Raw genomic sequence first — 71,653 nt, 5'->3', positions numbered from 1 at the left:
ATCAGTCGGAGATGAAAAACACAATATCAGAAATGAAGACCACAAAGGAAGGAATTAAAAGCAGAGTGGATGAAGCTGAGGAACAAATCAGTGAGTTAGATGACAAGATAAATGAAGGCACAGAAGCAGAACAGAAAAAAGAAAAGAGACTCTAAAAGTCTGATGAAACTATAAGAGAGTTCTGTGACAACATGAAGAGAAATAACATTCACATCATGGAGTTCCTGAAGAAGAAGAGAAAGAACAAGGGATAGAAACTTAATTCAATCAAATCATAGCTGAAAACTTCCCTAAATTGATGCACGAAAGGGTCCCACAAATTCAAGAAGCACAGAGAATTCCATTAAAAAGAAAAACAAAGAAACCTACACCAAGACACATCATAATTAAAATATCAAAGCTAAGCAATAAAGAAAATATTAAAAGCTTCAAAAGAAAAAAAAGGCTATCACCTACAAAGGAGTCCCCATAAGGATGACATCCGACTTCTCAACAAAAACACTTGAGGCCAGAAGCGAATGGCAAGAAATATTCAAAATAATGCAGAACAAGAGCATACAACCAAGACTACTTTATCCAGCAAGGCTATCATTTAAAATTGAAGGAGAAATAAAAAGCTTCCCAGACAAAAACAAAAACTCAAGGAACTCATTACAACCAAACCAATGTTGCAGAAATGTTAAGGGGCCTGTTGTAAACAGAACAAAAAGGGAAAAGAATATAACAAAAGAGGAATACAGCTTAAAAGAATAAAATGGCAATAAACAACTACATATAAATAATAACCTTAAATGTAAATAGATTAAATGATCCAATTAAAAGCCATAGGGTAGCTGCATGGATAAGAAAATGAGACCCATACATATACTATCTACAAGAGACACATCTTAAAACAAAAGATGTACATAGACTGAAGATAAGAGGGTGAAAAAAATATTTTATGCAAATGGAAATAAAAAGAAAAAGCCGGGATAGCAATACTTATATCAGACAAAATGGACTTTAAAACAAAGGCTATAGTAAGAGATAAAGAAGGTCACTACATAATGATAAAGGGAACAATCCAACAGGAAGATATAACCGTTATAAATATCTACACACCTAATATAGGAGCACCTAAATATATAAAGCAAAGTTTGATGGATATAAAGGATGAGATCAACAGCAATATTATAATAGTAGGGGATTTCAATACCCCACTAACATTACTAGATAGATCCTCAAGAAAGAAAAATAACAAAGAAACAGCAGACTTAAAGGACACACTAGATCAACTGGATTTAATAGATATCTTCAGAACCTTTCACCCTAAAGCATCAGAACATATTCTTCTCAAGTGCTCAAAGTACATTTTCTAGGATAGACCACATGTTAGGGCACAAAAGTGGTCTTAACAGAATTTAAGAAGATTGAAATCATATCAAGCATTTTCTCTGATCACAATGGCATGAAACTAAAAATCAACTACAACAGAAAAACTCAAAAATTCTCAAACACATGGAAACTAAATAGGTTGTTAAATAACAAATGGATTAAGAATGAGATCAAAGAAGAAATTTAAAAATTCCTAGAAATGAATTATAATGAGCATACAACAACTCAAAATTTATAAAACACAGCAAAAGCAGTACTGAGAGGGAAGTTCATACCTCTACAAGCGTACTTTAAGAAGCTAAAAGAAAAAACCTCAAATAAACAACTTAACCCTGCATCTAAAAGAACAACAAAAAAAAGAACAGCAAGTAAAGCCCAGATGTAGTAGAAGGAAAGAAATAATAAAGATCAGAGCAGAAATAAATGACATAGAGGCTAAAGAAACAATACAGAGGATTAATGAAACCAAGAGCTGTTCTTTAAAAGGGTAAATAAGATCGATGAATCCTTAACCAGACTCACCAAAAGAGAGAGAGAGAGAGAGAGAGAGAGAACTCAAATAAATAAAATTAGAAATAAGAATGGAGAAATAACAACTGATACAATATAAATACAAAATATTGTAAGAAAATACTATGAAGAACTGTATGCCAAAAAATTAGACAATCTAGGTGAAATGGACAAATTCCTTGAAACATATAATCTTTCAAAAATCAATCTGGTAAAATCAGAAAACCTAAACAGACTGATTACAAAAAATGAGATTGAGACAGTTGTCAAAAAACTCCCAACAAACAAAAGCCCTGGGCTAGAAGACTTCACAGGGGAATTCTACCAAATATTCAAAGAAGAACTAACTCCTATCCTTCTCAAGCTATTTCAAAAAATTCAAGAGGAAGGAAGACTTCCAGGCTCCTTTAATGAGACAAGCATAATTCTGATTTCAAAACCAGGCAAAGACAACACAAAGAAAGAAAATTATAGGCCAATATCCCTGATGAATATAGATGCTAAAATCCTCAACAAAATATTAGCAAACCAGATCCAGCAATACATGAAAAAAATCATACATCATGATCAAGTGGGATTCATTCTGGGGAGGCAAGGCTGGTAAAATATTCATAAATAAATCAATTTGTTTCATCACATAAACAAAAGGAAGGAAAAAAAACACATGATAATTTCAACAGATGCAGAAAAATCATTTGATAAAATACAGCAGCCATTTATGATCAAAACTCTAAGCAAAGTGGGAATACAGGGAACAAACCTCAACATGATAAAGGCCATCTATGACAAACCCACTGCCAACATCTTTATCAATGGGCCAAAATTAAAAGTAATCCCCTTAAGATCAGTAACAAGGCAGGGGTGCCTCCTTTCACCACTCTCATTCAACATAGTCCTGGAAGTCCTAGCCACAGCAATCAGACAAGAAGAAGAAATAGAAGGCATCCAAATTGGAAATGAAGATGTAAAACTATCATTATTTGCCAATGATATGATACCGTATAAAGAAAACCATAAAGTCTCAGTCAAAAAACTACTTGACCTGATAAATGAATTCAGCAAAGTGGCAGGGTATAAAATTAATACACAGAAATCAGTGGCATTTTTATACCCAACAATGATCTGTCTGAAAGAGAAATTAAGAAAACAATCCCCTTTACTATTGCAAAATAAATAAATAAATAAAGTACCTAGGAGTAAATTTAACCAAGGAGGTTAAACACTTGTACTCAGAAAATTATAAAACATTGATTAAAGTAATCAAGAAAGATACAAACAAGTGGAAGTATATACCGTGTTCATGGTTAGGAAGAATAAACATCATTAAAATATCTATATTACCCAAAGCAATTTATAAATTCAATTCAATACCAATTACAATATTAATGACATACTTCAAAGATATGGAGCATATATTCCAAAAATTTATATAGAACCAAAAAAGAACACGAATAGCATCAGCAATCTTGGAAAAGAAGAATAAAGTAGGAGGTATCACACTTCCTGATATCAAGTTATACTACAAGACCATTGTTCTCAAAACAGCCTGGCACATAGATCAAGGGAACAGAACAGAGAACCCAGAAATAAACCCCACCTTTCTGGACAATTGATGATTGACAAAAGAGGTAAAAGCATACAATGAAGTAAATAAAATGTCTTTAACAAATGGTGTTGGGAAAATTGGACAACTATCTGCAAAAAAATGAAACTAGACCACCAACTTACACCATTCACAATAAACTCAAAATGGATAAAAGACTTAAATGTAAGCTGTGAAACCATAAGCATCTTAGAAGAAAACAGGAAGTAAGCTCACCAACATCTCTCACAGAAATATATTTACTAATTTATCTCCATGAGCAAGTGAAATAAAAGACAAGATAAACAAATGGGACTATATCAAACTAAAAAGCTTTTGTACAGCTAAAGACAATATAAACAGAATAAAAAGACAAACCACACAATGGGAGAACATATTTGACAATATGTCTGATAAGGGGTTAATAACCAAAATTTATAAAGAACTTGTAAAACTCAACACCAGGAAGACAAACAATCCAATCAAAAAATGGGAAAAAGAAATGAATAGACACTTCTCCAAAGAGGACATACAGATGGACAATAGACAGATGAAAAAATGTTCAACATCACTAATATTTAGAGAAATGCAAATTAAAACCACAATAAGATATCACCTCACACCAGTCAGAATGGCGCTCATCAACAAAACAACACAGAATAAGTGCTGGTGAGGATGTGGGGAAAAGGGAACCTTCCTGCACTGTTGATGGGAATGCAGACTGGTGCAGCCACTGTGGAAAACAGTATGGAGATTCCTCAAAAAATTATAAATGGAACTGCCATTTGACCCAGCCATCCCACTTTTAGGAATAGATCCCAAGAACATGGTATCACTGATTCAAAAAAAGAAATGCACCCCCATGTTTATGGCAGCATTGTTCACAATAGCGAAGATCTGGAAACAGCCCAAGTGTCCAACAGTGGATGAGTGGATTAAAAAGCTGTGGTACATATACACAATGGAATACTATGGGGCCATGAAAAAGAAGGAAATATTATCTTTTGCAACAATGTGGATGGACCTGGAAACTATTATGTTGAGTGAAATAAGCCAGGCAGAGAAAGAAAAATATCATATGACCTCACTCATTTGAGGAATCCAGGAACAATGAGAACTGAGGAATGGAATTGAGACAGAGGAGGGATCAAAGGGACCAGAGGAAAAGAGGACAGAGGAAAAGGGGATGATAGGATGGGATAAACCTGAAGGAAGGGGGGAGGGTGCTGCAGGGAGGGGGAAAAAGAGATGTTGAGGAGAACATGGGGGAGGAAGGATGCATTCGAGGTGACCCTTGAATCTATGTAAACACAATTAAATAATAAATAAATAAATAAATAAATAAATAAATAAATAAATAAATAAATAAGAAAAGAATGTATATCCTGCTGCTTTGGTGTGAAAGGTTCTGAAGATATCAATTAAATCCAGTTAATCTAGTGTGTCATATAAGGCCACTGTGTCTTTGTTAAATTTCTGTATGGAGGATCTATCCATTGATGTTAGTGGGGTATTAAAATTCCCTACAATTATAGTATTGTTAATCTCACTCTTTATTTCCATCAAACACTGCTTTATATATTTAGGTGCTCCTATATTAGGTGCATGGATATTTACAACGGTTATATGCTCCTGTTGGATTGTTCCCTTTATCATTATGTAGTGACCTTCTATATCCCTTACTATAATCTTTGTTTTAAGGTCTATTTTGTCAGACATAAGTATTGCTACCCCAAGTTTTTTCATTTCTACTTGCATGAAATACTTTTTCCCACCCCTTCACTTTCAGAGTATGTGTGTCTTTTGTTCTGAGGTGGGTCTCTTGTAGACAACATATATATGGGTCCTGTTTTCTTATCCATGTAGCTACCTTATGTGGTTTTTTTTGGTTTTTTTGTTTGTTTGTTTGTTTTTGTATTTTTCTGAAGTTGGAAACGAGGAGGCAGTCAGACAGACTCCTGCATGCACCCGACTGGGATCCACCCGGCATGCCCACCAGGGGGCGATGCTCTGCCCATCTGGGGTGTTGCTTTGTTGCAACCAGAGGCATTCTAGCACCTGAGGCAGAGGCCATAGAGCCATCCTCAGCACTCGGGCCAACTTTGCTCCAATGGAGCCTTGACTGTGGGAAGGGAAGAGAGAGACAGAGAGGAAGGAGAGGGGGAGGGGTGTAGAAGCAGATGGGCACTTCTCCTGTGTGCCCTGGCCGGGAATCGAACCTGGGACTCCTGCACACCAGGCCTATGCTCTATCACTGAGCCATCCGGCCAGGGCTTACCCTATGTTTTTTGATTAGAGCATTTAATCCATTTACATTTAAGGTTATTATTAATATGTACTTATTTATTGATATTTTATTCTTTAATTTTACATTTCTCTTTTTCTCTATTTTTTTTTCTTTTTTTATGCTATTTTTACAGCAGGTCCCTTAACATTTCTTGTGGTACTGGTTTAGTTGTAATGAATTCCTTGAATTTGTTTGTTTTTTGTTTGTTTGTCTGGGAAGCTTTTTATTTCTCCAGTTTTAAATGATAACCTTGCTGGAAAAAGTAGTCTTGATTGTAGATTCTTGTTTTGCATCACTTTGAATATTTCTTGCCAATTTCTTCTGGCCTCAAGTGTTTTTGTTAAGAAGTTGGATGTCATCCTTATGGGGGCTTCTCAGTAGGTAATTAACTGCCTTTTTCTTGCAGCTTTTAGTATTCTTTCTCTGTCTCTTAACTTTAGCACTTTAATTATGATGTGTTTTGGTGTAGGCTTCCTTGGGTTCCTCTATAACGAGACTCTGTGTGTTTCTTGAACTTGTGTGACTTTTTCCTTCATCAATTTCATAAAATTTTCAGTTATGATTTTTTTCAAGCAAGCTTTTTTTCCCTTGTTCATCCTCTTCTCCTTCAGGAACCCCTATGATGTGAATGTTGTTTCTCTTCATGTTGTCACAGAGGTCTCTTAGGCTTTCCTCAGTCTTTTAGCTCTTCTTTTCATTTTGCTGCTCTACTTCTGTGCTTATGTTTATCTTGTCTTCTAACTTCATCCAACCTGCTGTTGATTCCTTCTAGTGCAGTCTTCATTTTTGATATTGTATTTGTCATTTCTGACTGGTTCTTTTTATGATTTCAATGTCTTTTTTGATGCATGCCATCTCTTTATTTAGGTGCTTATTATGTCCATCCATTGTTGCTCTAAGATCCTTGAGCATCCTAACAATCATTATTTTAAACTCTCCATCAGATTTTCCTCCACTTTTCAGCTGCTCCACCTCCTCTTGCAGCTGTCTGGTCTTCCCACAGAGTCTTCTGTAGAAATACTGTAGTGTGGGCTCAGACTGGCCTCATTCAACCAACCCCTGTACAAGTTGCAAGCTTGTTGGGTTATCACAGCTGGGGTTAGGAATACAATGTTAGTGTGACCCCCTACTTCAGGGGTCTCCTGATCAGATGTCAGTGTGGGGAATGTGGCCCCTACTTCAGGGCCTAATCTCTCAGCCACTGATGGATACTCAAATTTTATTTTTCCCCAATGAGATGATAGCAGATTCAGATCAAGTGTGGCCAACAGTTTCCTCTGAAGAATTTCTTATAGCTGGTAAGACCCTGGTCTCAGGGAGGAAGACTTAAAGAGTCCTCTCCTGGGGCAGACTGTGCCCCCCCCCAAGAAAATAGCTAAGGCCCTTGATCAGATACAACAATAGACTCACAGGGACCCACATGTTAAATGTCCATGCTCCAAACCTTTCTCCCTTCCCCCTGTGGAATCTAGCCCAGCAGGGGAGGATATCCATCACTCAAGAAGGCTAATGGTGAAGCTCCACCCTGTCCAATGCACATGAGCTGCTGTGCCAGAGCTGATCACAGAGAGTGGAACTCACCTCAGCTAGGCCAGGTGTGAGGCGCCCTTCCTTAGGATACCATTCTAGCAAGGGTTGTTAGGTCCTGAACTGATGCTCTCCACAGCTGGCCACTGGATTTGCCAGCCCTGGATCTCCCTGCCAAGAACCTGGTGCAGACAAGTGGGAGTTACTGCCCGTAATGGCCCTCAGTAACCTTTTGGAGTTATAAGCAATTCAGAGTTTGTAGCTGTCTCTGCTGGGTCCAGGTGCACATGGAAATACCAGGTACACACCTAGGCTGGCTTTTACCCACACTGGGCCTGAAGGAAGTTCCACTTAAAAAACCAAGGTTCTTTGAGTCCCACCTCCTGCAGCCTCTGTCTATTAGCTGCTTATTGGGCTCAGCCACTGAAAAAACCTCTGCTAAAGTCTAAAGTCTATGGCAATTCAGGGATTAGAAAGAGTGGTGGGTGTGGCTCTGCCCCTCAGCCCTGGGTGTCAGTCTGTCCAGACTTTTTTCACAGACCTCAGTAAGGTGTGGCCCCAGAAGACCAGTGGGTATAGCCTCTGAGACCCAGAGGTATGGTCTTTCTGCAATTTGGACAGTTTCTACTGAGTCTCTCATTAGGCGGAAGCACCAGTCCTAGTCTCAGGAGTGTATCAGGGAAAGCTCTAGCTTCAACATCAGAAAAGTGAGTCACTGACATGCCCTCTGCTTCCTGGGTTCTCAGAACGATCCTGTCTCAATGACTGGGGCAGGAGAGACTCCCGAGAGTGGAACAGTTGCTTTTCCCCAAGCTAATACCACTCAGAGGGGACTGTTCTACCCAAAAATGTTGGTGACTACAGTATTAGAGCAGCACAGGGGTTCCGGTGTCCACTCCCCACAGTATCTCTCCCTGGCCCTTCAACATTACATTCTCCTTATGCAATTCTAGTCCTCTCGGGTCTCCCTCCACCAGAGCTCCAGGTAAATGGCTCTAAACAAGATTTTTTGTGGGGGCCCTTTAAGATGGAGCCTGCATCTCCAAGAGCTCCATCGGTTTCTCACAGACAGAAACCCGGCTCTTTTCACCTCCAAATGCTGTGTGGGTGCCTTTTCTCTGGGGCTCTAGGCTGGGGCTCTGGGTCTGGTTCTGAGCACCCACACCCTCCCCACAGTGAGAGTGCCTTTGGATCCTCAGCCACTGCTCACTCCTGAGAGCATAGCAGCCCTGTCCACATTTCTGCCTTTCCTACCAGTCTCAGTGTAGCTTCTTCTGTGATCCTTGGTTATAGTCCAAAGTTGGTTTTTCCAGATGATTGTTCTTAAATTAAGTTGTAGTCCAATTTGGTCCTGGGAGATGACAGTCAGAACATCTGCCTATTCCATCACCATCTTGGAATTCCTGACTCTTCATTTCTCATTTCCCTATTACCCATGGGTGGTGGGCATCCCATCCTGGGAAAGCAAATTCTGGCTCAGAGAGTAAATGGTCAGCCATGGAGGTGTTACTCATGGGGACAGGAGCCCATGAAGGGAGCAAGGCCAGGGGCAGTAGTTGTCTCAAAGACAGGCTGGGGCCCTGGTCGGTTGGCTCAGTGGTAGAGTGTCCGCCTGGTGTGCAGGAGTCCCGGGTTTGATTCCTGGCCAGGGCACACAGGAGAAGCACCTATCCGCTTCTCCACCCCTCACCCTCTCCTTCCTCTCTGTCTCTCTCTTCCCTTCCCGCAGCCAAGGCTCCATTGGAGCAAAGATTGCCTGGGCGCTGAGGATGGCTCTGTGGCCTCTGCCTCAGGCTAGAGGCACTAGAATGGCTCTGGATGCAACAGAGCGATGCCCCAGAGGGGCAGAGCATAGCCCCCTGGTGGGCATGCCAGGTGGATCCCGGTCGGGCGCATGCGGGAGTCTGTCTGACTGCCTCCCCGTTTTCATTCCAGCTTCCGAAAAAATGAAAAAAAAAAAAAAGACAGGCTGGAGGTAAATTAGCAGAAGCCAAACCCGGAAACCCAGCAGGCAGAAGACAGAAGCTGATGAGCATTTCCTGTAGTGCCCTCCACCCAGGGCCTTCTCTTCTTGTAGCTTCAGGCATTAGGTGTCCAGGTGCCTCTTTGAGGACAGGGATGGTAATGACCAAGAGGCCAGTATGATGTGATCAGTTGTTCCCTGAGATGGCACTCAGAGCTTACATTTGTGTACTAGTTCTATTTAAAAATTCATTGTAAAACATCAATGTTAACAATGTCATGGAACCAATATGACCAAGACTTCAGTATCACTGCTTAGTTAATTTCACACCCATTATATATCCACTTCCATCATCTTCTCAATGGTGAGAGCTATTTTCCCCTTTCTGGAGCCTTGCCTTGTTGTTGCCTTTTTAATCTGAAGATATGGGAGAATCTCGGCAGGGATGGGAGGACCCTGCACTTCCCTAAGCCCTCTTCCAACCCACAGGCCTTCTACCAAATGCATAACCTCCAGTTTTGAACAGCAGACTCATAGCTGAGTGGCCAGGTCTGTACCAGAACTCCGTGTTCCCAAGGTATAGGCCCTCTGTGCTATCAGGGACCCATGGAAGAATGCTGCCATCCCATTGTTCTATCCTTTGTCTTTCTCTTCACAATTATCCATCAGGTCCTCATTCACTACAGACTTAGGCACCTGGACACTGCCCTGCAGTCCAAGGCCTATTTTGTTCCAAGAAATCGCAATATCCATGGAGTGAACTATCTAACACAACGACCACTTGATCCTTGGCTTATAGTTCCCTGTGCTGCAAGCTGTCTCTCCACCCTAAACCTTGACACCCCCAGCCATACAATTCACCAATCTCTCTCACACCAAAACTGTGGACACTTCCAGTTTGTTGACTTATTACTCCTACCTGTTCTTTTTTTAACCTCATCGGGACTTCCAATCTATCAACATCTTCATTTCTTTTCAAACTCAGGCCCAAGATCCCAGCACTTAGGCTAATCTCATTCTAATACGATAGATTCCTCTGGCTCCTTTTCTCTATGTCACTTGCTTAGGGTAAAACTTCCAGCTCAAATGGATGGAGCTCATTTTTGGCCTTTTTGTGCCTGTCTCGTGCTACTGAACAACACCAGGGGAAAAGATACAGCTCTGTTTGGTTGGCAACCTCATAAGTTAATGCTCACCAACCTCAACCAAAGCCTCAATATTGAGCACAACATTTAATACAAAGTTCAGCTAAAAACAATAAAGTCATTTCTAAGTGTCATAAATTAAAAAAAAAAAAAAAAGTAGTGGGGGAACCAAGGTCAAATTCAGACAATGAGTGACTGGCAGACTTTGGTTAGACTTTGAAGACAGAGAACAAGGCTGATGCCCCAAGGGCTAACTAGAATGCTCTTGCCAAGAGGGATTAAGAGTGAGGCCTCAGCCCTCTTACAGGAAGACAGTTAGAATACCTCCCTTTTAAGCCAGGAGCTACAGAGGGCAACAGGCCCTGTTAAACAGGACCAGAAACCTTGTCTTCAGCCCAAAATACTGCACAGAAAAGGATCACGTGCCCTTGGCATCTGTGGCAAATCAACATCCAAGTCTGAAGTTAGCTGGCCTGGAAAATCTCTACCAGAGGAGGATTAAGGTCAGTTCAGGCCCCGGGCGCAGAAGAAAATATTGGGCCCCTTAAAAAAGAGTGAAACAGGAAAAATAAAAATACATGTTAACCATATTTTTAAATAAATAAAAAATATTATGTACTATTAGTGTTAAAATTGCACATAAGAAACCAAACTTTGTGTCACTAGAAAAAAGTGTAAATTTTGGGTTTTGCAGGACTCTTCAGAAGTTGGGGCTCAGGGACAAGCCCGGTGCGCTCGCTGTTGAATCCACCTCTGATCTCAGCCAAGAAGTTGGTATTAAAGCCTGTCTGAACCTGAGAGGTGAATGATCAGGCAAAATCCAATGTGAAACTCTTCCTCTGGAGTTGCCTTCCTGACCCAGAAGGCTTGAGATCTCATGAAACATATTTCCTGCTGAAAGCAGCCTCAAAGGAAAAGATATCTAAGTATCTAACCAAAGAGAGCCAGCAGATACAAGAAACAGACTCAGGGTCCAGAAAGGAGAGTAATAGAGACACCTAAAAGGGACATTAAAGTAAGAATGTGCAAGCTGTCTCACTTCTTCCATGACTTACTGCCTCTACCTCTGACTTTCTAAATTCACTTTTGCTCATATTTGGAAAAAAATAAGAAGAATGTGTAAAATGTTCAAACAAGATACAGGAAGGAATAAAAACTCTAAGACAAGAACAGCTAATTTTGAAAAAGACAGGATTTAAAAGGGATAAAAGAAAAGTTCTAAGCACCAGAGCCTCCATTTCTTACTGCAGGGTTGTGGCAAAGATTCAAAGGGACCGAGTACATGGTGACTAAAGAGGTATCTAGACATAGAGATACCCTATTACTTTATATCTTTCGGTCAGCTCTTCATTGCATTGTTAATTAATGTAGAAACGTGCAATGAAAGGAATACGTAGTATTATTCCTTTTTTATATGGAGCAGGCCTAGCAAAGATCGTATGAAACTACAACCATGTTTTTATTAAATGAGGTTTTCAAAAGTTGAAATTCAGAAGTTTCAGTCTGAAGTTTCAGTCTGTGTGATCACCACAGCCCACACATTTGGCAGTGAGCACTGTATTCCACAGGGCAGGCTCAGGCAGTGCCTGGGTGGGGCCTGGGAGCCACAGGACCCAGAGCCAGGCAGAGCCAAGAGTGATGGGAAGGGGCAGGAATGGCACTGGGTGGGGCTTGGTGCCTTCTTATACCACCACACCCAACCCACTTGCTCAACTGGGTGCAGTTGGGACCACGGCATTTGCAGTCTCAGAGTAGAGGCAGTGCTGACCAGTGTATCTTTATCTTCCTGGGGTAGCCAGCAGTGAGGAGACAACATGGCCTGGTGGAAAGCCTGGGTAAGTGCAGAGGAAGCAGAATCAGTGAATTCCTGAATGGTGTTGGGAGGGATGGGGAGAGCCCTGGGATGCCCACTGGGGAAAAAGACAAGAAGAAACTGCCTGCCCTAGAGGTACTCAGACCAGGGACAACAGTAGGTGAGACCAGTGGGTGAGGTAACATTGAAATAAATGAGGGGAAGCCAGGGGGCTGGGGAACTCAGGAAAAAACCTCTCAGGGGGAGGTCAGGCTACCCAAAGCTACCGGTATCATGGTTAAGCCATATATGTGTGTGTGGTATATGTATGCAAATGAGTGTGTTTGGGAAGAACTAAACTGATGGTTCCTTGCAAAGAGGACAGTATGTGCAAAGGCCCAGAAGGGTGTGAAGCTTGGCTTTGGAGGCTAAATAGCTCAACCTAGTTTGAGGGCCCTGGATGGGAAGGCAGAGAGGGTTAGGGCAGATGTACCTTATACGGCAACCTGAGCTGAGGAACTTGAATTTTACCTTCACAGCAATGGGGAGCATTGGAAGGCCTTCAGCCAGAGAGTAGCCGGATTGGGCTCATCAGTACCCACTCCTCAGGGCCTAGGAGAGTGGGCTGGCCTCCAGGGAGCAATGTGGTTATTTGTCAAGGTTGAGGAGGTAGCAGTAGGAGTAGAAGGACCTGGCCCACAGGGGTCTTGTACGGCTATGCTTTATGAGTGACTGGGAGCAATAGGAAAAACAGCACAGCCTGTCCCCAAGTCACTTGTGTCCCAGCTGAATGAACAGATTCCCAGGAGTGTTTCATTTGAGTCTGAGTCCCAAGGCCATCTGTGCTAAGGAGTTGAAAATGAAACTGGAAAAACTGACTCATGCCACCTGTCACATACACAGTCAAGTAAGCAGAGACAGGGTCTAAATCTTTATGGGCTCTTTATTCAGATGGCAGGCGATCTGAAGACTGCAGGTTTGTACCCTAATAACTGTCTTACTATTTTATTTCAGGTTAGGCTTTGTAGAAGGGGAATTAAGGGATAGATAAGGGGTTTGGAATTCAAAGGTAAATTGTTTCTGGAGTCAGGGAAGGTTAATTGTTCCTAAGCCTCCTCCTGGAGACAGGCTTCTGTCCAGCATTTCAGACAGTACTTTGATTGATTGTGGCTCTCTGACAAATCAGCGGTTAATCCCTTGTGCTGGATATTCCTCTAAGCATTTTACATTCAACATCTCATCTGAGCCTCATGCCACCTCCACAATGCAGATGGCAGTTACTTTATCCACAGATGAGGAAACAGGCACCAGGAGGCTGAGCACCTACTTAACCTGACTAGTAAGTGAGGCTACCACAGTAAGTAAATGGGTTAGAATCCAAGCAGCCTCCCTCCAGAGCCCAAACTCTATAGACCTTGGCCACCCACTAGGTGCTCTCTTTTGGGAGAGCAAGCTTGGAGCAGCAAGATCACAGGCAGACCTCACCTGGGACGGCTGAGCTGCCAGCCAGGGCCGAGTGTCTGTTGGAAACCAAGCTGGACCAAGACCAGGAGTAGAGGGAGATGAAAGATGGGTTCTGAGGGAAGGCGGGGTGCATCTGGGCTTCTGTGCCTCTCTTGTAGAGGTGAAGTTCTGGCTCCCAGGCCTCTGGGGCAGCCCTGTGATGGAGAAGGTGAAACTGTGGCAGCTCCCCTGTGATCACCACAAAATACATTATAGGATAGAGTCACAGGCTGGACTGCGTCACATTCCAGTGAAAGTGTTCCTGTCTGGACATGGCTATACCAGGCCGACCCAGCAGGAGCCTAGGCAGATGGAGGTGGGGGCGGAGAGGGAGGGAAGGGGAGAGTTCCTTAGGTAAAAAGATCTAGAGCTCTGCTGATATCCAAGGGTCTGCTTCCCAGAAAATTGTCCTATCTTCTCCTAAGACCATGAAGTGGAAAGTGAGGCTAATGCTTCTCAATGCAGTGAAATCACAATCCCCTGGTGAGCTGTTCACAAGCACAGCCTCAGCCCTGCTGAGAGGCCACTGCACTGTGGCACATACCCTGGCCTGTCACTGCCACATGGCCAGCCTCCTGCATCCCAGCATGAGAGCAGAAGAAAGCCCCACCTGGGTGGGCCCCAAGAGAGCTAAGTTGCCCTCCTAGCTCCCAGTGTAGCAGTATGCCTGTGGGGGAGGCTTCCTTCAAGGAAGATTTTCAGGAAAACCTACTGTCTAAAAATGGTTTAGTCATCAATGGAGATAAACAGAGCTCAGCTTCTGAGTCAGGCTGTTTGGAGTGAGTCCCCGGCACCACCACTTCAGTGGTTCCTAAACTTTGTGAAGTCAGGGTGCATTTAAAATCCTACAAATGACTGTAGGTGCACTATATATTCAATACAAGTTTCTGAGAAATATGGTCTAATAATTAAGTCAAATATTAAAGAAGAAAATACGAAGTCCAAGCGTGCTTTTATGGTAATTAAATGAAATAAATACGACAAAATTAAATTTATTCTGACATTAAAAAACATTTTTATGTTACATTTTTTGAGTTATGCTTTTTAGAATTTGTAAAAAGAGGGGTCAAAATTTTAAAATGACAAAAAGTTATCTTTTTATATATATAGATACATTCTATGTAAGATTTAGTAAATTCAGCAGGTCCTGGCGTAAATGTGTTAAGATTTTTTCATTCTTGTGTTTATGAGAAACATGGACCTGATGTGTCCTAGCAATTTCTTCAATGTTTGGGCATATATTTGAAAGGCAAACTCTCATTTTCTCATCAATATATTGAAGAATTCCTCTCTTTTTACTCCTAATGATGTTGAGAGTAGAAAATCCTAATTCACATAAATAGGATGTTGAAAATTGTAGTAAAATGTTCAAAGCCTTTTTATTTTTTTTATGAATATCTTTTTTTTATTAATTTTACTAGGGTGATATCAATAAATCAGGGTACATATGTTCAAAGAAAACATGTAAAGGTTATCTTGTCAATCAATTATGTTGCATGTCCATCACCCAAAGTCAGATTATCCTCTGTCACCTTTTCTACCTAGTTTTCTTTGTGCCCCTCCCCCTCCCCCTTTACCTCTCCCTCCCCTCCTAACCACCATACTCTTATCAACATCTCTTTGTCTTGTTTTTATTTTTTTATTTTTTTTATTTTTAAAAAAAATTTTTTATAGGGACAGAGAGAGAGTCAGATAGAGGGATAGATAGGGACAGACAGACAGGAACGGAGAGAAATGAGAAGCATCAATCATCAGTTTTTCGTTGCAACACTGTAGTTGTTAATTCATTGCTTTCTCATATGTGCCATGACCGCGGGCCTTCAGCAGACTGAGTAAAACCCTGCTCGAGCCAGTAACCTTGGGTCCATGCTAGTGAGCTTTTTGCTCAAGCCAGATGAGCTCACGCTCAAGCTGGCAACCTCAGGGTCTCAAACCTGGGTCCTCCACATCCCAGTCCAATCCTCTATCCACTGCGCCACCGCCTGGTCAGGCTCTTTGTCTTGTTTTTATAACGCACCTACGTATGGAATAATACAGTTCTTGGGGTTTTTTTATTTACTTATTTCACATTGTATAATGTTATCAAGATCCCAACATTTTGTTGTTAATGATCCGATGTCATCATTTCTTATGGCTGAGTAGTATTCCATAGTGTATATGTGACACATCTTCTTTATCCAGTCTTCTATTGAAGGGCTTTTTGGTTGTTTCCATGTCTTGGCCACTGTGAACAATGCTGCAATGAACATGGGGTTGCATGTGTCTTTACATATCAACGATTCTGAGTTTTGGGGGTATATACCAAGTAGAGGGATTGCTGGGTCATAAGGTAGTTCTATTTTCAGGTTTTTGAGGAACCACCATACTTTCTTACATAAAGGTTGTACTACTTTACATTCCCACCAACAGTGAATGAGGGTTCCTTTTTCTCCACAGCCTCTCCAACATTTGCTATTACCTGTCTTGTTAATAATAGCTAATCTAACAGGTGTGAGGTGGTATCTCATTGCAGTTTTGATTTGCATTTCTCTAATAACTAATGAAGATGAGCATCTTTTCATATATCCGTTGGCCATTTGTATTTCTTCCTGAGAGAAGTGTCTGTTCATGTCCTCTTCCCATTTTTTTATTGGATTGTTTGTTTGTTTGTTGTTGAGTTTTATGAGTTCTTTGTATATTTTGGATATTAGGCCCTTATCTGAGCTGCTGTTTTGAAAATATCATTTCCCATTTAGTTGGCCGTCTGTTTATTTTCTTGTCAGTTTCTCTTGCTGAGCAAAAACTTCTTAGTCTGATGTAGTCCCATTCATTTATTTTTGCCTTCACATCCCTTGCCTTTGGAGTCAAATTCATAAAATGCTCTTTAAAACCCAGGTCCATGAGTTTAGAACCTCTTCTATGTCTTCTTCTATGTACTTTATTGTTTCAGATCTTATATTTAGGTCTTTGATCCATTTTGAATTAATTTTAGTACAAGGGGACAAACTGTAGTAGAATTTCATTCTTTTGCATGTGGCTTTCCAGTTTTCCCAGCACCATTTGTTGAAGAGGCTTTCTTTTCTCTGTTTTGTGTTGTTGGCCCCTTTATCAAAAATTATTTGACCATATATATGTGGTTTTATTTCTGGACTTTCTATTCTGTTCCATTGGTCTGAATGTCTATTTTTCTGCCAATACCATGCTGTTTTGATTGTCATGGCTCTATTATATAGTTTGAAGTCAGGTATTGTAATGCCCCCAGCTTTGTTCTTTTTCTTTAGGATTGCTTTGGCTATTCAGGTTTTTTTATAATTCCATATAAATCTGATGATTTTTGTTCCATTTCTTTAAAAAATGTCATTGGAATTTTGATGGAAATTGCATTAAATATGTATATTGCTTTGGGTAATATGGCCATCTCGATTATATTTATTCTTCCTATCCAAGTGCAAGGAATATTCTTCCATCTCATTGTATCTTTTTCGATTTCCCTTAACAATGGTTTGTAGTTTTTATTATATAAGTCCTTTACATTCTTTGTTATGTTTATTCCTAGGTATTTTATTTTTGTTGTTGCAATATGAAGGGGATTATTTTTTTGAGTTCGTTCTCAAATGTTACATTGTTGGCATATAGAAAGGCTATTGACCTTTGTATGTTAATTTTGTATTCTGCGACCTTACTGTATTGACTTATTGTTTCTAGTAGTCTTTTTGTAGATTCTTTGGGGTTTTCAATGTATAGGATCATATTATCTGCAAAAAGTGATACCTTTACTTCTTCTTTTCCGATATAGATGCTTTTTGTTTCTTTGTCTTGTCTGATTGCTCTGGCTAGAACCTCTAGCACCACATTAAATAAGTGTGGAGAGAGTGGACAACCCTGTCTTGTTCCTGATTTAAGGGGGAAAGCCTTCAGTTTAGTGCCATTTAATATGATATTAGCTGATGGCTTATCATATATGGCCTTTATCATGTTTGATATTTTCCTTCTATACCCATTTTGTTGAGAGTCTTAAACATAAAATTGTGTTGTATTTTATCGAATGCCTTTTCTGCATTTATTGATAAGATCATGTGGTTTTTGTTCTTTGTTTTGTTGATATGGTATATTACGTTAACCGTTTTATGTATGTTGAACCATCCTTGAGATTCTGGGAAGAATCCCACTTGATCATGATGTATTATTTTTTTAATATGTTGTTGTATTCGATTTGCTAGTATTTTGTTTAGTATTTAAGCATCTGTATTCATTAGAGATATTGGTCTGTAGTTTTCTTTTTTTGTGCTGTCCTTGCCCGGTTTCGGTATGAGAGTTATGTTGGCCTCATAAAATGTGTTTGGAAGTATTGCTTCTTCTTCAATTTTTTGGAAGACTTTGAGTAGAATAGGAACCAAGTCTTCTTTGATTGTTTGATAGAATTCATTAGTATAACTGTCTGGGCCTCGACTTTTATTTTGGGAGAGGTTTTTAATAGTTTTTTCTATTTCTTCCCTACTAATTGGTCTGTTTAGGCTTTCTGCTTCTTCTCGACTCAGTCTAGGAAGGTTGTATTGTTCTAAAAATTTAGCCATTTCTTCTAGATTGTTGAATTTAGTGGCATAAAGTTCTTCATAGTATTCTACAATAATTCTTTGTATATCTATGATGTCCGTGGTGATTTTTCCTCTTTCATTTTGGATTTTGTTTATATGAGTTCTTTCTCTTTTTTTCCTTGGTAAGTCTTGCCAAGGGTTTGTCAATTTTGTTAATCATTTCAAAGAACCAGCTCCTTGTTCTATTAATTTTTTCTATAGTTTTTCTGTTCTCTATTTCAATTATTTCTGCTCTGATTTTTATTATCTCCTTTTTTTGCTGGTTCTGGGTTGTCTTTGTTCTTCTTTTTCCAGTTCCTTAAGGTGTGAAGTTAAGTGATTCGCTTGAGGTCTCTCTTGTTTGTTCATATAGGCCTGAAGTGATATGAACTTCCCTCTTATCACTGCTTTTGCTGCATCCCATAGATTCTGATATGTCATATTGTCATTTTCATTTGTCTGTATATATCTTTTGATCTCTGCACTTATTTCTTCTTTGACCCATTCATTTTTTAAAAGTATCTTGTTTAGTTTCCACATTTTTGTGGGGTTTTTTCCCTCTATTTTGCAGTTGAATTCTAGTTTCAAGGCTTTATGATCAGAAAATATGCTTGGTACAACTTCAATTTTTCTGAATTTGCTGATGTTGTTTTTTTGGCCCAACATGTGGTCAATTCTTGAGAATGATCCATGTACACTGGAGAAAAATGTATACGCTGTCATTTTGGGATGAAATGTCATGTAAATGTCTATCATATCCAGGTGCTCTAGTGTTTTGTTTAAAGCCAATATATCTTTATTGATTCTCTGTTTGGATGACTGATCTAGAGCTGTCAGCGGTGTATTAAGGTCTCCAAGTATGATTGTATTTTTGTCAGTTTTTGTTTTAAGGTCAGTAAGTATCTGTCTTATATATTTTGGTGCTCCTTGGTTTGGTGCATATATATTAAAAATTGTTATGTCTTCTTGATTCAGCATCCCCTTAATCATTATGAAATGGCCATTTTTGTCTCTGAGTACTTTTCCTGTCTTGTAGTCAGCATTATCAGATATGAGTATTGCTACACCTGCTTCTTTTTGGATGTTATTTGTTTGGAGTATTGTTTTCCAGCCTTTCACTTTGAATTGGTTTTCATCCTTGTTGCTTAGATGAGTTTCTTATAGGCAGCATACAGTTGGATTTTCTTTTTTAATCCATTCTGCTACTCTGTGTCTTTTTATTGGTGAGTTTAATCCATTTACATTTAGTGTAATTATTGACACTTGTGAGTTCCCTATTACCATTTCATACATTGCTTTCTGTTAGTTTTGTGTCTTGTTTGATTCTTCTCTTTCGTTTTTCTATCTTTTGTTTTTGTTTGATTGTATTCCATACATCTTTCCTCTGTTGCTATATTTTTTAAATCATGTGCTTCTGTGGTGGTTTTTTCAATGGTGGTTACCATTAAATAATGAAAAGGGTTCTTACCCTGTTCATTGTAGTGCACTATCTTCTGAGTACTTTTGTACTCCATCGTCCTTTGCTACTGTTAATCTCTGTCCTCTCCCCCTTTTTTTTTGTTGTTGTCACAGTTTAAATTTGGTTTTATTTGGTGGAGCTTTTACTTATGGTTTTGTTTTTTTTTTTGTTCTTTGTATCTGATTGGAAAACCCCCTTTAGTAATTCCTGGAGTGGGGGTTTTCTGATGATAAATTACCTCATCTTTTCTGTATCTGTGAATGTTTTTATTTCTGCTTCATATTTGAAGGATAGCTTTGATGGGTATAGTATTCATGGCTGAAAGTTCCTCTTTTTCAGGACTTTACATATTGGGGTCCATTCTCTTCTAGCTTGTAGAGTTTCTGTTGAGAAATCGGATGATAATCTAATGGGCCTTCCTTTATATGTTGTATTCTTCTTTTCCCTGGCTGCCTTGAGAATTTTTTCTTTGCCATTGGTTTGTGCCAATTTCATTATGATGTGCCTTGGAGTAGGTTTGTTGGGGTTAAGAAAACTCGGAGTTCTGTTTGCTTCTTGAATTTGAGGCTTTAGTTCTTTCCACAGGCTTGGGAAGTTCTCATCTATTATTTGTTTGAATATGTTCTCCATTCCATTTTCTCTCTCTTCTCCCTCTGATATACCTATTATTCTTATGTTATTCTTTTTGATGGAGTCAGACAATTCCTGTAGGGCTTTCTCATTTTTTTTTTAATTTTTGAGTCTCTTTTTCTTCTCTCTGTTGTGCATCAAGTTGCTTGTCTTCTATTTCACTAATCCTACCTTCTATCTGACCTGTTCTATTAGCTAAGCTTGTTACCTCGTTTTGCAGCTCATGAATTGAGTTTTTCATCTCTGTTTGATTTGTTTTTATAGTTTCAATTTCCTTGGACATATATTCTTTGTGTTCATTGAGTTGTTTTCTGAGCTCCCTAAATTGCCTTTCTGTGTTTTCTTGTATATCTCTGAGTATTTTTAGGAGTTCTATTTTAAATTCTCTGTCATTTAGCTCCAAGGTTTCCAATATATTAAATTTTTTCTTTATAGATTTTTTTCTCATCTATCTGTGCTACCTCTCTGTCTTTTGTATCCATGATATTCAATTTCTTTTTCCTTAATGGCATCTGAGGGTGGTTTTGTTGATAGTATTAATGAGAATTAATAAAGAATAAAAAGTTAAAAAAATAAAAATAAAAAACAATAAAGAATTTTTAAAAATTATTATTTCCCCCCCTTTTTTTTCTCTCCTCTCCTCTCCCCTCCTTCCTGAGAAAATCTTGTGGTGAATTGTGAATTATATTGTGCTAAATAGAACAAAAACTACCTATAATGGAGGGCCTGAGTTGGGGAGAAGTAATAAAGGGGCAAAAAAGGGGGTATGGACCCACAAAATGCAAAAAAAGGAAAAAATTTGGGTCAAGAATAAAATGACTTGCTTTTAGGTGATGGTTGACTAGGATGTATGATGAGAGAAATAAGAGGGAAACAGGAAAAAGGGGGGGAAATTTAAAAATTACTATTGTATTTAGCGAAGCAAGAACTAGATAAAATGGAGAGCCAGGGTTGGGAGCACTGCTAGTGGGTTTAAAAAGTGAAGTAAAAAAACCCAAAGCACCACAAAGATAAATTTGAGTCCCAGATAAAGTAATTTATTCGTGATTGAGAATTGAATGAGAGTAAATGTAAAGGAGAAAAGAAGAAACTAATATAGAGGGAGAAAAAAAAGGAACAGGAAAACACAAAAAGAAGAAAAAAGAAGAAAAGGAGAGAGAGAGAGAGAGAGAGAGAGTTAAGGGTTTTAGAGTGCAACCCTTATAGAGAGAAAGGAAGAAGAAAGAAAAGATAATGGGAGATGTAACACTTATGGGTAGTGCAGTTCAAAGAGAGGAGAGAGTAAGATCGGCAGAGAATTAAATGACCAAATTGGAAGAGGAAGAAAATAATCAAGACAAGAAGATAAGAGAAACAAACAAACAAATATAATAAAATGGGATAGGTTATAAAGTCTGTGGATTATTCTTGATTTTGAGAGGTTATCTTCTTGCTTTTTTTTTTCTCTCCCTCTTCCTGGTCAGTGACTCTGTACCCCGGGTTCTGCCCCTGTGGCACGCTCAGGTAGAGGTTTGCAATTGATAAGTCTCTATGGCGATGTCATATATTGGGCTTCAGTCTCGTTGGCAGTCGAGGCTTATTAGCATTTGCAGGCTCTGCCAATGAGAGAGTCCGTGTTCCCAGAGCCTCTCTCTTAGTCTTTCCTTCCTGAATTAGTAGCCTGATGATCCACCTATGGGGTTGCTGCTGCCTCTGCCTTCGCGTTTAGTGTGGAACTTCTGGAGGCTCCAAGGATAGATTTTTCTGTCTCTGTTTGAAGATCTTGTTGAATTTTGGGGGAGATTTATCGGTATCACTTCTTACTGCACCATTTCTCTGACGTCACTCCATCAGCAAAGCTTTTTTAGATATTGCCACATATTCTTCTTTTATAGAAATTCAAAAGGCTTCAAGAGGCAATTCCTTATGTTTAATCATCAATCCACGATCAGTGGATATAGCTGCCAGTTCTTCTTCTTCTCTTAATGTTAAACCAAAATCACTTGAAGCTTCCATGAATGGGTTTCTAATCCAATCGTATTGTTCAGTGTTAAGTGACGGAAAATGCTATAAATTAAATTCTGCCTGTCAGCCTTCAAGTCCTATTTTATTTACACTTAACTTTTTCTCACTTACAGAATCGGATTCTTCAATATCATGCTTCTTTTTGAGAAATCTATCCATTTTATTTGGGTGTATTTATCTAAAAATAATATAATAATGTGTTTATAATAATGATGTGTTAACAAAAAGAGTGGCATTTCCATAATGAAATGGTATAATAGAGTAAGTATATTTATTTTTATATCTGGGCACATGCTATGAACCAGCGCAGCTAGAAATTCCAGGTCCCAAGTGGGAATGGTGCGGAATTAAGAAAATATGCAGAATTAAAAAAATACAGGGTCGGGAGGGCCCTGTAATTGCATGCCCCAAAACCACATCTTGCTTATTTATAGGGCAAAGTGGGCCATTAGCAAATCAATGAGATCTTTGATCATGTTTCCAAGTCAACTCAAGAATTTTACCAAGTGCAGAAAGCCCCCACCATACATATCATCTTAACTTTATACCAAACAAAGGACAGAAGAAACTTGCCTCCAGTCTTTCCAGGGAACATGGGGAGTAATGTAAACAATCCAGCACCACAGCTTAACAGCCTTTTGCAACCTAATCAGGCAAGTGAGGTGGGGAGTTGGTGCAGACTGTCAGCTTACAGCCAATTCCCCACATCTCTGTCCCCCAAAAATCTAAACTCTAAAAATCCTGTTGGTTTTTTTTTTCTTTATTCATTTTTAGAGAGGAGAGAGAGAGGGAGAGAGAGAGACAGAGAGAGAGAAGGGGGAGGAGCTGGAAGCATCAACTCCCATATGTGCCTTGACCAGGCAAGCTCAGGGTTTCGAACCGGCGACCTCAGCATTTCCAGGTCGACGCGTTATCCACTGCACCACCACAAGTCAGGCTCCTGTTGGTTTTTTGGTCCCCAATAGGCACATATTTTTCTGGAATACCATAGGGTGCACCTGGAAATCTTCTAGGGTGCACACTTTGAGAACCACTGACTTACTACTTGTGACACTTTGACAAGCTCCCTGAACCCAGCTACCTGCGTATATAATGGGCCATTTATATTTGCCTCGTGGGTGGATGGAGACATGGATGGATAGAGAGGTGCATGAATGTGTGGAAGTATACAAGAATGGAAGAAAAGAAGGAAGGGAGGGAGGGAGGAAGAGAGGAAGGAAGGAAGGTAGGTGCTGGATATCTAGGTGGAGAATGGATGAATAGATAAGTAAATGAGTGGGTTGATGGGTAAGTGAGAGAGTAGATGAGTGTGATAGGACGTATAGAAGGAATAAGTGAACAGGTGAATGGGGGACCAAACCCAGTGGGACTAAACTCCTTTCCATATGAAGGATTTCTGCGTCTCCCTCAAACTCAATGTCCATCTGCAATCTCCCTCCACTTTTCTACCATCCCTCTCCCAATAACACATATTCAGGAGGGTCATTCATTTGCATCTAAAAAATTCTGTAGAACAGAAGTCTAAAGAGCCCACAGGCAAGCCTTGGATTACAGATTTGGAAGTCAGGGACCCAGGTACTTCGGTTATCTGGCTTATTTCAGAATTTTCAGAGCATGTGCAGTTCTTTCTAAACCTAACCCTCTGCCTCTTATGAGCCCACACACTTGGAAAGGCCCTGAGCTGTCAGGATGCTCAGCAGGGTGCCTGGCTCTCTACCTTCTTATAAGTGTCCTCTTCTCAGATAAAGAGCAGCTTGAGCTCACACCACACCCAGTCGCAGCCGCCACTCCAAGGAAGTCTGCTGAGTTCCAGGAAGCTGGTCTTTACCTGCTCATTGTCCTTGTAGTTTGGGGCGGGGTTGTTCCTTCCTGCTACCTGACAGTGGTGCTGGAGGGAGCTGGGGTAGCTTGGCCTGCTGCTTTCCCTCAGATGGTACTGACTGGGAGATAGGCCCAGCATGATCCAGAGCCTACACCCCAGGGCAGGGGCAGGCCTGGGACAGTTAAGGTTAGTGGCTTCCTCTTACACACCATGGCTCTGGTTGGTGCCAGACTTTTAACCAAAAGGCCACTCTGTGAGGGAGACATGGAGGTCCCACAGAGCCCAGCAGGGAACCAGCAACCCTGCACTGCCAGGCCAGGCAGCCACAGTCTCTCAGGATGCCCCCCTGCAAAGTAATTTCCTACACAGCTGATGTGCTCTGCAGGCCTCCTAAACCCATTAGAGCCACCTCCCTCAGGAGGCAGTGCTGCCCCCTTCTATTGTGACCTTGCGCTCACACTCCTGGAATCTCTGCCAGCCTCATGAATCTCATCACAAAAGATCCAAGAACAGTCCTGGTCAGAAGGTTGAGAGAGGGAAAACTGCAGGCAGAGTCAGGACCCTTCTGAAGACAAGAGACGGCTAGGAACACATACATGGGACTTGTGCCTATCACCCAGATAAAACCACAGCCCCTGCTGGTTCCTCCTCAGTTCAGGCCTTCTCCCCTTTACCCATCCTCCAACGCCCCTCTCCCATCCCAGGACTCTTTCCTGGTTCTGCCCTCTTCTCAACACCAAGGCTCTAGACCCTGTCCCTGCTGCCCCCACAGTGATTATGGTGGCTCAGGGAATGGCCACAGTGGCCACCTTCAATGTCTTTGCCTGTACTATCCAAGTCTTCAGACCCAGACCCCTTGGGGCTGGCACTGACTCTGAGACCTGGGATTCCATCTCTCAGGGTGGCAGGGAAGAGCTGACTGTCCTGGCCCCGTCTCAGTCCTCCCTGGGAGGCCCCCTTCCTCCAGCCTGAAGACCAAGCCAGCAGAACGGCTTTCCTGGGCCAAGGCAGCTAATAGGCATGCGGAGCTCCTACAGCCCTGAAGTGAGCAGGCCACAAAGCAGCTTGGTGCAGAGTGGAAACTGTCATATCCAAAGGCTGCTGCCCTGGACCAAGAAGGGACCCTGCAGGCCTCCCCTTATCCAGACAGACAGGCAGGCAGGAGGAGCCAAGCCAGGCAGAGCCAGGAAGGCCCAAAGGCTCAGCCACCACCTGCAGGGGCTGAGCTAGTGCTCACTTGCTGGGGTATGCTTCAAAGTGGGCAAGGAGCCTGGGCTGCCCTCCCCACTCGCCCACTCTGAGCAGGCCTGTGTTTTCTTGCAGATTGAACAGGAGGGTGTCTCAGTGAAGTGCAGCCCACATTTCAACCCAGACTCAGATGCAGAAACCCTCTACAAAGCCATGAAGGGGATTGGTGAGTGGATGTCTGAGGCCTTGCTCCAGGAATGCCTGCTCTGCTCAAAACCCCTCTGCTCACAGCCCAGGAGAGGAAATGCCAAAGACAGCCTGGAAATCAGGGTCTCCCCCCAGCCTTCTGAGACTCACTTCCAGCACCCAGAGAATCACACAGGATCCACTGGTCTACTCACACACTCCCAAGACTGATGGGGGGTAGGGCAGCTGTGCTTCTCTGAGTAAGGGGGGAGCAAATGTGGAGACCATTGGCTGTACATGCCTGCCTGTCCTGGTGCAAGTGACTTCACCCCACTCGATCTGGGCTTTCTCATTTGTAAATGACCCCAAGAACTCTGGACCCTGCATGTCACTGAATTTCCTATGAGATGACGTTGGGTGTTTTGTGGGGCTGAAGTGGGTCCAGGAGGCAAGAGTACACAGGTTTTGCAGCTTTTCCCCTGCCCCACTTTCCCTGGCCAGAAGGCAAGAAGGCAGCTTCCTTCCTGTCTCTGGTATCTGCATTGTTGTAAGCAGGAAGGGGCTGCCCTGAAGCCAGCCATGTGTGTACAGCCTGGGCCAGAAAGCCCTCAGGCCGTCAGCCCAGGAAGAATTTACTCTCTGGCTGGCTTTAACCGTGAATTGGGGCATCAGCAAGAGCTATCATCCCTGCAGGAACCTAGACAGCATGCATGTCCCCTACTTCCTGCAAAATCTTTATTACTTCTACTTCCCAAAGGAGAAAATGGAAATGAGTCAGCTTGCCACTGGGCCGTTGGACCAGAACTCAGATCCAATTTTCTGGACCCTCAGTCCTGACTTTTACCCATTGCTACCAACACAAACAAGGCCAGGGCAGGAGGTCCTGCTGACAAAACTCAAGATCTCAGGCAATGCCCAGAGCAGAGCAGACAACCAGAGGGTTCTCAGATTCTATCAGGCTAGACTGGGCTTTCCTAACCCACATTGTGTGGGTGGAGCTGGGGAAGAATCAGATGGATTTCCTGTCTAAATGCCTTCTCTATGCTTTGGGAATCATCAGGTTTTGAAGCTGTCCCAGTGGTATGTCCCAGTGCTTGGCTGCCAAGTGGCTGTCCTCCCTTCTCCCTAGCCCTCCTCCCGCCCCCAGAGGGCAGTGGAGGGGCTCACCCTGTGCACCCCTGCAGGCACCAACGAGCAGGCCATCATCGACGTGCTCACAAAGAGAAGCAATGCACAGCGGCAGCAGATTGCCAAGTCCTTCAAAGCTCAGTTTGGCAAGGTACTGGGGAAAGCGGGGGTGAGGGACAGGTGTACTGGGGGCCAGTGTGGGACTCTGCTGCCAGAGACAACCTGGGAAGCAGCTCCATGCTGGATGAGGCCCTTCTCCGGGGGCCAGCCCCCTGGAAACATGGGGCATATGGGACATACTTATGAACAAGAAGAATCCAAATCTTGAAAAATATTGGGTTTTTTTTTTTTTTTTGTGGCCTTGCTTGAGGACCATAGCCTGGGAGCAGAGCTTCAAGAAGCCTGAAACTGTGTTTCCAACATCTGGACAGTGGAGGGCGCTCACACAGGCAGTGTAGTAAGAAAGCCTGTCTAGGGCATTAGAAGTTTTCATCAGGTACATAGGTTCTACAGTCAATGGAAGGAATGTGTAGAAAAAGGAAGGTTGAGTCACTGTGCCTGCAGGCATCAGAGAGATTTAATTAGGGTCTGGAAACAATTAAATTTTTTGAAACCATTCGAGGTGATTTTTATCACGATGTAGAAAGAACAAATACTTTTTTCAATATCATTGATCTTCAGGATTGAAACCAAGTAGTCACATATGATTCCCCCACACACACCTGCCCCGCGGTTCCGACCTTAGTAAGAAATTTTAGAAACGCTCATTGTTGTCTCTCAGTGACTGATAAGTCAGAGATGCTGAAGCGTTGTTTCCTTTCTCATGCTTATGCTAAAAAAATGATGCAGTATGTATCTGAAATTCACATTTAACTAGCCATCCTTGTTTTATATAGAACGCACAGCCCCACACCCTGTCTTGGCGTCCAGCCTTCCGCAGTCTGGCCTGCCTCCCTATCCCACTGTCTTACTCACTTTTCTCCTTCACATTTTCCCCATGGCCCCATCCTTGAGCTGGTTCCCTGCTTCCAAGCTTTGTTGGTCCTGCCTCTGAGCTTGGAGTTGCCTTCTCCTCCGCACATGCGATGCGGAAGACAGGAGACACGGTGGTGCTCTGCGCCATCGGGGTCATCAGGGCTCACCTCAGGCTGAAGCTCCCTCTGCATGGGAACAAGAGTGGCAGGGAGCCAGGGGCCAGAGCCCCCAGAGGCCTCTGCTGGTGCCCATCATTACTCTGGAGATTTAGCACAGGGAGATGAGTGATGAAGACCAAACATTCCATGGGAAAAACCAAGGTGCATTTTTTTAAAAAATAATTTCTCTCTCTGAACCACCACATGCAACACTCAAGGAAAATTATGTTCTAAGAAATTACATTGCCCAAAGTCTCAGAGCCTGTAAGCATCAAGGTTGGGACTTAAATCTAAGTCTGACAAGGCCCTTGGACCTTTTCTGTGCTATAGAGAAAGATGAGCTGGGTTGGTGTTGAGCCTTCGTGTAGAGACAAGTGCCCTTGAATGGAACAGATGTGAGATAGATTCCTTCATTCATTCATGAGTTTATGGACAGGGATTTGCTGGTAAGCCATGACAAACTTGTATTTCAAGCTGTCGACGTGCCTAGCACTGCCCTAAGCTGAGCTGAGCCACAGACATCTCCCCAACCCTCCCCTGAGCAGATGGCAGAACTGCCATTATTGCCACTGTGTGGAAAGGGTCCTGGGGAAAGATGCCCAGAGAGGCTGCGTTGCTTGCCTAAGCATCCCCAGCCTGGACCAGCCTGTGGCAGAGCCCACACAGAAATCCAGCCCGAGTAGTGGAGCCTGACCACCATCCCGCTGCCTGCACACTGGTGAGTGCAGCACACGAACCGTCCCCCCGCCTCGCTCCCCACATTAGGACCTCACTGAGACCTTGAAGTCGGAGCTCAGTGGCAAGTTCGAGAGGCTCATCATGGCGCTCATGTACCCGCCGTACAGATACGAAGCCAAGGAGTTGCATGATGCCATGAAGGTAAGTAAGCAAGGGGGTGGGGACAGAAATGCTTATGACGACTGGAGTGGAGTGATACCTAGGACTCCTTTCCAAGGAGCTGAGCAACCAAGGTAACCTGGACCTTCGCTGAGCCCTACAAACTTGTAACATGCTGCTCAAACGGCCACCAAATGTGGAACTGGCTGGCCTCTGCTGTCACATGGCCATGATGAAGCCAAAGTTAGTATTTCTCGGGCCGTCCCACCCAGGTGTGCAGGAATTAGAAACTAACTCCTGCAGTCTCGCGCCTGGTTCCCCAACTGCCCATTACTTCCTGCCACTCCATTTGCATTTGCTGATGATTAAGAGGAAGCAGGCATCTTGACAAGAGTGGGTATGGACAGAGCAGAAGAGCCCAGGCAGAGTTCTTCAGCATGCTGAGAATTTGTCCACAGGGCTTAGGAACCAAGGAGGGCGTCATCATTGAAATCCTGGCCTCTCGGACCAAGAACCAACTGCGGGAGATAATGAAAGCATATGAGCAAGGTAAGGAACCTGCAGAGAAGGAAAGTGTGGAGCCTGAACTGAGGGCTCACTTGGGAATGGCTTCAAGTGTAGCATCCTTGCAGAGGACCAGGAACAAACAGTGTCCTGGGCCACATTGGAAACATCCTTTCCTGGCTTTTCCACACTGTGTGCCAAGACTGGGCCTAACAATGAAATTAGACATGACTCAGGCTGGACCTCTAAGCTCTCCAAGTCTACACAGGCCGCCGGGGAGAAGGCACGGGCCCACTAGATTCTCTGCCCCAGGAGGGCATGGCAGCACTGTGGGCCCAGCCTGTGTCAGTGGCTGGGGTTGTCTCCTTGCCGGCCACAGGCTAACCCAGGACTCTGTTACATGTGGGAGCACGGACCACAGTCTAGCTCTGAAGGAGTCCATGGGATGCAAGGCATGCCAAGGCCAGCCCATCCTCCACAAGGTCTGCCCGGTGAGCAGTCTGCCTGATGACTCTGACTGTGCCAAACCACAAGATGAAGCCAAGCTTGGTCAGCAGCCCCAGCCCGTGGCAGGACTCTATAGCTTGGCTCGTCTTAGTTCTTCAGGTTGGGCTGGCTGTCTATGTCACTTCCTAGTTCTGAACAACCACCAGGTGATGGAGTCTCTGCCACTCAGACACCTGGGCAGGGTCCACTCCTTGTATCAAGGACTCAAGGCTTTAACCAGGAAAAGGATAGGAGACAGAGCCAGGAGTAAGGAACCAGGCTGTGGGAAGAGGAACACAGGTCTGTGCCCCATGGTCCTGTTTCCCCTGCAGACTATGGATCCAGCCTAGAGGGAGACATCCAAGCAGATACCAGCAGCTACCTGGAGAGGATCCTAGTGTGCCTCCTTCAGGTATCACTGTCCCACTCCTGGGAGCCTCTTGCCAGGGGAAATCTCAAGAGCTCCACCTAGGGAGATGCCTGGAAGAGCTCCTGAAGGGATGGGCATGGGTCAGGGCAGGGGTGTGGCACAGCCCCGGTGGCATGGGCACATTGGGGATGCTTCAGTGTGGTTGAAGGGTTCTCACTGCAGAGCCCCCACACCTCTGCAGATGGGGTCGGTCACATGAGAGCCCTCAGAAATGGGAAGAGGGCCCAGTCCCTGAGCAGGCTTTCTCACCAGGTTGTGTAACAGCCACTTAGCTTACCTAAGCTCACTGCCTCAGCCCTCAGCTCATTTTACACAAGGAAGAAGCAAGACTTGCAGACAATACTGGTTCACTGAAGGCCCAGTAGCCAAAAAGCAGTAGAACCCTACTTGCCCTCCTGCCCAGCTCTCCCATCAGCCCCATGTACCCTGGTCAGCCAGCCCGCCTCACAGGGCCACCTCTCCTATTCCTAGGGCACCAGGGATGATGTGAGTGGCTTTGTGGACCCAGGACTGGCCCTCCAGGATGCACAGGTGAGGCTATGCCCTAAGCAGCTTCTGCCCTGCCATCTTGATTCCAGGGGCCAATGCTTGGCAGCTTCACCCAAGCCCTCTGCCCATGGGGGTCTTTTGCGATGCTGATCTCGGGCCTAGCTCAGCCCTTTGTAGGCCTTTACCCTCTGGTATCTGAATAAGAAAGTGGGAGTGCTGGGGAAACTCTGAAACAGGAAGGAGAATGACAGGTGGGGTCCACTGGAGCTCTGTCCTCACAAAAACAGCCCTGGGCCTCCGGGGACTGGGTGTGTATTTTCAGCTCTCTGCAGGTCCACCTGCTGGCAGGGCACTTCCATGTGCTCAGCAGTGGAGCAGAGCGCCAGGGCAGGAAGAGCAGCCTCTGACATGGTTATTGAAGGGAGAACTTAACCACTTGAGGTAGTGAGCTCCTTATGGAAGGCAAGATTGAGCAGAGAACAACAAGCTGTTATGTGGATGGGAGCCATCCCTTGGCTCCTTGTCACTGGCTTGTGGGTGTCCCAATACCAGGATCTGTACACGGCAGGCGAGAAGATCCGTGGGACTGATGAAATGAAATTCATCACCATCTTGTGCACGCGCAGCGCCACACACCTGATGAGAGGTACCAGGGTGCAAGGGAGGCGGTGCTGAGCCACAGTGGGATGCCCTTGCCACAGGCCTCTCTGTTCATGCTGTTCATGCCAAATATCCACAGTGTGGCCTTATGAGTTCCTAGAGTCAGGAAGGAAGCCAAAAAGCACTGGTGCATGTGGTGGTCAGGAGTAGTGCACTGACATGCAGTCTCTGATCTGAGAGCCTTGGAGCAGCTCTCTGAGGCCCATGTTTCTCCTAAAAGAAGCCTTCTCGCCACAGTGTTTGAGGAATACGAAAAAATGGCCAACAAGAGCATCGAGGACAGCATCAAGAGTGAGACCCATGGCTCACTAGAGGAAGCCATGCTCACAGTGGGTAAGTCATAGAGCTTGGTTCTCAGAACCACCTGTGTCCATAGGCCTCACAGCTCAGTGGTGGGACAGTAGTCAGGGCAGCCACAGCCAGTGACTAGGGCCCTATGTTCACCTTCAGGGAACTCCCTACCCTAACTCACACTCTCAACATGTACCCTTTAGCCCAGGACACTGGCACTATTGTACCCCCAGTGTCTCCATCGTGCTAGGTAGGTCCTGCAAGCAGATGCTCTCTGTGCTGCCCACGCAGCACCCCTGCTGTGTGCCAGTGTGCAAGTGTGTGTGCACATGCACACATATTTGGACTATGTCAGACCCCAGGGCCCATGCTCACCCTCAGCAGCCACACAGGGAACATCCTGGTTCTGATTGTGAAGACCCAAAATGTCACCTAACTGGACCTCAGCCAGGGGCCTAACATCTGCTTCCCTCTGAAGAAATTTTGTGTAGTTGGAGTCCAAGCTCATTGACTGATGGTCTAAGTCAGTGGCCGGCAAACTCTTTAGTCAACAGAGCCAAATATCAACAGTACAACGATTGAAATTCCTTTTGAGAGCCAAATGTTTTAAACTTAAACTATATAGGTAGGTACATTTTTATTAACTTAATTAGGGTACTCTTAAGCTGGCCTTTGCTAAAAACATCCTCAATCTGATTGAGCCACATGTGGCTTGCGAGCCGCCGTTTGCCAACCACTGGTAAGTCTAGGAAACACAGAGGACCTTCCCCAAAACATAAGGACACCTAGGAAGATCTGTACCAGGGCACATGTTGGGACCAGAGCTGAGATCACTGTAAAATGAGTCATTGTAGAGTAAGAAACTGAGGCCCAGAGGCAGAGGGACTTCTCCTTCACTTCCTCCCATGACAAAGCCGATGTCAGAAGCACTCAGCTCTACACTAGGCTGTCTCCATCCAGTGCCAAGCAGCCAGAGGGGCTCTGCGCTGTGTCCGGCTCCCTGGGAGTGGACTGGGACATCTGACACTCCCCAGTAGGTGTTGACTGCTGTGGTAAAATCTAATCTATGTCAGAGCATCTAAGCATGCCCCCTGCTCCAATCCCAGCTTCCCCCTGGGTCTGGTTTAAACAACCTTGTGAATAAATCATCAGGCAAGGCAGGTGTGCAGTGCCCTACGGTGCTGGGCACTTTCTATTCATTCTCCTTGAGACTCTCATCATTCACATCACAGATGAAGACAGTGCAAGGCAGGGAGGTCAAGTAATGCAGTCACACAGTGCCATCAAGGCAGAGTTTAAACACCTGCTTACCTCACACAAAGCCCACATTCTTTCTGCTGCCCTGGGCTAAAATGCCAGCTCTCTCCACCCAGATCCCATGTCTCTGAAGCAACACCTGCAGCAGCGAGTATGGGGCCCACTCTCTGGGCCACATGCCCCTGGGCACCTTAGTGCTTCAGGGCTGGGCCTGAAGCCACTCCTCACATGGAAGTTCAAAGGCAGGGACTTTGTTGCTGACATGTAAGGTGGGCCTCTGAGGCCAGTGAGTGCCATACCTATGGTGCCACTGTGGAACTGAGTGCTGGATTCTCAGCAGCACTCTGGAGTGGGAGAGCCCAGGGGCTGCCCTGGGCGGAGCTCTGCTCTGATGGACCAACCCTGCAGTGCCCAGGGCATCACATACCTCCCCCTTTGGCCTACCTGCTCTGAACCTTTGGTCCTATGCCCACTGTCCCTGGCTCCCTTCCCTACCCCACCCCACCTGACACAAAGCCTCTCATTTTGAAACTAGTCAGGGTACAAATATACAGAATTGCACAACATTAACCCTTAAGACCCAAGGCTAGAAATAAATACACATGGACACAGTGCTGCATACCACCCAGAGCTGCTAACGAAGCTTTCCTGTCTGCAGTGAGATGCACCCGGAACCTCCACAGCTACTTCGCAGAACGTCTCTACTACGCCATGAAGGTAACTGTGCTGTCTTCTACCCCCTAACTCGAGTCCCTGTGAGGCAGCAACAGCAAAGCCAAGTTGCTTTGGATGGGCCACCACCATCTTTTAAGAGAAGACATTTGGGTCTTCTCTTAGCCTCATCTCTTGTGATCTCACATTTTTATTTCTCCAAGGGGGAACCAAGTCCGGGGACAGGAAGCTAATCTCCTGAAGCCTGCATTAGAGCAGGTGCTTTCACAAGTGTTTACTGCATGGAATTTAACCACAGTCCTATGAACCCCGAGTCCTAAGTTCCATCCCAGAGATGGAGAAACTAAAGCTTGAGGTAAAGGCCACACACTTGGTAAGTGGCAGAATGTTGATTCAAGCAAAGGCCAGCTCAGTTGGCCTTTTGACCTCACCATGTGGCCTCCTTGAAGGAGCAAGGTTTGCTGCTAGAGGTCAAAGGCCAGGATTGCCAGGAGATGAGGGCATCCCTTGAACGGACAACTTCAAAAGCAATGTACACATGCAGCAGCTCAATTTTCCAGCACATGCCAGGTGCCAAGCTGGATTTGCCTGTCATCCATAGGCTGCACTAGCCAAATATGTCCAGGCCGCTAGTGTCAGCAAATTTCTGGGATCTGGAACCAATGTGGGAAATAGATAGTCAAAGTAGTTCCCCAAGATTAGATTAACTGTCCACCTTCTCTAATTTATGGTTTCTGCTTCCACCTGAAGTCAGAACGCCAAGAAAATGAGAGAGGCCATGGATTTCCCTTGTCCATATGGCTCCATGTGGTGTGAGCCTAGTGAAGGATGAAGTGAGCAGGAAGGCACCCCTGTAAATTGACAAGTTAAGCTGAATTTCCTGATGTTGCTGCCCTAGGAAGAAGTCTTATTCCTGCAGCAGTCTGGAATCTGATGGGGGCAAACCAAACACTGCAATTTGGGGCACTTGGCTCCTAATAAGGGAGGAGACATGAGCAGTGAGGGAGAAGGGATTAAGAACATGGAAACCATAGCAACACAAACATCCCTCTTAGTGCTTCACTCACTGAAGCAGAGGCTCCTTCCTGCATTCTCCTCCCCTAGGAAAACTCCCTGGACCCAACAGCATGGATTTTTTTCACCATCACAGAGATGGACAGAAAAGATGAGAAGTGATCCTTGATTGCTTTGTCTTATTCAGGGAGCAGGGACACGCGATGGGACCCTGATAAGAAACATCGTGTCAAGAAGTGAGATTGACTTAAGTCTCATCAAGTGTCAGTTCCAGAAGATGTATGGAAAGACTCTTAGCAGCATGATCATGGTATGCAATGCATGTCCAATTTCTCACACCAGTTGGACACAGAGATAGTATGAGAATATCTGGATACAGTGACAAATGTCATAAGTCATATGTGTCCATCCCTTCCATCTCAGTGAGTGTCACCCTCTTGTATTCACTGCTATGTGGTACGTAGAAGGATCAGCAGAGAAGTCAGGGTGACTGTGATTGGGGGGACAGTGGGGAAGGAAAGCAGAGACTGATGATGGAGGCCTGGGACCATCACCACAGGATGTTGGCTTTGGAATTGTGGCCCCTTTGAAAACAACACATCCTTGTAGAAGAAACTGTCTCTGAAGAGTCAATGAGAGTGAGTCATTTAAGAATTGAGGTACAGCATTCAGAGTCAGATTTAAGTAGTCCTGGCAGCAAAAATTTAAGAAGACAAATCAGATCGGCTTCAGTGGGTTGCCTAACTATATAGATTCCAGTCAGTGAATTTTCTGGAGCCAAGAAAATGCAGGGTGGTTATCACACTGCTATAACTTTGAGAGAAATTGCTCTTTTAGACATTAATGTCAATTGAGGGTTTTTATTAACAGAAGCCAAATCATGAAAAAAAAATATATCCCTAAGTCTTCAGTAAGTCAAGTCTCTAGTTATTCTATTACAAATTTCTATTGTTAACTACACATTTCAAGAAACACCTAGCTTACAATAGGTTAAAAAGACAGTTCTTTAAGATGTTTCAGAATGGGGCAGTAGGTAGGTGGGGTGGGTTGATGAGATTATTCTTTGTTATGTGTTAGGCTTTCTAACCAGTCTCATCAAGAAATAGGAAAGGGCTGACCAGTCAGTGGCACAGTGGATAGAGTGTTGGACTGGCACACGAAGGACCTTAATTCAAAACCCTGAGGTCACTGGCTTGAGTGCAGGCTTATCCGGCTTGAGTGCAGACTCACCAGCTTGAGCGTGGGGTCCTGGCTTGACCATGGTATTATAGACATGACCCCATGGTCGCTGGCTTGAGCCCAAAGGTTGCTGGCTTGAAGCCCAAGATCGCTGGCTTGAGCAAGGAGTCACTTGCTCGGCTGTAGCGCCCCCCTCCAGTCAAGGAACATATGAAAAAGCAATCAATCAACAAATAAGGAGACTAAGGAGCTGCAGCGAAGAATTGATGCTTCTTATCTCTCTCTTTTCCTATCTATCTGTCTTTCTCTGTCTCTCTCTCTCTCTGTATTTCTCTTTCTGTCTCTGTCAGAAAGAAAGAAAGAAAGAAAGAAAGAAAGAAAGAAAGAAAGAAAGAAAGAAAGAAAGAAAGAAAGAAAGAAAGAAAGAGGAAAGCTGGGCACAAACCGGCCACTACTGTGTCCTATAAGATGGCTTCCTGACACACAGGTTCAGCCGAGTGTCATGAGTTCTGTTAACCATGCACAGTTTCTGTGGTGTAGGACAGATTTCTGTTTCTTTTCTCCATTCTCATTAGACAGATCCAACAACTGACTTCATCAGGAGCACAAAAGTTCTGTTGAGTGGAAACCATCACTTTGATCCATCTAAGTTGTTGACCTCATGATGAAGATAGACCTAGCAGGCTAATTAATGTATAATCAATCTTATAGTTCCTTATCTAGACATACAGGAAGCCTACCCTCTTAGATTTTTGCCTGGAGTTGTTACTTAAAATTTAGTTGGAATTGTTAAAAGTTGGCCAAAATTTTTTATTTTATTTTAGACCCCCTCTGTACATGTCATTCAGAACAAAACTTATTTCCAACAGCATTAAAAGCCCCTGCATAGAAATTAATAGGAAAATATATATAAACCTATATATAACTTTATACCTATACATTTGAAAAGGTAGACAAAATGAATAGTTTTCTTTAAAATATATATATATATATTATAAAAACTGTTGTATAAGCAGTTTAAAGAAAATTTAAAATGTGGTTTAAAATCTACAAGACAATTTCAGGTACAAATGAAATCTGACTAAACAGTTAAGAAATGAATAATTGCTGTGAGACAGAAACTATTCTACCAATAAAATGCCATCCATTGGAGAGGTTTTCCTGAATTTCAACCTATTACAGTGCCTGCAACCCTGCTAGCCTTTTCAGATAGGGCATTTGATCACTAATAATGCTATTGTGAAAAAGGTTGTGAAATAAGAGTTTTTAAAAGTTTATCTGTGGAGGTGAAGAAAAAGTCAAAAGATAATAACTTTTTCAAAAATCTTGGTACCATTTTTCTCAACCACATCAAAAGGATGTTAGATAATATACCCTCTGCTGCCGCCTGGCTATGTGTGGAGATCCTTGACTAGCCAGTCCTATCAGAACCTGCTAAAATAGGTAGGGGGCTAGTAGACCACAGAAGTGAGAGTCAGCCATTGGCCTTGTGGGGTCTGTCCTAGCGGGGAACTGATGCTTCTTGACCCCTGTGAGAGCCAGCTGCTCTGCAAGTAAGCTCACCTGTCCGCTGCTGTTTACCTCACATCACATCACAACAAAGTTCAGATCATCAGCATCATAGACAAGAGAACAGGTCTCATAGTGATATAAGGACTTGCCTCAGCCACAGGCTCTGTGAGTGATGAAGCCATGGTCCTGGTTCTGAGTGGGTCCAAAGAGAGCCCAGGCTCTCCACCTCACCTCCAGGTGTGGCAGTGGGCGGCCTGCTTTCAGCCTTGATTCCCTGATCTGCACTGGTGATGTTGAATAAAATGGGTCATGTATACACAAACGATTAGGCACACCTGGTCCAGAAAGAAACATGGACAAGAGCCCTGGGATGGCCAGAGGGAGGGAGCCACCGAAACGCCTTCCTTACTCTGAAACCGAACTATCTCTGTGGTTCATTTTCCACACCAACACCCCTGTGGTTAATAAGAGAATCAAAAGAAGATGCAGTGGAATCGCCTGAAATGAAAAACAAGGAAAGATAGAGATGGAGTGTGGGGCCTGCAGCATAGCACCTGTTCAGGGACGAGGCAGGCCTTCCTCAGGAAGCACAACTCCTAGCAATAACAAGAGCACCTGCCAATCACGGAGGTGACTCTGAGCCAGGCTGATATCACAGACATGCTCTCCTAACTCTCATGTCCTTCCTGTCCTCAGGGAGACACCAGTGGTGACTACAAGAATGCTCTGCTGAACCTGGTGGGCAGCGATCCCTGAAGGTTGAGAAGGACCTAATCAGAGGCCCAGAAGCCAGAGCCACCAGGCCCTGCCTGCTCAACTTTGGCCATAGATGGGGGTGGGGGTGAGGGTGGGACACAGAAAAGCTTGCAGTCTTCTATCTCCCACCTTTGGGTGCTTTCTAGTCAGTTTTTCTAAACCAGAAGGAGGGACCAGGCTGGGGTTCCTCCCTCCATTGTCCTCTCAGGTGTGGGCATATTGCCAACCTTAGCATTCACCTGGTCCAACAAAGCCCTCGGCATCAAGGGGTCTGAAGAGGGTTTGTGGTCATTTCTAAATCCCTTATCCAGGGGTTTCCCAACCTTGAGTTGCCACAGAGTCCCCTGCACACAGATATCCAACCTATTCTCCATCTACTAATCTGGGTCTGCAGAGGAGGAACAAGGAAATATGGGATTTTAATAAGCATCTCAACCAATGTGCTTCTCTCTCAGGCAAACAATGGGAAGTCTGTGGGAGCCCACTTGTTCCAGCACAGACACTGGTGGGCGGTGGAGAAAGGAATGCATGTGCCTGGGCCAACTAGGGTGCCATTAATAGTCATCCCCCAGCCTCACCTAAAAAAGGCTACAGGTAGAAGAAAAATTCTCTCCTAGTCCTACTGGCACTGAGAGCTGCATATCAAGGTTCTGACCCAAAGACACTGTTCTAAGAGGCCCGGCTTCTCCAGTCTTTGGTCACATTAGCTGCTCTTTCCTCCTATGACACAGCATGGAACAGCTCTTCTTCCAACCAAATGGTGACAGGAACTGGTTACTGGTAGAAACTGAGATGTCTGTATTGTGTGTTTCAGAAAAATAAAGATTTGTACATTCCAGTCTAAGCATCTTTGGATTTTTAGCAGTGACCAAAGTAGGACCAAGTTAACTTGTCAGATATGATTTTTAAAAGCTCTGAGTGGTGGTCAAACCTGAGCACACTAGTGGGCACATAAGGAACTGTGCTTGCCATCACCCTGGGGACATCCCTTGTAGACGAGGATACTTTTTATTCACCTTTTGTTTTGTATCCTAAATTCTGATATCTCAAATTTAGAGGGGCTTCAAAAGCCATTTGCTCCTATTCCAATCTGTTGCTTGCCATCCCTTCATGGCACCTGCCCAGGGGGACCCAACTGTCTTTGGCTGCCTTCAGTGATGGGAACTCACAGCCTCCTTGGACAGCCCAGTCTTTTCCAACAGGTGTAATCAGTAGAGTTCTTCCTTTTAATGAGCCAAACTCGGCCCCATGGAGCCTGCTGTTCTTGACTCTGCCCTCAAAGGCCACAACGTTTTTATTTTCTAATTCACAACATTTCTGATATCTGAAGACAGCCCACATTTTTTGCCAAGATTTCTTCTGTCAAAGCTAAATGTCCCCAGCCCATGCAATCGTCTCTCTGGAAGCCTGGTGTGAAGCCACATCCCCTGAATGTGCTCTACTTTGAAAACTCCCTTTTCAGACACTACCCTGAGGAGCAGGAAGACACCCAGGATCAAGGAGAGAGGCAGAGAGCAGTGATCAGTGAGACAGGAATAGGGGCTTTGAGCTCATGCCGATGGGAGGTAGAGTCTGGCTGTGCCCTGTGTTGGCTCTGTGACTCTGACCTAATATCTATCTACCTCTCTCTCTTTTTATTTCTCTCTGCCTCAGTTTCCTTACCTTTAAATGCAGAACTAGGATCTCAGTTATAAGTGCTACATTTCAAACCACCCCAAAGCTAGTTGAATGATACCATTTTATGATGCCCATGGGTCTGTAGGTCAGGAATCCAGCTGGGGTTCAGTGCTGGTAACTAGTTTCTGCTCCAGCAAGTTGGGTGGGGCTCTGTCACAAAGACCCAAAGTTTGAAGGCTTCTTTCACTCACATGCTGGGTGCCTGGGTGAGATGGCTGGAAGGTTGGGCTTTCCCCCAGTGCTCCTACATGTGGCCTTTTCAGCATGCAGCCTCAGGTGGTGAGACTCCTTACACGGTCACTCAGGGCTGCACTGCCTCCTGTGACTCACTCTGGGAGTCGAGCTGAAACTGCTATCATGCCCTGAATGTCAAAGATAGCACAGGCCAGCCAGGCACCAAAGGAAGGAGACACAGGACTCATTTGTCAATGGGAGGAGTGTTAAAAAATATTGGCGAGCCATTTCCTTAAACCCACATGAAGTTTAAAATAATAAAGAACTTAGGCAGCATGGCTGTCCTGGGTGAGCGCTGCTGCCTGCTGGCCTGGGCCCCGTGTGCGTGGCCCTCTGCAGTGCAGGCAGCAGTCATCACCTTTGATCATTTTTGAGTTTGGGGCTGGTTCTGGGGACCCAAGCAAGACTCCTGGATGGCAAGGATTTTTTTTTTTTTAGTCCAAGTCTTGCCCTGGACTTTGTTTCTTTTTTTTTTTTTTTTAATTTATTTATTAAATTTAATGCAGTGACATTGATAAATCAGGGTACATATGTTGAGAGAAAACATCTCTAGATTATTTTGACATTTGATTGTCCTGTATACCCCTCCCCCAAAGTTAAATTGTCTTCTGTCACCTTCTATCTGGTTTTCTTTGTGCCCCTCCCCTCCCCCAACCCCTCTCTCCTTCTTCACCCCATTCCCCCTCCCCCCACCCCCCATCCCTGTTGCCATCACATTCTTGTTCATGTCTCTGAGTTTCATTTTTATGTCCCTTCTATGTATGGATTCATATAGTTCTTAGTTTTTTTTCTGATTTACTTATTTCACTCCGTATAATGTTATCAAGGTCCATCCATGTTATTGTAAAGTATCCGATGTCATCATTTCTTATGGCTGAGAAGTACTCCATAGTATATATGTACCAAAGTTTTTTAATCCACTCGTCCTCTGATGGACACTTGGGTTGTTTCCAGATCTTCGCTATTGTGAACAATGCTGCCACAAACATGGGGGTGCATTTCTCCTTTTCGAGCCGTTCTATGGTGTCCTTGGGGTATATTCCTAAAAGTGGGAGAGCTGGGTCAAAAGGCAGTTCGATTTTCAGTTTTTTGAGGAATCTCCATACTGTTTTCCACAGAGGCTGCACCAGTCTGCATTCCCACCAGCAGTGCAGGAGGGTTCCCTTTTCTCCACATCCTCACCAGCACTAAATCTGTGTTGTTTTGTTGATGAGCGCCATTCTGACTGGTGTGAGGTGGTAACTCATTGTGGTTTTAATTTGCATTTCTCTAATGATTAGTGATGTTGAGCATTTTTTCATACGCCTGTTGGCCATCTGTATGTCCTCTTTGGAGAAGTGTCTATTCATCTCTTTTGCCCATTTTTGGATTGGATTGTTTGTCTTCCTGGTGTTGAGATTTATGAGTTCTTTATAAATTTTGGTTATTAACCCCTTATCAGATGTATGGTCAAATATGTTCTCCCATTGTGTAGTTTGTCTTTTTATTCTGTTCTTGTTGTCTTTAGCTGTGCAAAAGCTTTTTAGTTTGATAAAGTCCCATTTGTTTATCCTGTCTTTTATTTCACTTCCCCATGGAGATAAATCAGCAAATATACTGCTCCGAGAGATGTCGAAAAGCTTACTGCCTATGTTTTCTTCTAAGATGCTTATGGTTTCACGGCCTACATTTAACTCTTTTATCCATTTTGAGTTTTTTTTTGTGAGTGGTGTAAGCTGGTGATCTAGTTTTATTTTTTTGCAGGTAGCTGTCCAATTTTCCCAACACCATTTGTTAAAGAGGCCATCTTTACTCCATTGTATTTCCTTGCCTCCTTTGTCAAATATCAGTTGTCCATAGAACTGTGGGTTTATTTCTGGGTTCTCTGTTCTGTTCCATTGATCTATATGCCTGTTCTTATGCCAGTACCAGGCTGTTTTGAGTACAATGGCCTTGTAGTGTAACTTGATACCTCCCACTTTATTCTTCTTTTATAAGATTGCTGAAGCTATTCGTGTTCTCTTTTGGTTCCATATAAATTTTTGGAATATGTGTTCTATATCTTTGAAGTATGTCATTGGTATTTTAATTGGTATTGCATTGAATTTATAGATTGCTTTGGGTAATATAGACATTTTAATGATGTTTATTCTTCCTAACCATGAGCACGGTATATGCTTCCACTTGTTTGTATCTTCCTTGATTTCTTTTATCAATGCTTTGTAATTTTCCGAGTACAAGTCTTTAGTCTCCTTGGTTAAGTTTATTCCTAGGTACTTTATTTTTTTTGGTTGTAATTGTGAAGGGGATTGTTTCCTTAATTTCTCTTTCTGACTGTTCATTGTTGGTGTATAAAAATGCCTCTGATTTCTGAGTATTGATTTTATATCCTGCCACTTTGCTGAATTCATTTATCAGGTCCAGTAGCTTTTTGACTGAGACTTTAGGGTTTTCTATATACAATATCATATCATCTGCAAATAATGATAGTTTTACTTCTTCTTTTCCCACTTGAATTCCTTTTATTTCTTCTTCTTGTCTGAAAGCTGTGGCTAGGACTTCCAGGACTATGTTAAATAAGAGTGGTGAAAGGGGGCACCCCTGCCTTGTTTCTGATCTTAAGGGGATTGCTTTTAATTTTTGCCCATTGAGTATGATGTTGGCTGTGGGTTTCTCATAGATGGCTTTTATCATGTTGAGGTATGTTTTCTGTATTCCCACTTTGCTGAGAGTTTTGATCATGAATGGGTGCTGGATTTTATCAAATGCTTTTTCTTCATCTATTGAAATTATCATATGGTTTTTCTCCTTCTTTTTGTTTATGTGACGAATCACATTGATTGATTTACGAATATTGTACCATCCTTGCCTCCCCAGAATAAATCCCACTTGATCATGGTGTATAATTTTTTCCATATATTGTTGGACCCAGTTTGCTAATATTTTGTTGAAGATTTTAGCATCTATATTCATCAGATATTGGCCTATAATTTTCTTTCTTTGTGTTGTCTTTGCCTGGTCTTGGAATCAGAATTATGCTCGCCTCATAAAAGGAGCTTGGAAGTCTTCCTTCCTCTTGAATTTTTTGAAATAGTTTGAGAAGGATAGGAGTTAGTTCTTCTTTGAATATTTGGTAGAATTCTGTTGTGAAGCCATCGGGCCCTGGACTTTTCTTTGTTGGGAGTTTCTTGATAACTGTTTCGATCTCCTTTGTGGTAATCGGTCTGTTTAGGTTTTCTGATTCTTCCAGATTGATTTTTGGAAGATTGTATGTTTCAAGGAATTTGTCCATTTCATCTAGGTTGTCTAGTTTTTTGGCATACAGTTCTTCATAGTATTTTCTTACAATATTTTGTATTTCTGTTATGTCAGTTGTTATTTCTCCTCTCTCATTTCTAATTTTATTTATTTGAGTCCTCTCTCTCTTTTTCTTGGTGAGTCTAGTTAAAGGTTCATCAATCTTGTTTACCTTTTCAAAGAACCAGCTCCTACTTTCATTGATCTTCTGTATTGTTTCTTTAGCCTCTATGTCATTTATTTCTGCTCTGATCTTTATTATTTCCTTCCTTCTACTACATTTGGGCTTTACTTGCTGTTCTTTTTCTAATTCTTTTAGATGCAGGGTTAAGTTGTTTATTTGAGCTTTTTCTAGCTTCTGAAAGTGTGCCTGTAGAGCTATGAACTTCCCTCTCAGCACTGCTTTTGCTGTGTCCCATAAATTTTGAGTTGTTGTATGCTCATTGTCATTCGTTTCTAGGAATTTTTTTATTTCATCTTTGATCTCATCCTTAATCCATTCATTATTTAACAACCTGCTATTTAGTTTCCATGTGTTTGAGAATTTTTGAGCTTTTCTGTTGTGATTCATTTCTAGTTTCATGCCGTTGTGATCGGAGAAAGTGCTTGATACAATTTCAATCTTCTTAAATTTGTTGAGAGCACTTTTGTGCCCTAACATGTGGTCTATCCTAGAGAATGTACCATGAGCACTTGAAAAGAATGTATATTCTGCTGCTTTAGGGTGAAAGGTTCTTAAGATATCTATTAAATCGAGTTGATCTAGTGTTTCCAATAAGTCTGCTGTTTCTTTGTTAATTTTCTTTCTTGAGGATCTATCTAGTGATGTTAGTGGGGTATTGAAATCCCCTACTATTATAGTATTGCTGTTGATCTCACCCTTTAAATCCATCAAAGTCTGCTTTATATATTTAGGTGCTTCTATATTAGGTGCATAGATATTTATAATAGTTATATCTTCCTGTTGGATTACTCCCTTTATCATTATGTAGTGGCCTTCTTTATCTCTTACTATATCCTTTGTTTTAAAGTCCAATTTGTCTGATATAAGTATTGCTACCCCAGCTTTTTTTTTCATTTCCGTTTGCATGAAACATTTTTTTCCATCCTTTTACCTTCAATTTATGTGTGTCTTTTGTTCTAAGGTGTGTCTCTTGTAGACAACATATGTATGGGTCCTGTTTTCTTATCCATGCAGCTACCCTATGTCTTTTGATTGGATCATTTAATCCATTTACATTTAAGGTTATTATTGATATGTAGTTGTTTATTGCCATTTTCTTCTTTAAAGGTGTATTCCTTTTTTTTTTTTTTTTTTTTGCTGTATTCTTTTCCCACTTTGATCTGTTTACACCAGGCCCCTTAATATTTCCTGCAGCATTGGTTTGGTTGTAATGAATTCCATGAGTTGTTTTTTGTCTGGGAAGCTTTTTATTTCTCCTTCGATTTTAAACGATAACCTTGCTGGATAAAGTAGTCTTGGTTGTAGGTTCTTGTTCTGCATTACTTTGAATATTTCTTGCCATTCCCTTCTGGCCTCAAGTGTTTCTGTTGAGAAGTCAGATGTCATCCTTATGGGGGCTCCTTTGTAGGTGATAACTTTTTTTTCTCTTGCAGCTTTTAATATTTTCTCTTTATCGCTTAGCTTTGGTATTTTAATTATGATGTGTCTTGGTGTAGGTTTCTTTGGGTTTCTCTTTAATGGAGTCTTCTGTGCTTCTTGGATTTGTGAGAGTTTCTCTTGCATTAATTTAGGGAAGTTTTCAGCTATGATATGATTGAACAAAGTCTCTATCCCTTGTTCTTTTTCTTCTTCTTCAGGAACCCCTATGATGCGGATGTTATTTCTCTTCATGTTGTCACAGAGCTCTCTAAGAGTTTCCTCTGACTTTTTGAGTCTCTTTTCTCTTTTCTTCTCTGCTTTCATGCCTTCATTCCAGTTGTCCTCTAACTCGCTGATTCGATCCTCTGCTCTATCTATCCTGTTTTTAATTCCTTCCATTGTGGTCTTTATTTCTGATATTGTATTTGTCATCTCCAACTGATTCTTTTTTATACTTGCTATTTCTTTATTTAGGTTTTCAAACTGCCCCTCCATTGTTGTTATAAGATCCCTAAGCATCCTTACAATCATTATTTTGAACTCCACATCTGGAAGTTTGATTATTTCCATATCACTCAGTTCATCTCTCGAAGTTGTCTCTTGTGGTTTCATTTGGATTGCACTCCTTTGTCTTCTCATCCTCTTTTTTTGTTTGTTTGTTTTATTTGTAGAGTTGGTTGAGTCTAGGCTTGGTGTTGTCTGTCTCCAGTTTTCAGTTGTGTTATTTCTAGGTCTTCTTGGGTTGGTATCAGCTGTTATCTGTAATCCACTTTAGGATTTGGGCAGCTTTGAAGTCTTGATTTGTTTGTTTTCTTAACAGGTGATAGTCTTGTTTACTGATCTCAGCAGAGGGCTTCCTTGAAACTGTATCCAGGAATGCGGTGGGTATAACCTGAGACTCTGAAGGCCTCTTTAGCCAGCTAGACTCACTGGGGGCAGGGTGTTTTCTCAGCTTCAGTAGGGGGAGGTGTATCTCAGATCTCCATGGAGACTTGAGTTACTGCCCCTCCTCCCCACTTCTTGTTTTCAGCTGTGTCTTGTTGCGCTGATTGGAGCTGGAGAGATGTCCGGAGATCTCTGATCCAGAAGCACTTCAGCTCTGTTTTGTGAAAGGTTCAGTCCCTTCCCCAGCTATGGCCTCCTCCAGCATGGATGAGTCAGCTTTTTTAGTTCATTTCCTGCATTCCTTAGCCCCTCACAGTCTGTCCCTCTCCCTGTTCTCTCCACCTGGGAGATAAGCTGGTCCTTTCAACGCACCTCGCTCCCTGGTCGCCAGGCAAGTGGCTGTGAGCAGTAGTTTCTGCTCCCCTCCCTCCGAGATCCTCTTTGGGCTCTCAGCCCCACCCCACCCCTTTGTTCCGGCAAGCAGAGGAGGTTCAGGCACTCCCTACCAGGACTCCTGTGATTTCCTCTTTGCTCCTTGGTTTTTGAGAGCCATTCTTGCAGTTCAGAGTTGGTTTTTCATGCTGATTTTTCCTAAATTGATTTGTATTCCAGTTTGGTGGTGAGGGCTGGGCGTCTGTACATCTGCCTACTCCGCTGCCATCTTTTTCTCCCTAAGCAACTTTGTTTCAGTGTTGAGTCACGGAGTCCCTTTCTGCCTAAGCTTTTTAGAAAGGACTGAGAGGGTTCTTCAGAGATGTAATACCTTTGGAATGCTAGTTCTCTAGACACAGGATTCTCTAGAGACCAACCCAAAACAAGCTTGACATGGCCAGATAGGTCCTTGAGCAAAGCTGCCAACAGGGAGATGGCTCAGGAAGTGTCATCACATCCAATCTCTTCCCAGCAAGACAGTCTGTGTGAGCACCACTGTGCAGTTCATCTGCCGCTTCCAACAGAGCAGAGTGCAGCCTCCTCCCTGCCGTGGGGAAGCAGGAAGTCCCTTCAGATCAGAGACATGCTCTGTTACCCCAGAGTCATAGCTGCAGCAGCATGTGGGGTCGTGTGGCTCCCCTGTGACATGGCTGCATTTAGCTAAGGACATCTTCCAGAGAAGGAACTAGCCAGGTGTTATCAGGTGATTCCCATGGCACCTGGGGAAGGGGACATTGACCGGCAAAGGGGCTGGGCCAGGACACTGGTCATGTCCTCTGTCCCTCCAAACCATTTTTTGCTGGAATAACCTTTTAGGAACTTCTGATTTAAAAAAATAAAGACACATTCTTAAAATACTTTAGCAATTACTCTTTGGGATATTTGGGTTGTCACCTATTCTGAAAGACAACTTGGGGGGTGGTCAGTTTGATTTCAGCAAAGGAGAAAAATGAGAGGTGAGGTATTGTCATAACTCTATCATAAGAGTGCTGTTTTGTGTTGTTCCATGACTCTCTACAGGGGGCTATGTGTTTCATGTACTCCCTCTCTGTCCTCTGCTCCAAGGTTTCTCATTCTTTGCAGCTAGATTTGTTTTCTTCCTTGGCAATGCCAGCTGTCAGGGAGGGCAAAACATGATCTAATAATCTGAGTCCAAAATCTTTCCTACGGCATGATTTCAGGCATAGTGTTCATTTGGCAATAGTATTCTGTGAGTGACCCAGTGGCCTTTCATAAATTCCTTTTCTGCTTAAACTCTCCAGAGTGGATGCTCTTTTTAGCATCTAAGAAGTTCACATAGAACTACAGCTCAAACACCCCAGTCATCTGTTTATGTGTCTCCCTCAAAAAAGCTATGATCCCCATGAAGGCAAGAACTTGGTTGTATGCATCTGTGAATACCCACTGCCTGGCATATAGCAAGCATGTAAATGAGTATTTTTGAATGAACAACAACCAACAGGAGTGCAGGCTTGGGGGGCAGAAGACCTGACAGGCTGGTGAGCTGAGCCCACCCTTTGTAGTCTGTGATGCTAAGAAGCCACTCTGGGCTTCCTGGACTCCCCTGAGGAGGACGCCTACTCAGCCTACCTTAAGGAAAACAGTCCTGGAAAGGGTCCAGTGGGGAGGGCAGTTTCTCTAAACTTTCTGGCACCTCCTGTCTCAGGTGCAATGCAAGTCCAGCAGAGTCGTCCCGGTCTGAGCCCCTTTGGAAGCACTCACCACCCTGACTACCGTCCGGTGCGGCACACAGGCAATGGCCAGTACCAGGCATATGCCCACCAAGGTTGCTCTCATGCTGCCGGGGGACAGGGCTCGTGTGTTGGTTGTGGCCTCTTTAGAGGTTATCTTTGAGCAAAGGAAGGGTCACCTTGCTGAGGGTTGACTATTTGGGCAAAACCAGGATTCTCTTAGCAAGAAGTAAAACAGGGATATATTTGTGGCTAATGCTTTACATAGCCAAGCATTCTACCTGCAACCAGGTGGGAGCTGGCCAGGGAAGGCTACCTAAGGAAGGCAAGGGTTGAGCAGTCTTGAAAGACGCAGTGCTTATCAGGTAGATGGGACAGGGAAAGACACTCCAGGAGGAGGAAGGCATGTAAACAGCAGCAAGGAGTCTCATCTCAGCCAGCCTATAGGAATGGCATGTTCATGCCACTGGAGCTGGGAGTTAATGGATAAACATGTTTTGGGGGCCCCATCAGGGAAGGCTTGAACCATCAGGCTGGGAAGGTCAAACGATTTGCAGGAACGATGGGAACCTGTAAAAGATCAGACAGAGGAATATCTGGGATGGATTTTAGATTTCTGGCAACATGTCCGAAGGTGAGTGGGCCTGCATGAGTCTGGAGGCAGGGGCCCAACACTAAAGCAGTTGCAGCTACTGACAGCAATTTCTCCCTAACCTGCAGTCTTGTGCTTCGTGGTTCTGGAACTAATTTCTCAGGAAGAGGCTGGCTCAGCCATCTTCTGTCCTGGTCTTCAGAAGTCTTTCTACACAGTTGTAATATAGCCCAGGCCATTGCTTCTCTGTCCTCGTAGTGAAAAGTAGATGCCAATTCCACAGCTCCTATACATAGCTGAAAGAACTCTGCAAGCCCTAAGCCTGAGCGCGAGGTTCCAGGCCTCCCCTCATGGTATTGGGCCCAAATGGGCCCTGGCTGATGACCCAGTGGTCTATGAATACTTATTTCTCCCCACCAGCCCATTCCCAGCTCTGTGTTTGGATAGAATTCTGGGGCCACCATCTTGGAGATTAGGGCTTGCTCCACCGCTGTTGCGGGGTCTGGACCAGGACTCCCTTCTGCGTTGCCCAGGCCCAAACCCCCAGGGTTCCGGACATTCAGCCTCAACTAGACACACTCACCTCACTCTGTCTGAGCCAGGAAGCTCCTCTCAGGGCCACAGCTTTATAGCCAGGTCTTCTTCTCCAGAACTCAGTATTCCTTCTGCCCCGAGAATGCCTTGTTGCTAAATGACCAGGTTGACCATCGGAGAACCTTTCCATTACCTCTGTGTCTGCTGTCTATAGGTCCTCAAATACAAGTTTCTCATCCCCTGCCTCCATCCCATCATAAATTTATCTTAATTGAAACAGGAATCATTCATCTAAACTTTGTCCCTGGTCTGGTAGGACATGGGACATCATCCTTCTAACCAATGGTGGACTGACCTACCACAGATGCCAGAATCTGCCATGTTCCCCACATCTCTGCATGCCAAGCTTCCTTAAAAGCACCCATTGCCCCAAGTTGCCTTCCATTTTAGTCCCTCCTTTTCTTCCTGGGCTATCTTTGCTCCCCTGACAGCACTATTTCCAGGTCTGTGCTCTCAGGGCGAAAACCAGCTGGGGAACCTTTCCACATCTTGGGTGAACTCACTGCTCTGTCCTCCTCCCCTCCTTACACAACTTTACACAACCTGCCTTCAGAGATCCAATCAACCCTTCCCACTGCCAGCTGAGCCAAACCAGCCAAGAAGCCTGCTCTCACAGTGCCCTCTGGTGGTCATCGTAACCAACAGAAAAAGCTAAATGTCAGCTTAGGGCAGTGGTTCCCAAATTTTTTGAAGTCGGGGCGCATTTAAAATTCTACAAATAATTGTAGGCGCATTATATACAAATTTCTGAGAAATATGTTATAATAATTAAGTCAAATATTAAAGATAAAAATATAAAGTCCAAGCATGCTTTTATGGTAATTACATAAAATAAATAAGACAAAATTAAACTTATTCGGACATTAAAAAACATTTTTATGTTACATTTTTTGAGTTATGCTTTTTAGAATTTGTAAAAAAGAGGAGCTAAACAATTTAAAAATGCCAAAATTTATCTTTTTATATATATACAGATACATTCTTAGTAAGATTTAGTAAATTTAGCAGGTCCTGGTGTGAATGCATTGTTTTTTTATTCTTGTGTTTATGAGAAACATGAGCCTGATGTGTCCTAGCAATTTCTTCAATGTTTGGGCATATATTTGAAAGGCAAACTCTCATTTTCTCATTAATACATTGAAGAATTCTTCTCTTTTTACTGTTAATTGTGTTGAAGATAAAAAATCCTAATTCACATAAATAGGATGTTGAAAATTGTAGTAAAATGTTCAAAGCTTTTTTAGATATTGCCACATATTCTTCTTTTATAGAAATCAAGAGACAATTCTTTATGTTTAATCATCAATCCATGATCAGTGGATATAGCTGCCAGTTCTTCTTCTCTTAATGTTAAACCAAAATCACTTGAAGCTTCCATGAATGGGTTTATAATCCATTCATATTGTTCAGAGTTAAGTGATGGAAAATGCTATAAATTAAATTCTGCCAGTCAGTCTTCAAGTCCTATTTTTTTTTTTTTTTTTTAGTGTCCTTAACATGTTCACCAAGTCCCAGTTAGCCCCATCACCATGCCCAATCCCTGAAAAATGCAACCCAACCACAGTTCAGTCTGTTAGGAGCTGTCACAGGGAGCAGGAGTCCAGGAAAGTTCCCCACAGGAAAAGTCCGCATGGCACTGGAATTGTTGTCACCATTCTATACTTTGCAGCTCATGTCCAAGTCCCAATGACCACTGCATCTAGCTGGCAATGATTCAGGTAGACTGGAAAAAGCCATCTGCAGCATGCGTGGATATGGAGCTTCCGTTCTCCTCTGCCTGGAGAGTTGAGACCAGGTTGCTTTTCCCTGGAGCTCTGTGACTGTGGCATGGTAAAGAGAACCTTGGGCTACACTAAGCTGGGGGGCAAAGGTAAATTCATAATACAAGTTGGCAAAAGGAGGAAAGAGAGCTCTAAATTAGGAGTAGGTCCCAGCCTGAAATATGAGTGGGGCATTGAGGTAGGAGGGATAAAGGAAACACTATATATTAAGCAAAGCAGCAGAAAATAGGACTATCAACACCCACAACAGAGATCTTTGAAGGAAGAATAAAAAACCTGACTATTCAGGCAAAACATAGTTAAGTGGTCCTTGTGCAAATGAGATCAGTTTACCTGCTTCTCGGAAGAAACACCCCAGGCTCGTCCACAGTGTCATAGATGGGGCCGACGGCCCTGGGCACCTTCAGCCTTCAGTGGCAAACCCCAGCTTTCTGGGCAAGGTTAGGTCATAAGTGGCTGGAGCAGGGCTGGAAGAGACTGAACCCTCCCTTAGAGGAGCGAGGGGGAAGCCCACCTTCCAGTGTCCCTGTTTCCTCACAGCAGAGGCGTGTAAGCCTGGCAGGCCTTAGCTCAATGACCTTCCTTTCCACTATTGAAGCTGGACCCAGATGGCATCCTATGAGACTCCTTTAGGGCGTTGGAGCCTTTAAGGGTGTATCCTAAAAGCTGGTAGTTCCCCTGATCTCTATTGGGCTTTTTCTGCCTCTAGGTATCTTAAAAGCAATTCTCAGAAGATCTCGCTGAGGGGTTTGAGAATCCCCATCCACCCATATAAATTTTTTCCATATATCTGGGGCCATTTGGAAAAAGACAAAACAGTGTTATTAGCTAGATCCAATAAAGAAGGTAGTAGTTTGTAGGCGAAAAAGATTTGGTGTCTCCTGTTCATCAGCATTCAGAAGAAATGTAAAAAAAAAATTATTTTTTTTTTAAGTAAAAAGCATGATATGGTAGACCCGTCGGAGTCATTGGCCTGGTGTGCAGGATTCCCGGGTTTTATTCCTGGCCAGAGCATACAGGAGAAGTGCCCATCTACCTCTCCACCCCTCCCCCTCTCCTTCCTCTTCGTCTCTCTCCTCCCGCCCGCAGCCAAGGCTCCACCGGAGCAAAGCCACCCCGGGCACTAAGGATGGCCCCATGGCCTCCGCCCCAGTCACTAGAATGGCTCCGATTGTAACAGAGCAACACCCCAGATGGGCAGAGCGTTCCACCCTGGTAGGCATGCCAGGTGGATCCCAGTCAGACGCATGCAGGAGTCTGTCTGACTGCATCCACATCTAAATCCTCAGAAAAATACAAAAAATAAATAAATAAAAGAAAAAATACTACACAAAAAAGGGGGGGGGGGCATTCCCTTGTGCTAAAGCTCCAGGGAGCATGGAGTGAGCTCGAGTATGTCCCATGAATCATGAAACTCTATGTTGACATATAAGTCCCCAAAGAAGGAGGAACTGCTGAAACAGTTTATCAGCATTTGTCCCTAAGACAGCAGTCTTTATAGTGGAAACACCATACGTAAATATTTGCTGTCTGTCCACAGATTAAGAGGGGAACATGGCAAATGCTGAAAACCCATGATCTTTGTGCCCCTCCCCTCCCCGAACCCCCTCCCTCTCCTCCCCCGACCCTGTAACCCGAACACTGTTGTTCATGTCTCTGAGTCTCATCTTTATGTCCCACTTATGTATGGAATCATTTAGTTCTTAGTTTTTTCTGATTTACTTCTTTCACTCAGTATAATGTTATCAAGGCCCATCCATGTTGTTGTAAAAGATCCTATGTCATCATTTCTTATGGCTGAGTAGTATTCCATAGTATATATATACCAAAGCTTTTTAATCCACTCGTCCTCTGATAGACACTTGGGCTGTTTCCACATCTTTGCTATTGTGAACAATGCTGCCATAAACATGGGGATGCATTTCTTCTTTTCAAACAGTGCTATGGTGTTCTTGGGGTATATTCCTAACAGTGGGATAGCTGGGTCAAAAGGCAGTTTGATTTTTATTTTCTTGAGGAATCTCCATACTGTTTTCCACAGTGGCTGCACCAGTCTGCATTCCCACCAGCAGTGCAGGAGGGTTCCCTTTTCTCCACATCCTTGCCAGCACTTATTCTGTGTTGTTTTATTGATGGGCGCCATTCTGACTGGTGTAAGGTGATATCTCATTGTGGTTTTAATTTGCATTTCTCTAATGATTAGTGATGTTGAGCATTTTTTCATATGCCTGTTGTCCATCTATGTGTCCTCTTTGGAGAAGTGTTTATTCATTTCTTTTGCCCATTTTTGGATTGGATTGTTTGTCTTCCTGGTATTAAGTTTTACAAGTTCTTTATAAATTTTGGTTATTAACCCCTTATCAGATGCTATGTCAAATATATTCTCCCATTGTGTAGTTTGTCTTTTTATTCTGTTCTTATTGTCTTTAGCTGTGCAGAAGCTTTTTAGTTTGATAAAGTCCCATTTGTTTATCCTGTCTTTTATTTCACTTGCCTGTGGAGACAAATCAGCAAATATATTGCTGCGAGAGATGTCAGAGAGCTTACTGCCTATGTTTTCTTCTAAGATGCTTATGGTTTCACGGCCTACATTTAAGTCTTTTATCCATTTTGAGTTTATTTTTGTGAGTGGTGTAAGTTGGTGGTCTAGTTTCATTTTTTGGCAGGTAGCTGTCCAGTTTTCCCAACACCATTTGTTGAAGAGGCTGTCTTTACTCCATTGTATTGTCTTACCTCCTTTGTCAAATATCAGTTGTCCATAGAGCTGTGGGTTTATTTCTGTGTTCTCTGTTCTGTTCCATTGATCTATGTGCCTGTTCTTATGCCAGTACCAGGCTGTTTTGAGTACAATGGCCTTACAATATAACTTGATATCTGGAAGTGTGATCCCTTCTGCTTTATTCTTCCTTTTCAAGATTGCTGAGGCTATTCGTGTTCTCTTCTGGTTCCATATAAATTTTTGGAATATGTGTTCTATATCTTTGAAGTAAGTCATTGGTATTTTAATCAGTATTGCATTGAATTTATAAATTGCTTTGGGTAATATAGACATTTTAATGATGTTTATTCTTCCTAACCATGAGCACAGTATATGCCTCCACTTATTCGTATCTTCCCTGATTTCTTTTATCAATGTTTTATAATTTTCCGAGTACAAGTCTTTAATCTCCTTGGTTAGATTTACTCCTAGGTACTTTATTTTTTTGGTTGCAATGGTAAAGGGGATTGATTCCTTGATTTCTCTTTCTGACAGTTTATGATTAGTGTATAAAAATGCCTCTGATTTCTGAGTATTGATTTTATATCCTGCCACCTTGCCAAATTCATTTATCAGGTCTAGTAGTTTTTTGATTGAGACTTTAGGGTTTTCTATATACAATATCATATTATCTGCAAATAATGATACTTTTACTTCTTCTTTTCCAATTTGGATGCCTTTTATTTCTTTTTCTTGTCTGATTGCTGTGGCTAGGACTTCCAGAACTATGTTGAATAAGAGTGGTGAAAGGGGGCACCCCTGCCTTGTTCCTAATCTTAAGGGTATTGCTTTTAATTTTTGCCCATTGAGTATGATGTTGGCTGTGGGTTTGTCATAGATGGCCTTTATCATGTTGAAGTATGTTCCCTGTATTCCCACTTTGCTGAGAGTTTTGATCATGAATGGGTGCTGGATTTTATCAAATGCTTTTTCTGCATCTATTGAAATTATCATGTGTTTTTTCTCCTTTCTTTTGTTTATGTGATGAATCACATTGATTGATTTGCGAATATTGTACCAGCCTTGCCTCCCAAGAATAAATCCTACTTGATCATGGTGTATGATTTTTTCCATATATTGCTGGATCCGGTTTCCTAATATTTTGTTGAGGATTTTTGCATCTAAGTTCATCAGGGTCAAGTCCTATTTTATTTACACTTAACTTTTGCTCACTTCCAGAATCAAAATCTTCAATATCATGTTTCTTTTTGAGAAATTTATCCATTTTGGGTGTATTTATCTAAAAATAATATAATGATGTGTTAACAAAAAGAGTAGTATTTCCGTAATGAAATGGTATAATAACTATATTTATTTTTATATCTGGGCACATGCTATGAATCAGCGCAACTAGAAATTCCAGGTCCCAAGTGGGAACAGTGCAGAATTAAGAAAATACACAGAATTAAGAAAATACTGGATTGGTAGGCAAGAACAAAGTGTACCCAAAAACCACATCTTGCTTTATTTAAAGGGCAAAGTGAGCCATTAGCAAATCAATGAGATCTTTGATCATGTTTCCAAGTCAACCCAAGAATTTTACTAAGTGCAGAAAACCCCCACCATACATATCATCTTAACTTTACACCAAACAAAGGATAGAAGAAACTTGCCTCCAGTCTTTCCAGAGAGCATGGGGTTAGTGTAAACAATCCAGCACCACAGCTTAACAGCCCTTTGCAACCTAATCAGACAAGTGAGGTGAAGGGTTGGGCAGACTGTCAGCTTACAGCCAATTCCCCACACCTCTGTCCCCCAAAAATCTAAACTTCAAAACCCTGTTGTTTTTGGTCCCCAACAGACACATATTTTTCTGGAATACCATAGGGCTCACCTGAAAATCTTCTAGGGTGCACCAGTGTGCCCTGGTGCACACTAGGAGAACCACTGGCTTAGGGACTGGCACCCACTGCCCAGGCTAAGGAGGCCGAGAGGATGTGGAGAGGAAAGGCTGGCCCTCACCATCACCTTGTTGTCTTGTACACCAGCTTTCTGAAGTGCCCGCCGAGCAATATACTTCTCCAACTAGGTTTCAAAAACACTTACCTGCACTGACCCTCAGTGGGTCACTGCTGCAGTTCTTTAGCCCACTGTATTCCCTGAGAAGTAACTTGCCAAAGACCACCTGGCTGGACACAACCAAGACACACCTGAAGCTTCAATGTTGGTGCTGTTCCCTCTGACTCCTGCCTATTTTCCTTTAATTAGCTACTTTTTATTTATTTTTTTATTATTATTAAGTGAAAGGCAGAGAGGCAGAGACAGACTTCTGCATATGTCCCCACCGGGATCCACCTGACAAGCCCCCTACCAAGTAATACTCTGCCTGTCTGGGCCGCTGCTTCATTGCTTGGCAACTAAGCTACCTTAACACTTGAGGCAAGGCCATAGAGCCACCCTCAGCACCCAGGGCCAACTTTGGAACCATTCGAGCCATGGCTGTGAAAGGGGAAGAAGAAAAGAGAGACAGAGAGGGAAGGGGTAGAGAAGCAGATGGCCACTTCTCCTGTATGCCCTGATGGGGAATCAAATCTGGGACTTCCACACACAAGGCCAACGCTATACCACTGAGTCAACCAGCCAGAGCCTAATTAAAACAGAATATCTTCACCGATTTAGGGAAGAAAATATTTCTTAGGCCAGACAGAGAAAGTGAAATGTAGAAACACCATATCCCTGATCATAGAACAAGTTTTGCATGATTTGCAGATGAGTAAATGAAAAAAGTTGTGTAAAGCCATAATGTTAGTTCTGTAAAGGCCATAAATATTCCCTGATGTCTAGATTCTGAAAAAGCCCTCAGGATGCTGCCTTAACAACCTCTGTAAAAGGCCAAGATAACCAAGCACATTCTTTTGCTTTTTGTAAAATGCTTTGCTGAGCACTCTCTCCCTAGATTGTTCTAACGATGACCAAAAGCCTGTTTCACTTCTGTAAAACTGCTTTGGCTAGGTGCTCACCCTCTTTTCTCACTTCTTTTTTTTTTTTTTTTTTTTTTTATTAATAATTTTATTTTTTTAATGGGGTGACATCAATAAATCAGGATACATATATTCAAAGATAACAAGTCCAGGTTATCTTGTCGTTCAATTATGTTGCATACCCATCACCCAAAGTCAGATTGTCCTCTGTCACCTTCTATCTTATTTTCTTTGTGCCCCTCCCCCTCCCCCTTTCCCTCTCCCATTCCCCCCTCCCCCCCGTAACCACCACACTCTTATCAATGTCTCTTAGTTTCACTTTTATGTCCCACCTACGTATGGAATAATGCAGTTCCTGGTTTTTCCTGATTTACTTATTTTGCCTCGTATCATGTTATCAAGATCCCACCATTTTGCTGTAAATGTTCCGATGTCATCATTTCTTATGGCTGAGTAGTATTCCATAGTGTATATGTGCTACATCTTCTTTATCCAGTCATCTATTGACGGGCTTTTTGGTTGTTTCCATGTCCTGGCCACTGTGAACAATGCTGCAATAAACATGGGGCTGCATGTGTCTTTACGTATCAATGTTTCTGAGTTTTTGGGGTATATACCCAGTAGAGGGATTGCTGGGTCATAAGGTAGTTCTATTTTCAGTTTTTTGAGGAACCACCATACTTTCTTCCATAATGGTTGTACTACTTTACATTCCCACCAACAGTGGATGAGGGTTCCTTTTTCTCCACAGCCTCTCCAACATTTGCTATTACCTGTCTTGCTAATAATAGCTAATCGAACAGGTGTGAGGTGGTATCTCATTGCAGTTTTGATTTGCATTTCTCTAATAGCTAAAGAAGATGAGCATCTTTCCATATATCTGTTGGCTATTTGTATTTTTTCCTGGGAGAAGTGTCTGTTCATATCCTCTTCCCATTTTTTTATTGGATTGTTTGTTTGTTTGTTGTTGAGTTTTATGAGTTCTTTGTATATTTTGGATATTAGGCCCTTATCTGAGCTGTTGTTTGAAAATATCATTTCCCATTTAGTTGGTTTTCTGTTTATTTTGTTATCAGTTTCTCTTGCTAAGCAAAAACTTCTTAGTCTGATGTAGTCCCATTCATTAATTTTTGCCTTCACTTCTCTTGCCTGTGGAGTCAAATTCATAAAATGCTCTTTAAAACCCAGGTCCATGAGTTGAGTACCTATGTCTTCTTCTATGTACTTAATTGTTTCAGGTCTTATGTTTAGATCTTTGATCCATTTTGAGTTAATTTTTGTACAGGGGGACAAACTGTAGTCCAGTTTCATTCTTTTGCATGTGGCTTTCCAGTTTTCCCAGCACCATTTATTGAAGAGGCTTTCTTTTCTCCATTGTGTGTTGTTGGCCCCTTTATAAAAAATTATTTGACTATATATATGTGGTTTTATTTCTGGACTTTCTATTCTGTTCTATTGGTCTGAGTGTCTATTTTTCTGCCAATACCATGCTGTTTTGATTGTCGTGGCCCTATAATAGAGTTTGAAGTCAGGTATTGTAATGCCCCCAGCTTCATTCTTTTTCTTTAGGATTGCTTTGGCTATTCGGGGATTTTTAAAGTTCCATATAAATCTGATGGTTTTTTGCTCCATTTCTTTTAAAAATGTCATTGGAAGTTTGATGGGAATTGTATTAAATTTATATATTGCTTTGGGTAATATAGCCATCTTGATTATATTTATTCTTCCTAGCAAAGAACAAGGTATATTCTTCCATCTCATTATATCTTTTTCGATTTCCCTTAACAATGGTTTATAGTTTTCATTATATAAGTCCTTTACATTCTTTGTTATGTTTATTCCTAAGTATTTTATTTTTTTTGTTGCAATCCTGAAGAGGATTATTCTTTTGAATAATTATTCTATTTGTTCGTTTTCAATTGTTTCATTGTTGGCATATAGAAAGGCTATTCTGTATGTTAATTTTGTATCCTGCGACCTTACTGTATTGGCTTATTGTTTCTAGTAGTCTTTTTGTGGATTCTTTGGGGTTTTCGATGTATAGGATCATATCATCTGCAAAAAGTGATACCTTTACTTCTTCTTTTCCGATATGGATGCCTTTTATTTCTTTGTCTTGTCTGATTGCTCTGGCTAGAACCTCTAGTACCACATTAAATAAGAGTGGAGAGAGTGGACAACCCTGTCTTGTTCATGATTTAAGGGGGAAAGACTTCAGTTTAGTGCCATTTAATATGATGTTAGCTGATGGTTTATCATATATGGCCTTTATCATGTTGAGATATTTTCCTTCTATACCCATTTTGTTGAGAGTTTTAAACATAAAATTGTGTTGTATTTTATCAAAAGCCTTTTCTGCGTCTATTGATAAGATCATGTGGTTTTTGTTCTTTGTTTTGTTGATATGGTGTATTACGTTAACCGTTTTACGTATGTTGAACCATCCTTGAGATTCTGGGATGAATCCCACTTGATCATGATGTATTATTTTTTTAATATGTTGTTGTATTCGATTTGCTAGTATTTTGTTTAGTATTTTAGCATCTGTATTCATTAGAGATATTGGTCTGTAGTTTTCTTTTTTTGTGCCATCCTTGCCTGGTTTTGGTATGAGGGTTATGTTGGCCTCATAAAATGTGTTTGGAAGTATTGATTCCTCTTCAGTTTTTTGGAATACTTTCAGTAGAATACGAACCAAGTATTCTTTGAACGTTTGATAAAATTCGCTGGTATAGCCATCACAGCCTGGACTTTTATATTTGGGGAGGTTCTTAATGGTATATTCTATTTCTTCTCTACTAATAGGTCTGTTTAGGCTTTCTGCTTCTTCTTGACTCAGTCTAGGAAGGTTGTATTGTTCTAGGAATTTATCCATTTCTTCTAGATTGCTGAATTTAGTGGCATAAAGTTTTTCATACTATTCTACAATAATTCTTTGTATATCTATGGTGTCCGTGGTGATTTCTCCTCTTTCATTTTGGATTTTGTTTATATGAGTTTTTTCTCTTTTTTCCTTGGTAAGTCTTGCCCAGGGTTTGTCAATTTTGTTGATCTTTTCAAAGAACCAGCTCCTTGTTCTATTAATTTTTTCTATAGTTTTCTGTTTTCTAATTCATTTATTTCTGCTCTGATTTTTATTATCTCCTTTCTTCGGCTGGTTTTGGGTTGTTTTTGTTCCTCTTTTTCTAGTTCCTTAAGGTGTGAAGTTAAGTGGTTCACTTGGGCTCTCTCTTGTTTGTTCATATATGCCTGAAGTGATATGAACTTCCCTCTTATCACTGCTTTTGCTGCATCCCATAGATTCTGATATGTCATATTGTCATTTTCATTAGTCTGTATATATCTTTTGATCTCTGCACTTATTTCTTCTTTGACCCATTCATTTTTTAAAAGTATGTTGTTTAGTTTCCACATTTTTGTGGGATTTTTTTCCTCTTTTTTGCAGTTGAATTCTAGTTTCAAGGCTTTATGATCAGAAAATATGCTTGGTACAACTTCAATTTTTCTGAATTTGCTGATGTTGTTTTTGTGGCCCAACATATGGTCAATTCTTGAGAATGATCCATGTACACTGGAGAAAAATGTATACTCAGTCACTTTGGGATGAAATGTCCTGTTAGATGTCTATCATATCCAGGTGCTCTAGTGTTTTGTTTAAGGCCACTATGTCTTTGTTGATTCTCTGTTTGGATGACCGATCTAGAGCCGTCAGCGGTGTATTGAGGTCTCCAAGTATGATTGTATTTTTGTCAGTTTTTGTTTTAAGATCAATAAGTAGCTGTCTTATATATTTTGGTGCTCCTTGGTTTGGTGCATATATATTAAGAATTGTTATGTCTTCTTGATTCAGTGTCCTCTTAACCATTATGAAATGGCCATTTTTGTCTCTGAGTACTTTTCCTGTCTTGTAGTCAGCATTTTCTGATATGAGTATTGCTACACCTGCTTTTTTTTGGATGTTATTTGCTTGGAGTATTGTTTTCCAGCCTTTCACTTTGAATTTGTTTTTATCCTTGTTACTTAGATGAGTTTCCTGTAGGCAGCATACAGTTGGATTTTCTTTTTTAATCCATTCTGCTACTCTGTGTCTTTTTATTGGTGAGTTTAATCCATTTACATTTAGTGTAATTATTGACACTTGTGAGTTCCCTATTGCCATTTTATTTCTTGCTTTCTGTTAGTTTTGTGTCTTGTTTGATCCTTCTCTTTCGTTTTTCTATCTTTTGTTTTTATTTGGTTGTATTCCATACATCTTTCCTCTGTTGCTATCTTTTTTATCTCATGTGCTTCTGTGGTGGTTTTTTCAATGGTGGTTACCTTTGAGTAATGAAAAGGGTCCCTACCCTGTTCATTGTAGCGAACTATTTTGTGAGTACTTTTGCACTCCATCGTCCTTTGCTACTGTTAATCTCCATCTTCTCCCCCTCTTTCTTTTTGTTGTTGTCACAGTTTAAATTTGGTTTTATTGTGTTCTTCTTGGAGCTATTACTGTGGCTCTGGGTTTTTTTTTGTTCTTTGTATCTGATTGGAGAACCCCCTTTAGTAATTCCTGGAGTGGGGGTTTTCTGATGATAAATTCCCTCATCTTTTCTGTATCTGTAAATGTTTTTATTTCTCCTTCATATTTGAAGGATAGCTTTGATGGGTATAGTATTCGTGGCTGAAAGTTCCTCTCTTTCAGGACTTTAAATATTGGGGTCCACTCTCTTCTAGCTTGTAGAGTTTCTTCTGAGAAATCTGATGATAATCTAATGGGCCTTCCTTTATATGTTGTATTCTTCTTTTCCCTGGCTGCCTTGAGAATTTTTTCTTTGATGTTGGTTTGTGTCAATTTCATTATGATATGCCTTGGAGTAGGTTTGTTGGGGTTAAGAAAACTCGGAGTTCTGTTTGCTTCTTGAACTTGAGGCTTTAGTTCTTTCCACAGGCTTGGGAAGTTCTCATCTATTATTTGTTTGAGTATGTTCTCCATTCCATTTTCTCTCTCTTCTCCCTCTGTTATACCTATTATTCTTATGTTATTCTTTTTGATGGAGTCAGATAATTCTTGTAGGGCTATCTCATTTTTTTTAATTTTTGAGTCTCTTTCTTCTTCTCTCTGTTGTGCCTCAAGTTGCTTGTCTTCTATTTCACTAATCTTACCTTCTATCTGACCTGTTCTATTAGCTAAGCTTGTTACTTCGTTTTTCAGCTCATGAATTGAGTTTTTTTATCTCTGTTTGATTTGTTTTTATAGTTTCAATTTCCTTGGACATATATTCTTTGTGTTCATTGAGTTGTTTTCTGAGCTCCCTAAATTGCCTTTCTGTGTTTTCTTGTATATCTCGGAGGATTTTTAGAATTTCTATCTTGAATTCTCTGTCATTTAGCTCCAAGGTTTCCAATATATTAAATTTTTTCTCCATAGATTTTTCCTCATCTAGCTGTGTTACCTCTCTTTCTTTTGTATCCATGATATTCAATTTTCTCTTCCTTAATGGCATCTGAGGGTGGTTTTGTTGATAGTATTAATGAGATTTAATAAAGAATAATAAGTTAAAAAAATAAAAAATCAAAAAGAGTTGTTTTTTTAAAAAAAATTAATAATGAAATAAAGAAAAATAAAATAAAATAAAATTTTTTAAAAAAGGAAATTATTCCCCCCCTTCTTTTTCCTCTCCTCTCCTCTCCCCTCTTTCTTGAGAAAATCTTGTGGTGAACTGTGAATTATAACAAACAATGCCTGTAATGGAGGGTCTGAATTGGGGAAAAGTAATAAAGGGGCAAAAAAAAGAAAAAAAAAGAAGAAAAAAAAAGAAAAAAGAAGGGGATATGGACCCACAAAAAGCAAAGAGGAAAAAATTTGGGTCAAGAATAAAATGATTTGCTTTTAGGTGTTGGTTGTCTAAGAGTTATGATGAGAGGAATAAGAGGAAAACAGAAAAATGGGGGGACAAATTAAAAAATTACTATTGTATTTAGTGGAACAAGAACTAGATAAAATGGAGAGCCAGGGATGAGAGCACTGCTAGTGAGTTAAAAAGGTGAAGTAAAAACCCCTCAAAATGCCACAAACATAAGTTTGAGTCCCAGATAAGATAATTTGTTTGTTATTGAGGTTTGAATGAGAGGAGATGTAAAGGAGAAAGGAAGAAACTAATATAGAGGGAGAAAAGAAAGAGAGAGAGAGAAAGAAAGAGGGAACCACTAAAAGAAGAAAAAAGAAAAAAGAGGAGACAGAGAGAGAGAGAGAGAGAGAGTTAACGGTTTTGGAGTGCAACCCTCATAGAGAGAAAGGAAGAGGAGAGAAAAGATAATGGGAGATGTAACACTTATGGGTAGTGTAGTTCAAGGAGAGGAGAGAGTAAGACTGGCAGAGAGTTAATCGGCCAAATTGGAGGAGGAAAAAAAATATCAAGAATGAAGATAAGAGAAAAAATGAACAAATATAATAAAATGGGATAGGTTATAAAGTCTGCAGATTATTCTTGATTTTGAGAGGTTATCTTCTTGCTTTTTCTTTTCTCTCCCTCTTCCTGGTCGGTGACTCTGTACCCCGGGTTCTGCCCCTTTGGCACGCTCAGGTAGAGGTTTGCAGTTGATAAGTCTCTATGGCAATGTCATGTATTGTGCTTTAGTCTCGTTGGCAGTCGATGCTCATTAGCATTCATAGGCTCCAACAGTGAGAGAGTCCGTGTTCCTGAGCCTTTCTCCTAGTCTTTCCTTCCTCAATTAGTAGTCTGATAATCCAGCTATGGGGTTGCTGCTGCCTCTGCCTGGATAGTAAGAGGCTCAAAGAGCTGGAAACTCCCCACTCTATTTCCACTCAGCACAGGGCTCTGGGTAAGGCTCAGTCAGTCAGAGCTGCTAGCATAATCAGGCGGGGTTTCCGCCCACTCAAAGACCTCTGGCTCTGCCACTCTGTCTGGTAACACAGGCAGGCGCCCACTTCCGGGGCGCTTGGAGGAAACTCTGGCTCACTATCTGCGAGCGCAGATCAGGATATCCGGCCAGCAGTCTCACGCTCTGAGTGAAACCTCCAACCGCATGGAAAAGTTGCAGTTTTGGAATTGGCTCTCGCTCCGTCCCCGTGCGTGGCTTTTGCAAGGCCATGGGGCGGCCCGAGATTCCGCTTTGGCCCACACAAAGGCCCCTGACTCTGCCTCTCTGTGCGATAACACGGGCGCGCACTGCCGAGGCACTCGGAGGAATCTCTCGCTTACTATCTGCGCGCGCAGACCAGGATATGAGGCCGGCCGCGTTTCCCTCTGAGTGCAACCCCCACCAGCATGGAAAATTTCCACCGTTGGAATTAATTCTTGCTCCCTCCCGTGCGCAGCTTTCCCAGGGTGCTGGGGCTGCCCAGAGATTCCTCCCTCGGCCCACAGAAAGGCCTCTGAACCTGCCTCTCTGTGGGGTAACACGGGCACCCACTCCTGGGGCTTAGGAAGAAATCTGCGCGCGCCGACCAGGAGATCGGGTAAATGGCTGCTCCGCTTGTCTTTCTTTGTTTGGGTTTGGCGCGAGTGTTAGCTTGTATTGCCCGGGTTGCCACAGGATCAGTTTTTCCTCGGCTTGGATCTCCGTGCCACAGCCTGGTTCGGCCGTTTGTGCCGCAGCCTGGATCTATTCACCCCCTTTGCCCACCTCAGTTTCTATATTCACAGTTACCAGAGAAAGCCACCCTGTTTAGGTTAGTGAGGAAGGTGGAGCATTTCTTACTCCCTTTTTCCTTCGGGGTTTGGTTATATATTTAGCCAATTTTTCACTCGACCATACCTTCGGGTGTATTGCGAAGCATCTGGAGGCTCCAAGTATAGGTTTTTCTGTTTCTGGTTGAAGATCTTGTTGAGTTTTGGGGGAGATTTATCGGTATCGCTTCCTACCCCACCATTACTCTGACGTCATCTCCCTCCTCGCTTCTTTTTGCCTTTAAAGTGAACCCTTGAGTTCGTTCGGGGTCACGAGTTCTTTAGGATGTGAATCCACTTGTGTTCACCAGCATGAAATTAAAGACTCCTTAATCTGACTACTTGATTGTGTGGCAAAATGTTTGTTTCCTCACTGTACAGATATAACATTTGGAGGCCCCAGCAAGATCATGTCCTGCCACACACAGGCAACTGGCCTCCTCAGGCTGACTACCGGGAACAGAAACCCAGCAGGGGAGGTGCCACCTGAGATGTTCCAGGGCTCTGCTGGTCTTTTCTGTCTGGCCGACAGTCAGCTGTGGACAATTAGCATGTCCATCCACCCATTTGGAGTCATCTGGAAAGCCTCCGCAGGTGAGTAAAGCAAATTTTCAATTTGCTCAATTTGTAACTTGTTTGTAGCTAGCTGTCTTGCACCTGTTGTGATCAAAGATAAGGCACGATTGCACTCACACAACAGCCTCTCCAGGGCCAAGTCACTGGCGGAGAGTTTTAATGCCAGGAGCTCTCTGGTAGAGCAGAGAGCTCCAGTTTAATGCCAGGTACTCTCTGGTGAGAGTGGAGAGTTCTGGTTAAAAAAGAGCTCTACCTTTTCCTTGCAGCTGTTCTGTCTAAAAACCCCTGAGTGACTGGAGTGTGAATGGGGATCTCTGGTGCCTGCACCTGAGTTTCCAGTTTGTGACTCCACCAATGCTACAAGATGCCTAAACTCCCACAAGGGATGCTGCCAGGTAGGCACCTGAGTGCCTCATGGGGCACCCCCTTTTTTTGTTCATTAAACTGTGTTGAAAAGTCAAGTATAAATGTAAATAGTAAATTGTCTGTTTTGTAGATTTTCTTTGTTTGTCAGGAAAATCTCTGACAAACAATTTCAACTGGAAATTTCTGGCTTAAAACCAGAGGGCAAAGATGAAGGGAAATTTGTAAACTCCATATGGTTTAGTGGCTGTCTGCTGGAAGCTGAGGGAAACCTCTTCCATCTCCAGGTCTGACCTAGTCAAGGGTGTATACTGACTGGCCTGTACAATGGAGAGTGTGTATCCGAAGGTGGACTCAGCTGATGGTTGTCACTTTTGAATGGCAACACAGAAATCCATTCTAAATCCCACAAATTATTAAAAAAAAATAGCAAAGCAAAATTTATAGAAATATTATATTGCTTAGAGCTAAAATGAACTGAAGACCTAAGAGAGTGCTAGAGGAATTCAGGGCTGCCACCTCTTGCTATAGCCCTACCCTCAACCTCCTCTGCTTTGGCTCCAGGAAATCACTGCTTCATACCTAGAGCCAGACCTGAGGAAAAGACTTAGGGAATACTTCCCCTTCTAAACCCATTTTGCCCTTCAAGGAAGCCATCTTTTATAATTTATGTACCTTTCTCCTCTAGCAACTTGTATAATTAGAAGGCTCAGAATCCTCCTTTCTCGGAGAAGCCTCAGGCCCTAACAGGACTGTTAGAATTTGTATTGTACACTTTGCCCCACTTGGGACTATTGTCAGCAGTTTCTGGTTACCTCGTTCACTGCTGAATAAAGGGATAGAATCAAAACTGAGGCGAGAAAAGCTGCTATGTTAGGAGTGAATAGGTCTGAGGAGGATAACCGAGACCACCTCGAGAAGGTGTTTCCAGCTACCCGGACGAAATAGGACCCTAACACCACAGCCAGACAGGAAGCTTTGAACATTTTCATCAGTTTCTGTTAGCTGGGGTCAGGGGAGCTGCTAAGAAACCCATGAATTTGTCTAAGGTGTCAGAAGTTATTCAAGATCCTCAGGAGACTCCCATGGCTTTCTTAGAAAAACTGCAGGAAGCCTACAGAATCTATACACCTCTAGTCCCAGAGGCATCAAATAATGCTAGGGCAGTTAACTTAGCTTTTCTGTCCCAGTCAGCTCCAGATATAAGGAGGAAGCTATAAAAATTAGGAGGCTTCCCAGGGATGGTAATTTCCCAACTGTTAGATAGCTCAGAAGTTTACAATAATAGAGATACCTGTTAGATTCAGGAAGGGGTGCTGAGACTGCCAGAAGTAATTATTGAAGGAGCCAGAACAGGGAGGTGCTGATAGAGCCCCTGTGAGGCTGAGAACAAAGAAGATCAGCACAAAGGAGGAAAAACGTTTGCATTCCATTGGTCAGAGACCCTTATCAGAAGTTTATGTTTTAAATTCACCACTAAGCTAAACCCAGCCCTGTTGCTATGCTGCGTGCAGACCCCTTAGCGAATAGCTAACTGCCACATCTGCTTCTGTATAAATGCTTGCTTACTTAGGATATATAAGGACTTGGTTGTAAGCGCCTGGGGCAACTCCCATTTGCATCTCCCTGTGAGTACGGTGTCTCAGGACACTGGGGAGTTCGCCCCTGCGCAGGTTAAACTTGGCCAATAAAGCACAATCTAAGCTCCTGAAAGTTTCCGACGTTTGTTCTCATACCCAGTGGATCCAATAATACCTTAGAGAAGAAACAAACTGAGAAAATGACTAAGGTAATTGTAGCTGTTCTAGAACACCAGAATAAAAAAAGGGGGAAGAGGAAGCTAAAAAAGGAATAACTCTCCGTATTAAGAGACTGTTAGAAGCTGGTATTCTTGTTCCTTGTCAGTCCCCATAGAATACCCCTTTACTGCCTGTCCAGAAGCCAGGCACCAGAGACTATCATCCAGTCCAGGACTTACGGGAGGTAAATAAACGGGTTGAAACAGTACACCCCACTGTGCCTAACCCCTACACTCTCTTGAGCCTGTTGTCACCAGACTTGAAACTTTACAGTCTTAGATTTAAAAGGTGTTTGCTTCAGTATTCCCCTGGCCCCTATAAGTCAGCCCATCTTTGCCTTCAAATGCAGTGACCTGGAGGCAGGCATCTCAGGACAACTAACCTGAACCAGATTACCACAGGGCTTCGAGAATTCACTGACCCTCTTTAACGAGGCACTACATCAGGACCTGCTTGCCTTCCACCAGGAACATCTGGAATGCACACTGCTACATATGCAGATGATTTGCTTCTAGCTGTGGAAACAGAGGTTGGCTGCTGCACAGCCACTGAGGGTCTTTTACAAACACTGAAGACTCTGGGGTACCAAGTGTCAGCTAAAAAGGCACAACTCTGCACCTCTAAGGTGACCTGTCTAGGTTACTACACTGAGGCAGGGAAGCATACTCTCTCCTCCAGCCGTATAGAAGCAATCGTTCGAATTCCAATCCCCACCACCAAGAGACAATTCCAAGAATTTCTCGGAGCAGTTGGATACTGCAAGTTGTGGATCCCTAGGTTTTCAGAGAAAGCCAAGCCTTTGTACTCCCACATGGCAGGAACCCATGAATTAATTTGGACCAATAAGGAACAAGAGGCTTTTGAAATCCTCAAAAGGGCCCTCACTAAGGCTCCTGCCCTAGCTCTACCCAACATTACAAAGCCTTTTCAGCTCTTTGTTCATGAGAGCAAAGGAATTGCGAAAGGAGTCTTTACCCAGATACTAGGGCCATGGTGCAGACCTGTCACTTACCTCTCCAAGAGACTAGATCCTGTTGCATCTGGTTGGCCAAACTGTCTCAGAGCCATAGTAGCCACTACTGCCATAGTAGTAAGAGAGGCAGATAAATTGACTATGGGGCAATAATTATTCTTTAACAGCCCCCCAGGCAGTAGAGCAGGGGTCACCAAACTTTTTACACAGGGGGCCAGTTCACTGTCCCTCAGACTGTTGGAGGGCCGCCACATACAGTGCTCCTCTCACTGACCACCAATGAAAGAGGTGCACCTTCTGGAAGTGCGGTGGGGGCCAGATAAATGGCCTCAAGGGGCCGCATGCGGCCCACAGGCCGTAGTTTGGGGACGCCTGCAGTAGAGACTTTGCTTAAGGGGACTCCAGAAAGGTGGATATCTAATGCTAGAATCACACAGTATCAGGCTCTGCTATCGATCAGCCTCGCATCAAGTTTGTCCAGATGCAGGCCATCAACTCAGCAAGCCTGCTGCCTGATGAGGATCCTAGCATCCCCTTGCATGACTGCTCTGAGGTACTAGACTCTGTTCAAACTGGAAGGCCAGACCTCATTGATAAACCCCTAGCCAGGGTTAAAGAATAGCTATTCACAGATGGTAGCAGTTTTGTCTTGGATAGAGTTTGACATGCAGGAGCAGCTGTAGTGACTCTTGAAAAGGTCATCTAGGCCCAAGCCTTGCCTTATGGGACTTTGGCTCAGTGGGCAGAACTTACTGCTCTCACCCAGGCATTAAGGTGGGCTAAAGGAAAGAAGGTTAACATTTACACTGACAGTAGGTATGTTTTTGCTACTGCTCATGTTCATGCAGCAATCTACAGAGAGAGGATTTCTGACGTCAGCTAGTAAGGACATTAAAAACAAAGAAGAAATTTTAGCCTTACTAGAAGCCATTTGGTTGCCAGAGACTGCAGCCCTTATTCATTGCCCAGGGCACCAGAAAGGAGACTAGAGGCAAGAGGAAATCAGGCAGCTGATAAGAAGTAGCCCTAAAACCAATAGGGCCTTTAGAAATTTTAGTAACTTTACTGGAACCCTTGTTGCCAGAGGCTCCTTTTTATAACCAACTAGAAGAAGATTTTGCTAACAAGAAAGGAATGTCTAAAATTAAGGGAGGATAGTTAGAACTGCCAGATAAGAGACTTTTCTTACCTGAAGCCCTAGGATTATCAGCCAGCTACTCATCTAGGCCAAACTAAGCTAATAGAATTATTTAAGAAAACTTTCTATTTGCCAGGCTTAGAATCTATTATACAAAGCATAGTGTCCAAGTGTTTAGTCTATACTCAAGTAAATGCTAAGCAAAGTAGAGAAGTTGTAAAAAGAAATAGAGAAAGAGGAGCTTTCCCAGGAGAACATTAGCACAGGGATATAAGTACCTATTAGTTTTTATTGACACCTTTTTCAGGATGAGTAGCTTTTCCTACTAGAAATGAGACCACAGTTACAGTGGTTAAGAAATTGCTATATGAAATTATTCCCAGATTTAGCTTGCCCATTAATATTAGGTTTCACAGCTAGTAGGAAAGGCATTCAATATTAATTGGAAATTACATTGTGCTTACAGGCTTCAGAGTTCAGGACAGATAGAAAGAATGAACTCTGAAAGAAGTCTTAACTAAACTCATTTTAGAAACAGGTGAAAACTAAGTCAATCTCCTTCCCTTTGTTATTTTGAAAACACAATATACCCCTTACCAAGCGGAATTCACCCTGTATAAAATTGTATTAGGCAGGGCAACACCCTTTCTCCCTAAGGTCCCTTGGAAACGCCCTTGGAAACAGTGCAAATGGATCCCACCAACCCCTGTAAGCTGACCTTAAGAAAGACTATGTGCCCTGCTCCAGCCACAAACTGGAAGCTGGCTGGTCTATGTATGAAAGAAGCCTGAGGAACCTTGCCATGGGACTCCTTATAATTGAACTTTCAGAAGGGAGAGAAATTAAGGTCAAAGAAAAGCCAGAACGAGTCATTTAAGGTTTGATCTGTGTGCTGCTACGAGTCATACAGAAAAGAGTATAGGTCCCTTTGCTAGGAAAGAAGCTACAAAGTAAATAAACAATATATATAGGCTCATAGCCACCTCTGTAAAGTAACCTATAAATATTATTCATGTGTCCAATAGGCTACTTAGAGGGAGGACACCTCCAAAAAGGAAGTATATTTTAAAAGAAAATTGCTTGTTGCCAGCTTAGTTGTCACTAAAGGTTAAGGTTTTTAGAAATTAAGAGTTCTAATTAATTAGAAAGAACTTATATAGCTTTAATAATGAAAAGTATAAGGTATACATATATTTTGGGGGGGAAAAAAAGAAAGTAAGTTGTTATGAAAGCTAATTATTTCTAAATAGATGAGAAAGTTCATAAAAGTTGAGGGTTTATGTAAGTTGCAGAAAGTTTGTGCAGGTTATAGGCAGTTTGTACAAAAAAAAAAAAAACAGATTTAGAGAACAGAATAAGCCTCTATTGTATATTCTAGTATATGTTATGCCTCAAGTTTATTTGTATAGAGGAAATAGTTTTACAAAATAGAAAAGGTTTAGATCTACTCTTCCTCCAACAATGTAGCTTATGTGCAGCATTAGGAGAAACTTGTGGTTTCTATGCTAATAATTCCAAAATAATTAAGGAAAGTTTATCTGTAGTCAGGAAAAACATAGAAAAAAGAAGAAAAGAATTTGAACAGTCAGAAAACTGGTTTCAAAAAATGTTTAATTAGTCACCCTAGCTCAGTGGTCCCCAAACCCCGGGCCGTAGACCAGTACCGGTCTGTGGGCTATTTGGTACCGGTCCACAGAGAAAGAATAAATAATTTACATTATTTTCATTTTATTTATATTTAAGTCTGAACGATGTTTTATTTTTTAAAAATGACCAGATTCCCTCTGTTACATCTGTCTAAGACTCACTCTTGACACTTGTCTTGTAAGTTCAACAATTATATTTTAAAATACCACAGTTTTTACGCCGGTTGCATAATTTTATCTTGTGCATTTATCCGTCCCACCCTAAAGGCCAGTCCGTGAAAATATTTTCTGACATTAAACAGGTCCATGGCCCAAAAAGGTTGGGGACCACTGCCCTAGCTAACAACCTTATTGTCTGCAGTGATTGGTCCTCTTACTTTAAAATTGTCTTGTCTAATATTAGGACCCTGTTTCATCAATTTTTTAACAAGGTTTGTTCAAGAAAGGGTAAACTCTACTAAATTAATGACAATCAGAGGGCAATATACAATTATCCAAGACAATAACAATGAAACTAAATCAAGGATTTGATTAAAAGTTAAGTAAAACCAGTAGGGAATGAAATGTAGAAACACCATATCCCTGACCATAGAACAAGTTTTGCAAGATTTGCAGATGAGCAAATATAAAGAGTTGTGTAAAGCCATAATGTTAGTTCTGTAAAGGCCATAAATATTCCCTGATGTCTAGATTCCGGAAAAGCCCTCAGGATGCCGCCTTAACAACCTCTGTAAAAGGCCAAGATAACCAAGCACATTCTTTTGCTTTTTGTAAAATGCTTCGCTGAGCACTCTCTCCCTAGATTGTTCCAACGATAACCGAAAGCCCGTTTCGCTTCTGTAAAACTGCTTTGGCTAGGTGCTCACTGTTAGGTTCAGGGAGCCAGAGTTTAACTCTTGAAGGAGCAGGAACAGGGAAGGGCTGATAGGGTCCCTGTGAGGCTGAAAACAAAGAGATCAGCACAAAGCTGGACAAACATCCTGCATTCTATTGGTTAGAGACCCTTATCAGAAGTTTATGTTTGAAATTCTACACTAAGCTAAACCCTTCCCCTGTTGCTATGCTGCACGCGACCTCCCTAGCGAATAGCTAACTGCTACATCTGCTTCTGTATAAATGCTTGCTCACTTAGGATATATAAGGACCTAGTTGTAAGCACCAGGCACGACTC

At 42.4% G+C, this 71,653-nt stretch overlaps 1 protein-coding gene across 2 annotated transcripts; it reads left to right on the top strand.

The window, feature by feature from the left end:
* Positions 1-12,103: 12,103 nt before the first annotated feature.
* On the top strand, positions 12,104-38,444 carry LOC136381158 (annexin A8). Of its 2 annotated transcripts, XM_066349541.1 has the most exons (12): positions 12,104-12,223; positions 25,475-25,565; positions 26,710-26,804; positions 28,552-28,665; positions 29,082-29,172; positions 29,946-30,025; positions 30,515-30,574; positions 31,085-31,178; positions 31,430-31,525; positions 33,399-33,457; positions 34,614-34,736; positions 37,814-38,444. In XM_066349541.1, the coding sequence occupies exons 1-12, from the start codon at positions 12,203-12,205 to the stop codon at positions 37,871-37,873; spliced, it is 984 nt and encodes a 327-aa protein (XP_066205638.1). In that variant the 5' UTR covers positions 12,104-12,202; the 3' UTR covers positions 37,874-38,444. The 2 variants fall into 2 exon arrangements, with proteins under 2 accessions (XP_066205638.1, XP_066205639.1); XM_066349542.1 differs by lacking the exons at positions 25,475-25,565; positions 26,710-26,804 and having other exon boundaries at positions 12,105-12,223.
* The last annotated feature ends 33,209 nt before the right edge of the window (positions 38,445-71,653 follow it).

This window comes from Saccopteryx leptura, chromosome 9 (assembly GCF_036850995.1).
Source record: "Saccopteryx leptura isolate mSacLep1 chromosome 9, mSacLep1_pri_phased_curated, whole genome shotgun sequence".
NCBI lineage: Eukaryota > Metazoa > Chordata > Mammalia > Chiroptera > Emballonuridae > Saccopteryx > Saccopteryx leptura.
The sequence above is the reverse complement of the archived record's forward strand: the minus strand, read 5'-3'. Positions and strand labels throughout refer to the sequence as shown.

What these genes read in the sequence shown, in the direction of transcription:
- LOC136381158 (XM_066349541.1), top strand. Translation starts at nt 12,203, where the DNA reads ATGGCCTGGTGGAAAGCCTGG. An exon ending in CAAAGCCATGAAGGGGATTG is followed by an intron (nt 25,566 to 26,709) that starts GTGAGTGGATGT and finishes GCACCCCTGCAG; the next exon opens with GCACCAACGAGCAGGCCATC. An exon ending in TGGCCCTCCAGGATGCACAG is followed by an intron (nt 30,575 to 31,084) that starts GTGAGGCTATGC and finishes TCCCAATACCAG; the next exon opens with GATCTGTACACGGCAGGCGA.